Genomic DNA, 65,628 nt, shown 5'->3' on the forward strand with positions numbered 1-65,628 from the left:
TCTTTAGTGACTCCAGTTTTTTTTTCACTTCACGAAATGTTGTCGTGTAAACGGACCCCCAGAACTCGAGGAAGGTTTTTCGTTTTCACGTTAAAAAGACCAGTTGGTGGTGTAACCAGACTGCTGCAGGTTCGGTTGTCAAAAGTTGGTTGGAGTCAAAATGTTTCTTCAGACTCATCTTGTTCATAAAACTGAACGTTCAGTCCTGATGAGGGGACAAACAGGAACTTCCGGATTCCTCTCCAGGTTTGGAAGAAGAACTTTTGTGTGAGCTTTCAGGACCGATTGTATTTTTAAAAACGTTTTGTGGAGTGGGCGGATGCACTGACAGCTTTGTCTCTCTCTGGATCTTCTTCCTCCTCCTCTGCATCCCTTCTCGTTTTGCTTGAGGCTTTCAAACTCTCCGGGGGAGATGGGACCTTTCTGCCTCTCAAGCTCTTTGTAAAACCCTTTCTACTATTTTGACTCTCCCACCCAGCTGTGGGTAACTAGTGTTAGGTACATAGCTTGTTGTGTTCGTGAGCTCGTAGTGACTCGTTGTGTTGTTTACACTTTCACCAGCGCTGACGACGCGCTCCTGTTTGCACTGTACATACTGTAGTTGGGTTGTAGGCCAGTTCGCGCTCCACTCCAGACACTTGGGAGACACGTTCAGCACTCACGCCCCTGAGGAAAGACCCAAATCTGACCTTTGCCGAAAAACCAGACTCTGTAATCCAACCAGAAACCACACGCTCTACCTCTTAGTATACAGGGGCTTCCAAAATCAAACGCACAGGTGGAGGAGATATTGACATGAGTCCTACATGAAGCTACAGTGGCTGAGACAGTCCAAAAAGGACAGCAGGAAGAAGAAACATACCAAACATTACCCCGGAGCGTCTTGATAGTGTCTTCAGTCCAGGACTTTGTCCTGGAGTGAAGAACCATGTCAGGAGAGAATTGACTTTGTCCTCAACCAGGCGACCAACTGGGAAGTGGTAGATGGAGCTCCACCCTCTGGAGCCAGTCAAAATCAAATCACCACTGATTCACATTAGAAACCAGTTTTTAGTATACCTTCAGTCCCGTGGTGCGGGACGGGGTTTCACACTTCCCCACTGACAAACGTTGTGGATGGTACCGAAAGAACCGGAACCAATAGTTAAAATTTTTCGTCACCCCTTTGTTGAAGTACCTAGCACTGAGGAAAGGGTCTCATAAGACGGAGCTACAATGCTGCCGTCTGCTGATTGGTCAGTGCTGATCGTCACCGTCGACAAGCTGCAGTATTACTTTTTTTTTTTTTCTTAAGTATTTAAATATCTCCTCGCCGTATAAAATCTCCCCTTATCGTTTACATCCACCGCTTTGCGCACACTGGATGTTTAGTTAACTCGTTTTTTTTAAATGTCGGCGCTCCACTGCCCCCTGCTGTTCAGTTGAGATGCAGACGCTCCTCTCAGTAACTCAGGACGCCGCTTTGTCATTCTGTTATGGGTGCAGAATAAACAACAGAACTTTCTCGTTGTTCAGAAAGTTCTACAAGCTATGTCACGAAGATCGGAGGCTTTACTTGGGACGGCCACAACTTCTGCATTTTCCTGCGAATACTGCTGCGTAATGACGTTGCATACATGCGTTGTTCAGAACCCCGCCCACATTTTAACCACACTCTCTGTGGTGGGACCGGCAACAGGGTTGGGTCTGGGCGAGCTTTGCCTTACCGTACCGTACCGTCCTGCTCCAGCTCGTTCAGCGCAGTGGAACAGCGTCTTCTGGGCGGAGTTGGCCAGTGGGCTCAGTTGGTCCTCCACAGGTTAGGATGCAGGAGAAATAAGGGACCAAAGGAGGAACAGCTCTGCAGGTCTGGTTGGTTCTGTCTCAGCCACTCTGGGAAGTCCTGCATCCTGAAGAGAAACACATTAGCCCCAGAGAACGAACCCTTCGATATTCACATCCGTGGGCTTTAATACGCCGTCACCGCTTTTATTAAAACACATTAATTCAGTTTACCAACTCTAGGTGGCGCCATATCGACACGTTGTGAGTCGATGCAAAGAGTCAATAGAAAATGAAGCTTGTAAGGGTGTAAAAAATATCAAGTTTCTGCACTGACCTCTGAGTTCTCAGTTCAGCTGTTCTCGAGCTATGGCAGGAAAAAGATGATATTGATACAGGAAGTATAGAGACAAAAGAATAACACGTAGATGAACGCAAACATATCTAAAAATAAGATTATTACAGCTGCGATGCTCATGCAGTAGCAGTATTCCAGAATACTTCTGTTTTCCCTCGTTTCCACGGAGCCGGAATCAGATCGGTTTCAAAAAAGTTTCATTTTCAGACGACGCTGTTGTCGTGTAAACGGACCCCCAAGGACGCAATGGAAATGTTCCGTTTTCACCTGAAAATGTGACGTAAACAGACTCTGACACGCTGCGGACGTTTTCCTTTTTCACTCGAAACGGTTGCGACAGGAGACCCCGTCTGTCCTGGGTCCTCTGCCTGCGTCTTCCTCCGTCCCGATATCAGGGCTGGATCCTTCGCCTGGTCCCGGGGACGGACCGCCACCACGTTGTGGGACACATTTTCATTTATTGTTAAACAGACCCCCAAAACATGATGAGAGTTTTCCACTCGCACTTAAAGTTCTGGGTTAAATGGACCAAAAAATCTGAGCGCAAACGTCCTGCAAAAGGTTAAAAATAAAAAAGGATAATATATGAACTGAAAGCTGAACAGTTGCTGTTGCTAAAATACTTACCGGAATGGAAAAGTATGTGGACTGTGAAGCAAACATACCTGAATGCAACACTTGAGTGTGAGTTGATCTCTGGCGGCTCTTTTCACCGCCGCAGCTCAAACTGGACATTTTCTTCCTCATTCCTCCAGAAAAGCTGTGAACTTCTAAACTTTAGGCTTTAAGCAGCCAAGAGCAAGTCAGTGTGCCATGATGGCGCCACCTGGAGGTGAAGATCAAGGGTTTTTAATGATGCCGTTTGATAGAAGAGTACACAATATCTATAAGTAAAGGTTTTATTCTGGTGTTTTCCTTTACAAAGAGGAACCAAACCTACAAACATCCAGAACTCCAAAAGTCCAGGAGGTGTTTTTGTGTCTGTTTTCATGTCAGTTAAACAAAGTTTGACAAATAATCCCAATAAATGTTTCAATCACTCCCACAATGCAGCGGCTGTAGGAGAAACCGGTGTGATATTTCACTGTACTTTGCACCAGAATGTTTCATTAAAACTGGGTTTATGTTGAGATTTATACTTATTTCTGGAAGTAATGATTTGGTTTCCCCCAAAAGTTCGGATCACAGGTGTCAAACACATTTCAGCCCCATTTCTCCCTGAGTGGGCGGGACCGGTAACATAGAGCCTTTATAACCTTTATATTTAACTATATATACAAAACCAAACAATTAGTACCAAAAAGTACCACAATCTGAAAATGAGGCCAGTTTTAATGAAACCTGGTAGGAAATTCAGTGAAACGTCAAGACGAAGCAACTTTTGGAGCTGAGGCTGGTTTGGTACCGTTCATGGCAGCTCGGATCACTAGTGTGCTGTGTCTGCTACTCTTAAGAAATTTGTTTAGAAAAATCCACATTCCCTTTGAATCCATTTTCTCGGTGGTTCGTCCCGACCGGAGCCTCTGGAGGGCCGGTTCTGGCCCAAAGGCCTGATGTTTGACATCCCTGATTCGCTGCGCTCCACAAAGAAACAGCTTCAGAATGTTCAGGTCATTATGGCACCATGGTACCAGTGGGACCAAGATGGAATTGGACTGTATTTCAAAATAAAATCCACCGAGACGCAGAATCGATCCACTCAGACCAGCGGAGGCGTTACAGACCGTCTTGGCCGAGGTTTCCAGTCGCAGGTTTTTAAAAACACTTTGACGAGTTTCTCCGTCTTCTGAGACCAAAAAACCCGCTGGCCTGAAGAGAAGAAAGCAAAATGCTTTTCAACAAACCAAATGTTTGATGAATTTAATCGAAGTGTTCAGGATTTTCTGTTTCCTGGTCATGATGCTGCCGCCGCCGTGCTTCAGCCAAACACATTGGTTTAATCTGAACGTTCCTCTTTAATCTTTATTCTCTTTCTCTTTTTCTTAACTTAATTTCTTTTGAATTTCTTTTTCTCCTTTTTTTTTTTCTATTTTCTTCTTTTTTCTTTCCTCTTTTTTCTGTCATTTCTTCTTTTTTGTCTATTTTCTGTTTCTTTTCTTTGTTTTTTTTTTAATAGCTTTTCTTTCCATTTTAGTTTTTCCCATTTCTTTTAGGTTTTCTTCTTTTTTCCAGTTTTTGTCTTTCTTTTCTTCTCCTCCTTTTCCCTCTTTTCCTCACGATGGACTCTGAGGCGTGTCCCGGTTCTGTGGGTCGGTGGTTTTGTTCCTCCTCGTCTCTCGGGTCTGACGTGTCTGAGCTCGTGTCCTGACCTCCTACTGGATGTGTAGCCGCCATGGTGAAAGCATGTGACTGTATATTTGATTTACTTCTATACTCTTCTGTAAAAACATGAATACTTTGCTTCTATTAATCCCGGGCCTGTTGGATAATCAGGGGGGAGGGGCTTGAGGTGGGCGGGGCTAATCTTTAAACGGTGTTTGTTTTGTGTTTGATAAGTAAACTCGTATCTCTTTCTGTTCTGAGTTTGGAGGTTTGAAGTGAAGGCTGATCAGTGTGTATCTTTGCATGGATCAGGAATCTTCCGTTGCTCATATCAGATGAAAGACGCTGAAGCGCCGGTCCAGTTGGTCTGGATGAATCCGTCTCCTGCAGAATGTTGGACTCTCACGTCACATGTACAGTAAAGTTTAGCAGGTAGAGATCCTTCACTGCTCCTGTGCTCGTCTTTTCTTCACCTTCAACCTCAGCAGGCGGATTTAAAGTGAGCAGCAGGTCTGAGACCGGACCGGACCAAACCAGAACCGCCATGTTGCTCTGGAGTGTTCTGCTGGTTGAAGCTCCATTTCAACAGCATTTCCTCTTCAGAATGACAGAACAGGACCGGTTCCACTAGTTGAACCTTAACAAACTGATCCATGTGAGATAAATAGGCCCGACGCCATGATAGGAAGCATACACTTCATGATGCTGCCGCCGCCATGCTTCAGCAGCCAACCACAGTCTGATGATCAGGTTCACTGTCTGATCACCACATAGTCCGTCCTTTCTTTCTTTCTTTCTTTCTTTCTTTCTTTCTTTCTTTCTTTCTTTCTTTCTTAGATAATACAAAAAGTATTATCTTGTTCTCTTTATCTAATTGTTTCTATTTTGCTCTATTTCTCTTTTTCTTTCATTTTTCTTTTTTCTTCTCTTTCGTCTCTTTTTTTCTGTCTTTTCAGTTTTTGCTTTCTTTTTCCCAATATCTTCCTTCCTTCCTTCCTTCCTTCCTTCCTTCCTTCCTTCCTTCCTTCCTTCCAGAAACAAAGTTTTCTTATCTTCTTTGTTTTCCACATTTATTTTCTTTCTTTCTTTCTCTCTTTTTTCCATCATGAAATCTAAAATGGGGGGGGGGGGGGGGCTTTTGCCTGCTGCTTGGTTCCTCTTTAAACTGAAGGCCAGATTTCAGGCCACCATCATAGATAATAAATCAGAACAAATCCATGCTGGTAATTTGTGCAGAGAAATGAACAAACAACCAAAAAGTGGTAAAAGATGGAGAAGCTCTGTCAAACAAAAATAACCTGAAGAGAAGAAGAGATGAAGGTTTGTAAACGGTTCTGTGTTTTGTGGATCCAGATGAATTTGATTTGGTGTAAAATGGATTAAAAACCCGTCTTTTAGCCGTGAAGTTTGATCTGTGACCAAGACAATTAGTCCAAAACAAGTTTTCACACTTCTCAAACAAAACTGTCCAAAAATAAATAAATCGAAAATATTTTCTAAAATAAGCCAATTTAATCTCAATGCAGTGTGAAAACCTTCCGTATTCTATCTCAAGACCAGTCGGAGTAAACTAGCAAAGAACCTGCGGTCAGGAATAGTGAAAAACTCACAGCTCAACAATCTAAACCTGGTGTCTGTCAGGTTATCGAGGGGGAAGATTCCAAACAGACCATCAGATTTAAAATTAGGTCCGTAGGTCATGAGACAATTTCCAGACTGCCGTCAATGGAGATTATCTGTAATCTGTTCATTGGTGTTTCTCATGTTCTGAAACAGCTCTGCAGGGAGTCCAGACACGTTTTTACTGTCAGGAAAACTGTTTATCCACTTTTTACAGTCATAGAGTCACTTTGTGTTTCATGAAGCACTTAGTGTATCATGAAGCACTTTGTGTATCATGAAGCACGGGGGTCCTAAACCAAAGATGGATGTGCTTCGCTCCGTCTCATTGTGGAAGTCTGGGAGGAAAGTACTGAGGCTCACATGGCAGCTGAACGTGTTCTACTCCCAAAGTACTTTACTTACAGACACACATTATACAAGATACTTCACACTCCAGCATGTCCACCAGCAAAATATAGAGATCAATTGCCAGGACACCTGCGGGGGGACAACTGTTCAACATGAAGCAGAGCTCCTCAGTCTGGCAGAGGGACACAGAAACAGGCTGGAGCGGCTCTGAGGCGCTCTGGGACTATTTCTTTGAGTCTCAGAGCAAAAGAGCAGAAGAACAAGTCCAACATTTCTACATGAAGCTCATGAAGCTGCGGAGATGAAGTGATGAATGAAGCCTCCTGATATACTTCAGCTCACATTGACTCAATTCAAAGTTTCAGACCTTTCTCAGAATCTTTGCGGAGACGTTTGGAGGACATGTTTCTGTTCCTCTCCTCCTGAATACAGCTGGAAATGGGCTTTCGAAGGATCCTTCATACTCATTGAGTTTTCGCTGAACGACTCAGTTTGAAGGGATTTGACTCTATGTTGCTGATAACTGGAGACATTTTGAAGAACATCTGAGTCGACATGAGGAGCTCCTGCTATGTGTCCATACCTGAGAGTGTCCCGTGTGCATGCTGGATCCTCCACTGCAGCAGACAGGAGCTTCACCCCCGAGTCTCCTGGACGGTTGTATCTCAGCTCCAGCTCTCTCAGATGGGAGGACTTGGAGCTCAGAGCTGAGACCAGAGACCAGAGACCAGAGAACACAGTGAGACACAAAGTCCAATCAGGGAACTGGACGTCTGAGTGGTTTCGATCTGAACTGTCTCTGGGATAGTCTCATCTAAAGACGCTCCGTCTCCACTGAGTCCCTGTTTCTTCACTGTATGGTTGGGATTTCTCTGGACACAGACCTTCTTCGTTTGTCATGATATAAAAATCCTGTGAGTCTGACTCTTAACATCTGCCTGCAGGACCTCACCACAGGGGTCCCACTCCCACTGACCACCCGCACTGCTCATGGAGCCAGTCACTGGAGGGGATTGGTCAGTGCTATCAGGGGCTGCGACCCCTGAATGACCCCAACCTGGAGATCAGTTGTTCAAAGTTTCCATGGCGGCAAGGTGAGTCTAGCACCAACTGAGCATGTGCAGGAGGCCATCCATGGCCGTCTGAAGTCCCTTTAAAGACTCTTGGATTAGCCCGGAGAGATCGTCCTGCAGCCGAGCTTTGCCGGCTCAGGCACCAGTTGCGACATGGCAACATCCCGTAGAGGTGAGCTAACGTTACCAACTTTGCTTTTAACGTGAGGAGCAGCGGCGATGGCGGCCATGGCGGAGAGTCTGCTCGCTATGCTAGTGCTGCCTCATGTGGCGACTGGAGCTTGTCTGTTTCATTCTGGTATCAAAGGGTCAGTGTGACTTGATAACTCGCTCGGACAGCTTGATAAAAGAAAGTAATATAATCAAGGACGTCTGCACATCGTCAGGAATCCTTTTTGTTCACGTCAGAGTCTGAGGCAGAACTCGGTGAGCGGAGGAAGTAAAGCTGCTGCTCTTCAGCTGAACTGACCAGAGGACTGAACTTTACCTTGTTGTTTTACTTCCTGGTTAATCACCGAGAAAACATCAAGAGGCTACAATGTTCTGAGAGGTTCTACTGATGTTCTCGAGATGTGAGGAGAACAGAGGAGTTAACAGATATATTCTAGAAACTCCAGAGATAGCAGGAGGAGAGGAAAGAGTGCTGGATATGAATTAACCATCATGTCAGAACCCGAGAGCTTCCAGGTTACAGTGAGGACTCTCCAGTCCAGAAGACAGAAGCTCCAGTCCTGAATCCTGCAGCTTGTTGTAACTCAGGTCCAGATGTGTCAGACTGGAGGACTGAGAGCTGAGGACTGAGGACAGAGCTCCACAGCTGCTCAACCTGGAGAAGAAGCAACAATGAGAACCAGCTCAATGTTCTTCATGGACTCAGTTCTATGTATTTGTTCATGACCCACGTACTGAGCTTTGTTGGAGGCTTTGACCACTGGCAGCAGCTTCAGGAGAGCCTCCTCTGAAGCACAGTACTTCTTCAGGTCAAACACCTCCAGATGTCCTTGTGACGACAGTAAGATGAAGACCAGAGCTGACCACTGAGCAGGAGACAGTCTATGAGTGGAGAGACGTCCTGATCTCAGGGACTGTTGGATCTCCTCCACCAGAGAACCATCGTTCAGTTCATTCAGACAGTGGAACAGATTGATGCTTCTCTCTGCAGACAGATTCTCACTCAGCTTCTTCTTGATGTACTGGACTCCAGTGTGGATCTGTGGCAGCTCCTCCATCATAGTTGACCTTCTTGACTTTGGCCTGGACCACCAGGTGGTGGATGTACATCTGAGTCATGGTCTTGGGCAGCTCTCCTCCCTCTCTGCTCTCCAGCGCCACCTCCAGGACTGTAGCAGTGATCCAGCAGAAGACTGGGATGTGGCACATGATGTGGAGGCTTCGTGAGGTCTTGATGTGGGAGATGATCCTGCTGGCCTCCTCCTCCCTGAACCTCCTCCTGAAGTGCTCCTCCTTCTGTGGGTCAGTGAACCCTCGGACCTCCGTCACCATGCCGACACAGTCAGGAGGGATGTGATTGGCTGCTGCAGGTCGTGTGGTGATCCAGAGGCGAGCAGAGGGAAGCAGGTTCCCCCTGATGAGGTTTGTCAGCAGCACATCCACTGAGGTGGACTCTGTAACATCAGTCAGGGTCTCAGTGTGCTGGAAGTCCAGAGGGAGTCGACACTCATCCAGACTGTCAAAGATGAAGACCACCTGGAGGTCACACCAGTGACAACTTTAGTAATCAAATTAAGCAAACGACACAAAAGGCTTGAACATGAAACTATTGAACATTTTTAACTTTGTGTGTGTTTAACCTAATATAATACTACATTGAGATGACATGCAATAGAACAATATAAACAATGAACATTTTGAATATAATAATGAACATTGAATTAAAAAAAGAAGTAGTTGGTGGCAGCTATTTTCATCCAGATTTCTTATCGTTTTGATGACAGTGGGGTTAGATACCGAGTCTTTAAGAGACAGCTCAATGTGTCTGGTACCAACTGGTTTGAGTGGAGTTGAAAATCTTTTGCTCATTAGAAGCCCCCCAAAAACCCAGAAAACAGAAAAGCTAATTATAAAAACACTGTGCATAACAAAAGAAAGAAACGCAGGTAAACGTTTTTTGAAATAAGATTTTTTTAGCTGAATTATTATTATTATTATTATTATTATTATTATTATTATTATTATTATTATTATTATTATTATTATTATCCTTTTGCACCAAACGTTTTATTCCAAAAGAGGGAAAGCAAAAAACTCACTTCAAAGGACCAGATGTAGCAGCTGATTCATGAATGACCTGTACATGACGACCACACGGTTACGTTTTTCAAAATCAATTGGCTAAGTGGAGTTTAAACTATCATATCAGATATCAGGACTATTTAACTGTATAAATACCTCAGTAGAACTCATTAGAGACCCATCTAAGATGGCCGCCACGCCATATATATATGGGATCTACTGCTGTACGTCTATGACGGAGAACAAATATGTTGGCCAACCAAAAAATATCCATGTACCTGCACTTTACAGTTTGTCCAGCAGGGGGCAGCCAAACAGCACAGACGTTCACCTCTGTCTGTCGCTCTCTCTCTCTCTCTCTCTCTCTCTCTCTCTCTCTCTCTCTCTCTCTCTCTCCCTTTTGAACTGGTTTTTACTTTAAAATGACCTCATACATTTTTTATTTTTTTTTGCATAAAGTCATACTTCATAGCTTCATGCGTGTGATCTTGGTTTGTTGTTTAGTTTTGTTGGTGCATTTGGCAGGCACTCGAGCTTTATCTCCATGGAAACGGGGCAAAACTCTGTCTTGCCATGTGAACACAAACCTTTTCTGAACCTTTTGACGAATACTTTACTTATTATTTGAATCACAGGATTGAACTCTCTGGAAGAATCCAATTCCTTTGAGTAATTGGAGCCATGTGGAGATGTGACGCTCGTGAACGCTTCAAGTCTTTTGAATGACTCTTTTAAAGTTCATTAGAATCAATTCACAGCATCCAATTGTCCAGTGAGTCTGACTTTCAGTTCACACAGCAATGTTTTCAAGTGTGAATGCATCATTTTGTATTTTCATTTCAGAAAAGTTTCACATTTACATGGCAACATTAACATTTTGACGACGATATCTGTTTCCACAGAAACAGAAAAAATGCTGAAGTGGAGCGTTTTCAAAAAGTCGCCTTTTCAGCGGCTCCGAGTGTCGCTGAAAGAATAGATGCACGAAACGCAACGGAAGTTTAGTATGTTCACACAAAAACGTTACTGATGTTGAACTGGAAAAACTAGTGGATTTACTTAACTCACACTCTCTTATTCTATCTATCTATCTATCTATCTATCTATCTATCTATCTATCTATCTATCTATCTGTCTGTCTGTCTGTCTGTCTGTCTGTCTGTCTGTCTGTCTGTCTGTCTGTCTATCTATCTATCTATCTATCTATCTATCTATCTATCTATCTATCTATCTATCTATCTATCTATCTATCTATCTATCTATCTATCTATCTATCTATCTATCTATCTATCTATCTATCTATCTATCTATCTGTCTGTCTGTCTGTCTGTCTGTCTGTCTGTCTGTCTGTCTGTCTGTCTGTCTGTCTGTCTGTCTGTCTGTCTGTCTATCTATCTATCTATCTATCTATCTATCTATCTATCTATCTATCTATCTATCTATCTATCTATCTATCTATCTATCTATCTATCTATCTATCTATCTATCTATCTATCTATCTATCTATCTATCTATCTATCTATCTATCTATCTATCTATCTATCTATCTATCTATCTATCTATCTATCTATCTATCTATCTATCTGTCTGTCTGTCTGTCTGTCTGTCTGTCTGTCTGTCTGTCTGTCTGTCTGTCTGTCTGTCTGTCTGTCTGTCTGTCTGTCTGTCTATTTGGTTGTTTGTTTCCTTTTTTATATATTTCAAATATGTAATGACGAGACCGTGGACCTTGTCAGAATCAACTCTTTATTAAGTTTTTTGAATGAATTAAGTTTGGTGATTCTTTAATCTCCACACATAGTTTCTTCCATAGTTGTTTTTTTCCTTTAACCTTTATTTTATAAGAAAAACCAAGTTGAGATTGAAAAAAAAAATAACTTATTTAGGAGATTTTACATCACGGATGTTAATTCAGAAGCTTTTCACTTTCATATACTCATAAATAGTCATAAAACTCATAAAAGAGCTGAACCGCCAATCAGCGGCGACATGAGTCACAACCCGCAGCTGCGCAGTGCGCGTCGCTATTTGAATGGAGGACCAATCAGCGGGCTCGCCGGGCAGAAAGGGGGCGGGATCACCGCAGCTCTTATCCAATTACCGCGCAGACCGTTGTTTGCCCTCCTTTTTGAATTGAAGCCTCGACGGTGGACTGACACCGACTGTGGATAGCGTCTAGACCGGAGCACCGCGCAGTGGTGCGAAAACTGCGAATATAACGGGAAAAAGTACATCTTATAAAGTGTTCCGCACCCGGAGGAGGACGCAGGCTTTCTCCGCCGTGTTGTGGATGTACTTCACCTCCGTGGCGAGGCGCAGTTAGCTCGACGTCGGTGCGGAATCCACCGCATTCCTCGAGATTTCCTCTGGTTTCGCCCATAAAAACAAACAACTGGTGAGTTTGATTAATTCTCTCCCACTTCGAACGCGCTCATCGTGCAACTTTTAGCGTTTAGCTCACTTCTGGTCAGGTTTGGCAGGAGTTATGACTGAATGCTAACGTCAGCTAAGCTAACGTTAAGATAAATACGTTTACGCGTTATTATCCTATTATGGCAATAAATTCGGGTTTTCTCATTTATTTCACAAGAATACCGTCTCACTAATTAGTTTCGTAGCTGGTTGACAATGCAACAGGCAGTGATGTCAAACATCAGGCCCGCGGACCCAAACAGAGGCTCCACTCCGGTGTTTCAGATTAACTGGTTTCCCTGTCAACTGGTGACCGACTTCCTCTTGTGTCCAGTGTCACTGCTAGTAACAGCAGATGTTTAAAAAAAAAAAAAAAAAAAAAGACTTCCGATAAAGTTTCTAAGTGTCGTACCTTTGGTGAGTCTTACTTTAAAGTTGCTTTTCCAGAAAAAAAATCTTAAGAAAAATACTTCTGCACAGAGAATAAACCAATACACGAAAACAAGACTGTCACTCCTCATTTCCACGGCTTTCCAACAAGCAGTTTCCTAAATCGATCACACTGAAGTCTATATGTTTACAAACAAACACATTGGTCACCATCAAACTGTGTTCATGTTTCGCTAACTGACGTGATCTTGGGAAGCCTGCCGCAAGGGTTTCTGGGAAATCTAAGATGGCGTCGCAGCAAGTCAAGCGAAAGTATCGACATTTGACGGATTCAGCCTGAAAGAAATCCAGACTTTCTAAAAGATCTAGTCACGAGAATGAAGTATAAATGCCCCACTTTTTTTTTTATCGGAGTCGGTGTTGTCACATGAAACGTTGTCGTGTAAACGGGGCCTGAGTATAGTAACTAAAATCCTTCAGAATGAGAGATTTAAATCAACAAATAAATCTGGCTCTTAAATTTTTCATTCTTCCCGTTTGTGCCTTTAACATCAGCAATGATGGGGGCTAAGAGAAGTTGGTCACCAGTCAACAGGGAAGCCAGTTAATCCGAAACACCGGCCCGCAGAACCACCAAGCAAATTTAAAAATTTAAGGAAAACGTCATTAGATCCAGCCTGTCTTAAGTAGGCCCAATGTCTTTAAATGGTGTGTTACTATGCAGTAATCTTTATAACATTAAATGGTTAAAATAAAATATTTTCATGTTATATTCTGATATTACACTAATATTTATAACAGCTTACATGTTTTTTCCAGAGCAATTTTTTCACGGGTATATAAGTTATTAGCTGTGGTTCTTTGAACTCCTGCAGGTTAGTAGTGTAGCAGGTTAGTAGTGTAGCAGGTTAGTAGTGTTTCCAGCCCTCGCCAGACATATTCTCAAAAAAAAAAAAAAAAAAGATGCTGGTACCAGCCAGGCCCAGTATAGTATCGTTTTAAAGGAGTCAGTACCGCGATACCAATACAGTACTGGGATACCGAACAACCCTAATTGTATCTCAACTTCAAATCCTAGAAACTTCACTTATTTGAGGCCCAGCTTACATGAACTCGCTTTTAAGTGAAAACGCACAACTTCTGTTGGGTTGTGGGAGTCCGTTTACACAACAACGGCAATTGGAATCACTGAAAATGCAACTTTCTGAAAATGCTCAGAATTCGGATGGAAATGGAGGAAAACGCAGTTTTTGTTGTGACACAAAGTTTACTTGATGAAAATGGCTCTAGTTCTGCACAAAACAAACAAATACTAGTAAAAAGTACGACAATTTCAACACAAAGCCAGTTTCAATGAAAACGTCTTGAGCTGTTGCATTATGGCTGTTTTTACAAATTCGCCTTGACAGCGTCACCGATATCTCAGCTTGAGCCTCGGTGCTGCGTCGTGTCCACTACTCTTAAGGAATTTGTTTAAAACTACCCCAAAGTTTTCTTGTAAATGTTTACACTTGGTTTTTCCGGGTTGGAGCCTCTTGCTGGCCGATTTTGCCTCACGGGTCTTATGTTTGGAACCCCTGATCTAAAAGTCCTCAGATGGGAAATTTGAATGTTATACAAGCGGGTACACAGTGCAGGTTATGAACCTTGTATTTTCCTCAGTTGCTCTTTCTGTCTCCGGTTGTCCTGGAAACCAACTCTGACAGCCGTGATGTTGGAAGTTGCGTTTGTGCCCCTGGAGTCTGACAGTTGACACTTTCCCCCTCATTCTGCTCCCCTCCGCCTCGTCGTGTTCCCCCTCCTGTAACTTTCTGATGGCTTGGACAGCCGGGCGCCTCCTCAGGTTCTCGCCATGGCTGACAGCAGCTCGCTGACGCTGGGGGCGGCCCGGAGCCTGCTGGTGGATGCGTCGTTCTACGACTCCAGGATCGGCGAGACCACCAAGGACCAGGAGTTCCTGGGCTTAGCGGACGACGACGGGGAAGGTGCGTCTGCGTTGTTTTTTTTTTCCCCTCTTCTTCTCTTTTGTGCCAGAAAGTGTCTGAAAAGAGGAAAAAGGTAAATTAGAAGACCTTCAGTTCAGATCTAAATCTGTTTAAACTGCTCATGCTTCTGTTTACTAATGGCGCTTTTCTACTAGTATCTCCTCGACTCCACTCAGTTTCATTCGTTTTCCATTACGATACAGTACGACCGCAGGAAGCATTGGATATCAGCGCAAATACTAAATTAAATAGTATATATTTTTATATATTTATTAATAATAAATATTACAAAATGTGGGTTGTCTGATGTTCCGTTTTCACTGGTGCCCCTGTTAACTGGTGAGTAAGTAAGTTTTATTTGTGACTCCATGTCTGTGAAAAGCGCTTTACAAAGTGCTTCACAGTAAAAACTGATTAAAACAGATAAAAGAAAAAAAACATCTTAAAGACACAACAAATGCCGTGAGGTGACTTCTGCCAGCAGCAGCTGATGTTAAAATAAGACAAACAAACGCTACGATACTTTAAGCTTTAATCTACATGTGGTTAAACAGCGTTCTCCAGGACAGCTACCGGTTCTGGTCGGGTTTTTAACATCTGCTGTGGAAAGGAGAGGCTGGAGGAAGAAGGTCACCAGTTAACAGGGGAACCAGTTAATCCTAAACACCGGTGGTATCGTGGCTCAGAGACCTCCTGATCCGAGTAGCTTGTCGCGCCGTGGAGCTCCTGAATCCTCTGAGATCGGATATTTAAAAATGGCGGCCGAACGAGACGCCCTCTGACTCATCTGTGTCGTGACGCGTCGGTCAATCAGAGGCTGACGTCACATTGTGTACTGGCCTCGACTCGCTGGGAACCTGGAGGAGGAACCGGGGAAGTACCAGTGAGCAGGTACTAACACATAATGGAAGAGTCGAGTAGGAGCTAGGGGAAAAGCGCCATTAGTGAACATTTCCTTTAATCCAGGTGTCAATCAGCCCAGCTTCATCTTGACTCGGCCCAAACTCTAAAATACTGCCGGCGTTTCAGAAAAGTTGTCCAAAACGCCGTCAAGGTTATAACTTGAAAACGTCATGGAATCTAACACTTTAAAGTCTGGAGTGTTTAGTTGCCTTTATATCTGTGTGTGTTGTTGTTTTTGCACTAATATCTGCACGGAATATTGTTAGTATGAATAAAAAGAAAAACCTATAATAACCACGTGTTGCAGACAAAGCACATCATGCAGGGACACTGCAAGTATTCGACGTCTACAAGTAGAAATTAAATTGCAAGTTAAACTAAAATTGCAATACAAGATATTATTATTATTTACCGCATTTAATGAAGAAGTGTCAGGAAGAATCAATATTGTCCACAATCTAAGCTCTCTTCCTCTCCGTCTCGTTTCAGACATACTTCCAAAAGTGGAGACTCGGATTGTTTTGGTGGGAGACGTAGGCAGAAAGGAAGCGCTGGTCAAAGCTGTGAAGGTACGTCTGTCATCCAGGTCCAGAGGTGACCAACAATGTGGTTCATGAACCCTCAAAAACCCAAATCAGAATACCTCTCACTTTCAAACAACTGGCATTTATATGAACCTTTTGTCCAAAAACTGAAACGTACTGTCGTGATGGTCAGATTGTCAGGTTTCCCAGGGTACCTGAATGCATCGCAGCAACAAGTTCATTTCATCATCGCTTTGGTTCCGTGTCTTCTTCAGAAAATAAACTCTTTTTTTTCTCTATCTAGATTTAGTAAAAAGAACAAAGAATTCTACAGTTCTTACTGCTTTCAGTGAGCCCCGAGTGATTCACACGCTTTTCAAAAAACTCTTTGGATTTGGCCTCCCAGAGCATCAGCTCTGTGCCTCTAGTGCTTGTTAAAGGGCAGACGCAACAACTTTGTTAATGACAATAATAACAATCTTATAGGTCAACAGTTATTTTTGTATTTCAATCGGAGACTTGTCTGCACCTTCAAATCTCTTGAACATAGTTATTCAGTATTTTGAAAGTGAATATTTAGAACATTTAAAAGTTTGTTTCAAAGCACTTCGTATTGCACGAGAGCGCAGGGAGTAAAAATGTGACGGAAGAAAAGGAAATCCGCTTTGTTTTCAGAGGGTTAAGAGGACAAAGAAAAACACATTTCTGTGTAATTTTCGAAGGATTTCAACCGGATGTTTTCTTTCTCCAGATATAATTTCAATTCATCTGACTTCCGACCAGCTGTCAGAAACCAGAACGGTTGTAAATGTTCATCACTCACAATTCGTGGTACTACGACCCGAGAACCGAAACCAGACTTGGGATGTGCCTTTATGCTATACTGTATACTATATACATGTTATACTACAGCCTTAAAGACACCTGTATATATATTTCTCATCGTTTACAATCCAGTGTGGTCCTTTTCCTCCACGTTGTTTCAGGTTGTGCTTCTTGGAGTCTGAGTACTTGTCTTAATTCTACATTAAGTTGACACTCGGGCTGGACCCCATTATTCAAACATTCGGTTGTTATGGTAACCAACCCCCCCCCCCAACCACCACCACCACCAGCGCAGCACTGGGCGAATGTTGAGATATTTGTCAATTATTGGACCTGATTTTGTGTGTGTGTGTGTGTGTGTGTGTGTGTGTGTGTGTGTGTGTGTGTGTGTGTGTGTGTGTGTGTGTGTGTGTGTGTGTGTGTGTGTGTGTGTGTGTGTGTGTGTGTGTGTGTGTGTGTGTGTGTGTGTGTGTGTGTGTGTGTGTGTGTGTGTGTGTGTGTGTGTGTGTGTGTGTGTGTGTGTGTGTGTGTGTGTGTGTGTGTGTGTGTGTGTGTGTGTGTGTGTGTGTGTGTGTGTGTGTGTGTGTGTGTGTGTGTGTACTGGAACTGAAATTGTGTGAGCGGCGCCGTATGAAGGTGATTTGGAGGCGTGGTAGAAGACTAAGTGCTGCTCGAACGACTTCTTCCCCGCTCTCCTGGGCGCTGTCACTTTTGAAGGCCTCTTGCTTAAATGATCCATTCCTCTCCTGCCAATCCTCCGAACGGCTCCATCAGAGCACTCGGCATTGCTCAGCCAACCTGCAGGAAAGCAGCACTCTCCACCCTCCACATTTCTTTTATGCTCCCTTCTTCTTCTCTCCTTCGCCTTCCCAAGGGCTTTCAGTGATTGTATTAATTTTGAACAGAACTTTCCTCTCCTCCCCAAGCGACCCTGCTCCAGAGAGGGAGATTTGATTGATCAAGGACACGGACTTCCACCCCGTCTTTGCCTCTACACTTTTCTTAGGTTCCGTTCACATGACAACGATTTCAACTGAAAACACAAACCTTTCGAGGTCCGTTCACACCACAGCGGCGCTTGGAGATTCCGTCTCTGTAGAAACAGGGAGAACACGGGAATCTGAGCGCCTTCAATCCGTCTCCGTGGAAACGGGAAACTGCAACTTTCTGAAAACACTCCCACTCCGTTTCCATTTGAACGACGGAAAATACAATTTTTGGAAAACATTCCGACTTCAATACAGTGAAACCAACAAATATGTATATACAACAGGTTAAAAGCCTTAAAAAAGAAAGAAAGTCTTTAGCCTGCTGTTAAAATCATGAACATTCTCTGCAGCCCTCAGGTTCTGTGTTTGAATAAACAAGTTGTGTAGTGCTTGTTTTAATGGTGGGAATGATTAGAAGGTCGGTGCTGGAGGACTCCAGGGTTTGTGATGGTTCATAAGATAAAAATATATCTGTAAGACAAGAAGGCACAAGGCCTTAAAGACTTTTAAAAACCATTAAAAGAACATTAAAATCAATCCTAAAACACACGGCGGGCCAATGCAATGACTTATGACTCCCAGTCCATGTTCTTCTGGGACTTGGTCATTTTATTTTGACAGTCACATTAATAACAATCCAACCTGATGATCTGTCCACTAGAATGTCTGTGTTCTCCCATTGTTAGTTTTTTTTTTTAGCGTGTGGGTGTGGTTTCATTACAAAAACAAACGGCACCCACTAGTGGCCAAACATGCAAACTACATAGTTTTTCTGCAGTGTGTAAACAAATACTGCTTTCAGAATGTTGCCATGTGAATTGAAACCTTTCGATGCCTTTTCACTTAAAGCCGTTGTGGTGTTAACGGGCTCTTAAAGCCAGACGCTCTGTCATTTGTCCTCAAAGTGTTCATGGACGCACTCGTCTCCAGCTTCCTATTTAATTTCTTTCCGTCTCCTGCTCCTCGTCCTTCACACGTTTGATGTTTGACGTGCTGGTTTTTTTCTTTCCAGGCCATCAGTGTGATGGAAGTACCTGTGGTAAAGATAAGAGAAGGCAAGGCGGGTGATGAGGCGAAAACCATGATAAAATCTATAGTCAATATGGTACAGTATAGTTCCTGTCTGACACGTTGGTGGGAAACCTGGGGGGGGGTTCTGCTGCATGAGTCTCAATTCTCACTGGTTGCTCTTAAATCACTGCATGACTTAACTCACCAATCCTGAACTGATTTGTGGGCGAATTGTAAAAGTCTCAAGTGATGCAAAAGCTGATACGAAGAAGAGGAGGCTTATCCGAGATTACCACTCAAATGTCAGCCTGAGTTTCTCTGCTCGGGGATAATAATAGAAGTCATTTCAACGGCTTTCAACGTGGCATTTGAAAATGGGACAGTGTCCTGCTCGCCATAGGGAAGCAAAGTTGCAAACAGTCGATCAGAAAAACCTGATTCCACAGTCTGATCACTAGCAGTGTAGATTAGAGGGGCAGATGTTGACTGCTTTTTCCTCATTTTAGACACACGCTTGTTTCTTAATCAAGTGAGACTGTCAAGAAACATCTTTTAATATCAACTGTAGAGATAGTAACAGACCAAAAAACATCTTGTATTTAGGCTTTTTGTATTCAGGATCTGGTACTTGGTTGGAGTGAAATGTACCGTAATTTCCCGACTATAAGTCGCTACTCTTTTCACAGACTTTGAATCCTGCTGCTGTTTGGATTTTTATGTGTTTTATGTTAACGAGCTTCATGCCAACGATACAGGGGTGATGCGTTCAGGTGCTTTACGTAACTCAGACCGTTCCGTCGTTTTTTTTTATGTTTGGTGGGTGCAGCTTATATTCAGGTGCTCTCAATAGCCGGGAAATTATGGTATGTTGTACAAGCAGATTAGTGATTCTAAACCCAGTACACAGACCAGTGGGAAACCTTCCTCAGGTTTCAAGTGAAACCCGCCAGCTTTCTGACATCGCTCCTAGTCGGTCTCTGTGGAAACGAGAGGTGATTAAATAACGTTATCGTGTAAACCGTCACTTCATCACACGGGTGTTATTTGTGTTTCTTCACAGCAGATGGGAAATTTTCTGATTTGGGATAAAAAGGTGTTGGGATTATAATCGTGTTTCATAGTTTTACCTACTAAGACGTCACTAAATATGATCCTCAGCATCACTCTAACACATTCTGAACCCATTAACCTGTAAATCACTGTGGTGGTGTCAATATCACGGTGAGAGAGTTTCCTGTTTTAAAGCTTTTTGTGTTTTAACGTCGTCTACAAATCTATGAGAAGAAGATTTGTAATTGTTCGGTAAACATGTGGATAAATCTTCAGTTTGTCTTCATGTTGGGGAAAATTCTTAACACACTTTGGTTTTATTGTCTTCATGTTATTTCTCTATTTTTGTTTTTCCACGTTGTAACCATTTCTATGTCTCTCCATGTTTTAAATGACTCCAGTAACTTACTAAAGTTGTCGTTCCTCAGTGTGGTTGGTAGAGCAGACATTTGCTCTACTCGTGCGTTTCCCTCATAATCTGTTTCTTCCTCCTCAGGACATCAAAACTCCCGTTTTAGTGACGGACGACGTGAAGGAGTTCGTAGACGGAGAGAACGCCAACTTTGAGACGGTGTTCGTCCTCTCCGACTTTGATTCGGCAGACTACAGCCTCCTCTACAAACACGAGAGCCGCATCGTGGGACCTCCTGTGGTGCTGGACTGCGTCGCAAAGGGAGAAGTGAGTCTTCATCTGACGACACAGTCATTTTATGTGAAAAGCGTCCGCAGACACTCGTGGAAAACCAAGGGAGAGTTTCAGTGTTTCATCTGGGCCACAGCACATCCCTCACGTCCCCAGTTGAGCAAATGTGCAATGAACACGAGCCAAATGACTTTAAAACCTAGTCTGTTGTACCTCTGATGTCTGCAGAATCGCCGAGTTTGTCCTGGAAAATTACAACCAAAAACATTTTAGTCTAAGTTTGGAGCCTCGTTTGGAGCCTCTTGATAAGTTTCTTCGATAAGTAAAGCAATTTTTTGTTGTTTTCGTTTTGAGAAAAGGTTTGTTTTTAGATGTCAACGTTTTGAAAACGATGTCCGTTTACACAAGAAATGCTAATAACGAATTGCAGTAGCAGCGTTTCCACCGTCTCCATGGCGACAGAGTGATTTCGAAAAGTGTAGTTTTGCTCCGTTTCCAGGGAGACAGTTGATTTCCCCTCTTCTACCGAGTCGGAGCTTTTCAAAAAGTTCCATAATTGGGAGCCGTTTTCAAAAAGATACTTTTTGAGTGACTCCCAGCGTTGTTGTCTTGTAAACAAACACCCAAAATACAACGGAGGGTTTGCGTTTTCATGTGAAAACATTGTTGTGTAAATGGGACTTCAGTCTGAAAATGACCGATCGTCTCACAGCGCCACCTGCAGTCGGACACGTGGAATAAACCTACTGGATTCGTTAACGGATGAAAAGATTTCATGCCCTCATCACATCGTGTCTCTTCCTCTCCCTTCTTTGATCGCAGCCCCTCCAGTTTTCCTTCCGGCCTCTGTATTCGACCACCATGCTGAACCTGTCGCTGTGTTTCACCGGCTTCAGGAACAAAGAGGAAATTGTGAGATCCTGACTTCACCTCATTAGAACATTTTATGTTTACAAAAAGAAAGTGGCCGGTGGTATCATCAGCTGCACTTTCTGGGAAAACTTGGTCCATTTCTCTTTGTATTTGTTGTTTTTGTAGAAGCACTTGGTGAATCTTGTCCATCACATGGGAGGAACCATCCGCAAAGACTTCACCTCCAAGGTCACTCATCTCATCGCCCACTCCACTCACGGAGAGAAATACAGGGTTTGTACTCGCGTCTTCAATATGTGTGTGTCTGGAGTCGAGACCGCTGTCGAGCTCAGGGGTGTAAAACATAAGGCCTGTGGGCCAAAACCGGACCGCGAGAGGCTCCAACTGGACATTTCCCTGTATTTTCCACCAGATTTAATTAAAATAGGCTCTATGTTGACATTTTTTGGTTTTGCTAAAATATAGACATTTTTATCAGTTGAGCTGTGTTCATTGTGATGCGTGGACAGAACATTTTTTTTAGAACCTTGGGGAGAAAAAAAAAAGCTTGTTTTGGTTCGTGTGGATGTGGCCTAAATCTATTTTGCACATTTGTCATCACATCTGTCATGTTGGTTCTCTGTTGTCGACCCCCAGCTGGCCGTGTGCATGGGGACTCCCATCCTCACCCCGTCATGGATCCACAAAGCCTGGGAGAGAAGAGACGATGTGTAAGTAATGAAATGCTCCACGTGTCGTGGGAACGTCAAAATGTCTGCCGTAGTTTTCTTTAGTCTACATTTATTTAGTTGGATCCCAGCAAACCCCCAAAATACTGTGAAAGTTTTCACTTGAAAATGTCATTGTGTAAACGGGGTTTACAACGGGGTTTTAGTGTTTTCATAATTGTTTCACCGTCATTTACCAAAAACAAACAACTGCCACACTGGGGGGAAAAGCATTGGCAAAAGATTTGCCCCAGGGCATTTTGAACACCCCAGTGTCACCAGGATAAAAAGCTTAATTTCCATCAGACAACTCTTTTTGTTTTGTTTTCCTCATCACTGTCGGTGCTTTAGATGCTTTATGAAGTTAATTGAGTGGCAAACCTTTACTATGATCTAATCTTTCATATTTAATTATGTAGAAACTAAAGCCTCTGGAGGACTGTTTTCTGCAGAGAGCATTGGCCCTTTTGCCAGGAAACGATTTACAATTTATGGAGCAAACTGCACTTTCTTTTTTTATATTCTTATGAGACTAAGGCCTGTTTCCACGACAGCGTTTCAACTGAAAACGCAATCGATATTTAGGTTTTCCTTTCAGAGAAATTTTGTGTTTATGCGGCAACGATTTGAAAACGGGAACGTAATAAACACTGAGAATGATGTCATTAGCATGTTGGGCTACGTAATGTGGCAGGAGATCCACCAATCCAGCGTTCTCAGTTTCTATACTGGTCCCGGCGCTGTGGCTTCAAGTGCTGGCCGATACCTGACACCGATCTGATACGTGGTTGGCCTAAAAAGCTTTTACACGTTTACACATAAAGACGAAAAGAGGTACTACCACAACCCCTCGCAACATTCACTTTGCAGACATTACTAATGGCGGTCAGGCCAGTTAAAAACTTCCGCACAGCAGATTCTGTCCTTCGCTCCATGACGTAGCTGATGTAGCGATAGATTGAAAGGGTTCGCTCAGGTATTAGTTTGCATTTTCTGTTACTCGATCGATGCATCTATTTTGATGACATCAGGACAATATTCCCTCAAGATGCAGGATAAAAGTTGGTACTGTTTGTTTTTGTAATGACCCCCCCCCCCCCCCCCACACACACACACACACACACACACACACACACACACACAGCAGAGAACAATGAGCCCTAAACATGAACACTGGGTGACCGCGGACATTCTAGTGGGCAGACCATCAACTTAGATTGTTATTATTATACAAGGAGACGGAGCATTTCCAGAAAATGTTGTTTTCGCCCAGCTACATGGCGACTGAGTCGGAGCGTTTTCAAAAAGTTCCACCTTGGGCAGCCCCTTCGAAACAGTTGTGTTTCCAGTGCCTCTGGGCATTGTTGTCACATAAAATGGACCCCTAAACCGCTATGTAAGTTTTCACTTTAAAACGTTGTCGTGTAAATGGGTGTTAATACTCTTCTTCTCTCTCGTTTCAAAGGCATTTACATGCAGATGACGAAGAGTTTCGAACAGAGTTCAAAGTGCCTCCCTTCCAGGACTGCATCCTTACTTTCCTCGGTTTTTCTGAGGAAGAAAAGGTCAACATGGAGGAGAGGACGCTGAAACACGGTGAGTTACTCTGCTTCCCTGATCCACTTTTCTGCAACACATTGGTGTTTTGGTTAAAGATAATGTTTTCTCTTTGTGAAAGGTGGAACGTATCTCTCGGCGGAAGATGGGAAGTGTACCCACGTGGTGGTGGAGGAGAACTCTGTGAAGGAGCTGCCCTTCACCCCGCCAAACAAAGTGTTTGTGGTCAAAGAGGAGGTGAGCGTCCACGGTCCAATCATCTCATCAGGATTCCTCTTGGATTAAACCTCAATCTCTACAGTCCCCATAGAAGTCATCTTCCCTAATCTGAGATAACAGTGGTGTCTTTTTTTTCCCTCTCTTCAGTGGTTCTGGGGAAGCATTCAGATGGACGCCCGGGCCGGAGAGTCCATGTACCTGTTCGAAAAGGTAATGCAGTGCTATCACATAGCATATAATGATTTGCAATCTATCAGATTGAATCCATCCATTTTGAACTGCAATTATAAAGCAGCAGAATAATGTTTTGGCTGCAATTGTTGGTCCATACCATGTTTAGTTTATAATCCAACCTGATGTAGTCTTCATGTTTGGCCACTAGTGGGTGCTATTTGTTTTTGTAATGAAACCCCCCCCCCACACACACACACACACACACACACACACACACACACACACACGTTTTTTTTACCACAAAAAGTATTTAACTTGACCAAAGGAGATAAAATGTTTCCCTCAGTTTTTTTTCCGTTTCTCATTAAAATGATTATGATGATAATGATTATTGTTATTATTAATATTTATATTGTTTTAAACTACAAAGCATCTAAAAGGTGGTGCCGTTTTATTTAATGTGTGGATGTGAAATATTGATTGCCTTACCTACAAATAAAAATGTAAAAAAAGAAACCTCTTAACACTGGGAGAACACAGACATTGTAGTGGACAGACCACCAAGTTGGATTGTTATTACGGTGACTGTCAAAATAAAACAACCAAATCCCAGGAGAATATGCTCTGGGAGTCATGACGCTCTGCGTTTTCAAAAAGTGGCATTTTCCATCGTTTCCCAAAAAGTTCCACTTTGGAAGCAATTTTCAAAAGTTGTGTTTTCAGTGGCTGTGAGCACCGTCGTCGTATAAATACACCCCCAAAACATTACGGAATTTTAGTTTCCCCTTGTAAATGTCACCTAATACGGACAAAGAAAACTTTCTATTCGACACAATTTCTCCTGCATGTTTTGATTTGTCGTTGGTCACGTGCTACTTGTTTTTTTACCTCCTGTTCCTCTTTGATTCGCAGAGCGAAAGCCCGAGCATGAAGAAGGCGGTGTCCCTCCTGTCCCTCACCACGCCCAACAGTAGCCGTAAGCGTCGCCACCTGAAGGACACGCTTGCTCAGTTCACCAAGGAGATGGAAATCTCCCCCTTCCTCCGGCCTTGCAAGCGTCCGTCCACAGAGCACTTCATGTCCCTTGGTTCTCTGCTGGACATCTCCAACACGCCCGAGACCTGCAAGACTTCTTTGGCAGGTACGACTTCAGCTCCAGTCTGTTTGACTCGAGCTTCAAACTTTGGCTTTGGGGCGGTAAAGTGTTTGTGTGCATAGTTCTTTTCCCAATAAATCACAGTTATAAACATATAAGTGATATTCAAAACTTTTCATTATAATTAGGGATGCACAGAAAGCTAAAGGTTGGTACTGGCAAGTAGCATTATTGTAAATGACCAGTACTGAGTACCGAGTACTGATACCAGCACTAACCTTTAGTTACTGTCCAAAATGTTTTGATTTCATCTGATGCAGATAAGAGTTAAGTCACTCTTAAGCACGTACTGTATACTTTTCTTGACAATGGTATTTCAAAATATCCGATTTAAAAAAAATAAAAAATAAAAAATAAAACATTCTGTAGACTCTTTAGCATGTAGCATGCGCCGGGTAAAATCCTCCTTGATCCACTGAGCAGTTAAATGAAGGAGCGACATCAAACAGATAACATTGCTGAAGGATGACATCACGTAATACTCGCCGGGTTGTACCGGGTAACCAAGTACTCCGTGCAGTATCGGTGCATCTCTAATCAAAATGTATATTTGGAGAATAAAGTATCATTTCAATGTAATAAGGTCTTTATAAAGCAAATAGTGAACGTTTGAACTATATGACAAATGCATGCTTCTATGTTCGGACATACACAATTAAAAATCTCTAATTATCACAACTTTGAAAATGTTTTTCCAAACATCTGCTAATAACCAAATTCCTCTCATTTGAAATTCTGTATGAAGTTCCAGCATCATCCGAGATAATACATGCTACCTGTAATTTAAGAGTTAAAAGCTGCAGATGACTTGGAATAAAAAGAGGATGGTGGAGATGCATTGAGTTTCAACACTGAAAACCCTTTAAAATCAGTTGAAAGTTGAAGACTTCTTATGTTCTAACATTGCCGATAGCTGGTGTTGAATGTGAGCAATGCACATAGTTTTTTCTTCTATGATGGTTTTGAATTGTATCCACCCTCTTTGCCCCAGGAAACAGGATAGAGAGCAGTGCTGTGACCAGGAAAAAGACAACAAGGAGGAAAACCAGGGAAAGGAGGATTAGGACTGACAGGGCAGAGATGAGGAAAAGAAGCTGCTCAAGTAGCATGGAAGAGCATCAGCAAGGATCTTCTGCAGGTTCGCTTTGGTGTCAGGAGACAGTTGGTTGATGGTGGAATGACTTCATCGCATCTGATCAGCTAGATTCTGGAGCTCAAGCCAAAATATCACTTGTTTGTCTTGATTGTTCAAAAGCAATGATCATTTTTAAGCATGCACCGATACCAGCGAGTATTAAATGATGCCATCCATCAGCAACACCGCAGGTACAGAAGAGAGGACAGGTGCTGTCCGCTGTTAGGATATTCTTTAATGTTGATGAGAATGACAAACGTAAGACAGACAGCAACTTAATCACCAAAGACATTTGGACTAGCAGAGTTGAGGCCAATTCATACTCCATAAGAACAAGAAGAAAGTTCTGCCCTCGAGGGTCTTGCCGAAGAAAATGGCAAACTCTTATGTGATTGGTCAGAGTTTTCTTGTTTACTTCCGCATTCCGCCACGAGTCCACGACAGGACTGAGCGTTTTGTATTTACACACCGTCGTGTGCAGCACACACACGTTCCAGCTCACTGACTGTATCAGTCATGTTTAGCATGTAGCTTCGGTACTGTGTGAGCCATGTAGCACAGATCAGAGTTCATGTTTTTCCCCTGAACGCATCACTCAGGGCTGAGCTCAGCTCCTGCAGTTAAAAACGGACCAACATGGCGGCTCGGACACAAACTTTCGCTTTCATTACTGGAACATTTCAGTGAAATGTCTTTCTGAAAACATCTGAAGCGAAAAATAAGCTTCGCAGAAGAGTGCTTGCTGTGAGGGGAGGCGTGGCCTGCTGTAAGGGGGGCGTGGCCAGAGTGTTCGACAGCAAGTCTGTCTCCCAAGAAAGAACTCTCCTGCCAAACAAGAATGTTTTTTCTGCAGCCGGCTGACGTCAGCAGCCGGACCTTTCTTCTTGTTCCTATGGGAGTATGAAGGGGCCTTTCGCCTGATGTCGATCATTAGTTTAACTGCTCAGCCGTGCTACATGCTACATGCTAAATAGTTTCAGGGCTCACACGCCAATGATGCTACATGCTAAACATGATTAAACTATGACTGATGCACTCACTAACCCTCGCTCCTGAGTCTACAGTACGCATAGCGCAGATAGATTCTACACGTATCGATGCTTGATATCGGCAAGTAGCTGAAGGTTAGTACTCGTCCTTCAAAAAAGCTGTATCGGTGCATCCCCAGTCATTTTTTTCAAAACCCGTATGAACTCTAGGATGGAGGTCTGGCTTTTATTCCTAAAAGTTACAATTCTGAAGACTGTCCAATGTAAAAGTCGCCTTTAGCTGCAAATGTGCTCAACCTTTGAAGTGGAGAAAACGCAAGTTCTTGACATTTATATGGTTTTATTATGTTTACCGGCACTTATTATTTTGCCGAATTCATGAAATTAAAGAACTATAATGAAAGACATTATATAAACATTCTAATATAGTTGGCTGGTTTGAAAAAGGGGCACAAACAAAAAAACTCGGCCCCTTTCAAACTCCAGAATTTCAGTCAAGTTTCAACCGGTCCAGCAACAATATACATGTTTTAACAAGGAAAAATGCAATTCCTGGTTGATGACTCCTTTCAAATCAACTGTAAATCCCAACATTCTCCTAGAAGTGGACTGTTAGAGCTGTAATACACACAAATAAAAATAACAAAGAGAGAACATTGGGAAAGATGCAGAGTCCTGAACCGCAGGAAGAAAATCCTCCTGGATAATTTACTGCAGCAGATCGATTCCCCTCTCCACCCTCATTCTTCTTTCTGAATCAGTCACTTTTAGGGCTTATTATCTCTTAAAGAGTCACGACAAAAGAGCCCGAGAACACTGGCTTAACAAATTCAGGCTACAAGCAGGCAGTCATAAAACACTCTTGCAGATGACTCTTACTGCTCTTGGAAAGTGTGCTTGACGACGGACATCTAAACACAGGTCATATAGAAGAGGGTGTTTGTTTCTCCTGAAGGCAATAGTGATTTTCTTTTATCCACAAAGGACAGTTCTGCATTTGTTCTGTATTGAGATGCAGTCGAGAGTGGCTACTCACTCCAGTGTCAACGTTTGCTCTGATGGATTCATTGTTTTAGGCCCCGTTCACACGACAAACACAAATGTAACCGTAAAAGTTTTGTCTGTTCGTGGTGTCTGTTGACATGAGGGCCGTTCTCGAAACCACTGCAACCATCTCTTATTTATACCGCTTCCCAAAGTGGAACTTTTCTTTAACGCTCCCGATTTCACCCCCACAGAGACAGCCAGAGGCTACTTAGCGTTATTATTGTGCATGTGCACCACCGCTGTAGTAAATAGTTCCTCTTCTCATGCGTGTGTAAACAAACATGGCGTAGTAGTAGTACGACTCCATCCGTATTCTACTTTTATTGTCCACGTTAGTGGGTTTATATTTGAGTCTTTCGCCTGATCGCATCCAATTCCTCTTCTGCCCATATGACAGATTGATTGTGTTAGTGTATTGTGTATGTGTTTTCATTACAGAAATGATCAACAGTGCCACCTTGTGGCCTGGCATGCTAACTACATCATTTTCAATCTCCGCTTTTGCCGTGTAAAACAGTTCAAAATACTAATGAGGTGCTGTCACTTGAATGTTGTTGTGTAAACTTGGTCTTAAATACACAATCCCCCCGAACAGGTACCCAACATCCCAACAGTCCTTCAGCAGTCCCCCAACAAATTATTCCCCCCAACAAACTGAAGACTATTTTACATGACGTTTCACGTGACAACACCGAATCCATTTAAAAAATAATGCTGTGTTTCCACTGGAGCAGCAGACACACTAACAACGATTTAGTTAGTATCTCAAGACACTGGAGTGCACTGTTGCTTTTTTGTAATGTGGCCACACAGACGTATGCAGAGAACAAAACACTATAAACTTGAAAGAAATTGTGAGAAATGACATTCTAGTGGACTGATTAGGAATCGGATGCTATCAGGGGAGAGTCTCAACTATTAACTACCAATAAGGACGATAAAACTAGAAAATGGACCGTGAGTCAAACCACTACGGGAGCTGCCTTTTTTTTTTTTTAATTCAGTTAAATTTTATTTATACAGCACCAAATATAACTCAGTCATTTCCAGAGCTGCTTTTAACAGAGAAAAAACCAACAAGTCCACATGAACAAGCAGATTTGTTTTGTGAGTGTGGAAAGGAAAAACTCCTAACAGGAAGAAACCTTTTGCAGAAACCAGACACACACGAGCAGAATCAAGTATTTATCAGGGGATGGGGTGTGCATGCGCAGTAACAGTGCTCCATAGCCTCCAGCAGTCTAAGCCGGTATAAAAGAGTCACTGATGCAGTAGATCCGAACATCAGTGTCATGTAACCGGGGCCCGACCCACTAAAACAATCCAGTTTAGTACAGTTTGCACTTTAGACTCAACCATCCCTAAATATTCTAAGAGCTGTACTTTGGCCACGTTGGTACAGTTTAAATGCGCTCCGTCTGTCTCCCACTACCGTCTCGTTCCTGCAGAGGGCTCCAAGCCGTCCAAGAGCTCCACTCCGGCCGTTTCCAAGCAGTCGGCCAGGTGGCAGGTCTCCAAAGAGCTCTACCAGACCGAGAGCAACTACGTGGACATCCTGAGCACCATCCTGCAGGTAGGTTCAGCCGGTGACCCGTCCTTCTTTTTTTTTTTTTTAACAGCCGGTACCAGCAGACTGCTGACCAGCGAGGGAGAAAATGACCTCCCTCTGTCTCCTTTGCACAAACTCTTCTTTATCTTTCCCAGACTTCCTTTATATTCATGTTGCTTCGTTTGAGGCTGCATCTGTAGCCCCATGACATTTATCACAGGGAGACAAATTAGAGGCTTTCTGGCACGCTCGGGATGCCGTGCTCGTTTCACTGTCAGCTCAATATCCTTTTTAAAGTCTGCATAAGGCGGTACAAGCAGTCTTTCTGCACAACATTGAAAATGTTGCTCAATTTGCGTTGTAAATCTTTTTCTTTTCTTTTTTTATATCTACTTTATTTCTGCTTAATATTTGAGAGTAGGGACGCAGCGGTATAGAAAGCCCACAGTTCAGTCTGAACCTCACGTTTTGGGCCACAGTTCAGTTACAGTACGTGTTGATGGTTTTTTTTCATGGTATTACCTCAGGGTGCTTAGGGAGATGCATAATCATGTTCCCTTTTGAGAATGGGACATGTTTCCAGCAACATTTGCAGAGTTAAATTTCTGTTGACTGTTTTCATCCCTTCGTTGTTGTATTAAAAACACAAAAGAAAAAGGGGGAAAGGGAACAAAATTAGTATGACAATTACAATGACATCTGATAAGGACACACAAGCCAACCAACGGAGACCCTCCGTATAGCTGAGTGAAGTTTACTCCTGTGTTCAATCTGAATAAATCCTGAAATTTGAAAGCGATCCATTGAACAGCCATTCTGAAAGCCTGAAGTGGGCCAAAGAGCATCTCGATATTTATATTATTTCTTTGGTAGACTTATAAAACTAAGTTTGAATTGTTTGTGAATAGTACAGTCTGAAGTAAAGCTGGCACCTCGTAGCAACATAAAAACTTCACGCCCACAGTGGAGTACAGCAGTAAATGACTTGCCATCATTGACAGGAAAACGAATCCCCAGGTTTATCAGTGATTCACAGAGCAGTGAACCTAGATGACTAGTTCCCCCAAAATATCCTGTGGCTTTCTAACCGTGTTCCAAGTTTGCTCATGTGTTGTCTTGGTGGTTTGAAGCTCTTCAAGGTGCCGCTGGAGAAGGAGGGGCAGGTCGGAGGACCCATTCTGGCTCAGGAGGAAATCAAGACCATATTTGGCAGCATCCCAGACATTTATGAAGTGCACCTGAAGGTCAAGGTAAGATGTTTGGCTTGTGTTGACAGGGCCTGAGTCATAGTCCCTGTGGAAACAACTTTTTGAAAATGCTGAGTTGCATTGTTTAAAAAAAAAAAAAAGGTAGTTTCTCCCTGGTTCCATGGAGACGGAGCTTTTTTGAAAAGTTGCATTTTCAATTGCACCGTTGTCTTGTAAGCGGAACCCCAAACCACAACAAAAGCTTTGCATTTTCACGTAAGCGCGACCGAACACTGAAGAGCAGCTGTTAATCTGTGGTTTCGTCATCAGGGCGACCTTGAAGATCTCCTCGCAGACTGGTCAGAGGGGAGAAGTGTCGGAGACATCTTTCTCAAATATGTGAGTTCAGTTTATTCGCTGCTGTAATCAACAAGTTGGTAGCAGCACCTGATGTGAAACGATCACTGCCGAGGCAGGCGTAGCTGCTAATGCTAACGATCAGGGGTTTGTGGGTGTATTAGTTGTGAAACAAATTCCTCATAACATGTTATTGGTGTGTCTTGATGTGGTTTTCGTCTGCAGTCGAAGGAGCTGGTGAAGGCATATCGGCCGTTTGTAAACTTCTTTGAAATGAGCAAAGAGACGATCGCACAGTGTGAGAAACAGAAGCCACGATTCCACGCATTCCTCAAGGTAGGAGCTTTATGTTAGAACACACACGCTAGTTTTTCTCCATAATATGAACCTGTTGTACTCGGTCTCTGTATTGCACGATGTGTTTGAGTACCTGCAGTATTTGTCAGTCAGATCTTCAGGTAGTGGGGTCCAGGTTTAACTCGATTCCCAGTTTTCCTGATTTCTTTTTGCACTTTTTTCAAAAAATCCTCAATTATTGGATCTCAGTACGTATGAGTGAACTCACCTGCTTTTCCACATATTAAAGGCTTCGATTTATATCTTATGTCCTACAACACATTCTCACTTTCCAATCAAAATATTAGTTAATTTATGCCCAGACTTGAATGACTTTTCCCAATTATTGTTTTTATATTTGATTCCTTTTCCCATTTTTATTTCAACTCCATGTTAGAAAAGTCAAAGGGCATTGCCATGGCAGCCCCCCGAAAATCTGATGGTTTGCCATGAAACAGGAAGTGATCTGCCTGAACCTTTACACCTGGTGGATAGACAGGAAGTGCTGAAGAATTAGCCTGTACATGCTTCACTCAGCCTGAAACTTTACATGTATGATCACAGTCGGGCCTCATCACATCCACAGGCCTAAATACACTCAGTCACAGCGCCACCTGGAGGACATGCTTCCATTCGCTGACAGCAAAGATGTGGGATGCGGAAACCCATTCGACACTGTTTAGCTTTAATTTACACTTGTTTTGTAGTTTTTCATTCTTGTTGGTTCTTCAGTTATTTTTCTCCGTTCACTGTGTTTCTGGAGATCATGGCTCAGTACCACAAGTGTTTTGTCGACACTCACAGATCAACCAGGCCAAGCCGGAGTGCGGCCGGCAGACTCTGGCAGAGCTGCTCATCCGACCAGTACAGAGACTGCCCAGTGTGGGCCTCCTCCTTAATGGTAACACACACACACACACACACACACACACACACACACACACACACACACTTGTTAACTCAAGTCTCACTTTGTTCACGTTTCCTTTCTTTTCATCTCTGAAACTCATGATTTCACTTTGGCCCCATTTCCAACGACAACATTTTCAAGCATTTCTCGGGGTCCAGTTACACAGCGGTGCCCAGTGCCATTGAAAACACAACTTTTTGAAAAGGTTTTAACCCCGTCTCCATGGAAACTGTAGAAAATGGAACTTTTTGAAAATGCTTGGACTTTCTGCCCGTGGAAATGAGGGGGAAGCGCAACATTTTGAAAATGGTCAAACTCCATCTCATTCCAAAAACAACCAACAGCACCACCTAGTAGCCTGGCATACTAACCACATCATTCTCAGTGTTTCTGCCGTTTCCATGGACACGGACATTGTTCTCAAATCGTTTGCAGTGAATCTTTTCAGAAACGATGCGTTTTGACTTGAAACGTTTTTGTCTAAATGGGGCCTCAGTTTTACTCGATTTATTAACATCACATAGTAATTTAACACAGTGCAGGTGTAAGACTATGACTGTCGTAAACTCAAACTTCCACTCACTTTCTCTCAGGTTTTATCTTTTGTCACATCTCTCTCTCTCTCTCTCTCTCTCTCTCTCTCTCTCTCTCGCTCTCGCTCTCGCTCTCGCGCTCTCGCGCTCTCTCGCTCTCGCTCTCGCTCTCGCTCTCTCGCTCTCGCTCTCTCGCTCTCGCCTTCCTTTTCAACCAGTTAAGAGTCAAATAATAATTCTCCCTCCTGAAGGTCATTCTATATCCCCTCTTTTCTCACAAAATAATTTCCTCCTCTGTATGCGTTCTGTCCACCTTTCATCTCTTAACTTTTGTTAAACGTTCTTTTCGTCCTCGTTGCAGACATAAAGAAGCACACGTCAGATGACAACCCAGACAAGATAACGTTGGAGAAAGCCATCGAGTCTTTGAAGGAAGTCATGACGTGAGTCCGCTTCCACCGAATCTTTATATTGGAAGAATCACATTTTTTGATATAAAACTGTTACTTTAAAAAAAAAACTTCTGCTAAGGATTATGATTTAATAAAATACAATGAACCTCATCTGGTGTAGTTTCCTCCCTAATAACTGCCGAGTAAAGCAATGACATAACCAATTCATTATTAGCTCAGCTATTTAAAAAAAAAAAGAAAGAAAAAAGGTGCTGTAATTGCTTGAAAGCAAAAAGATATTTGGAATAAATCTAAATGCAACTTTTTGAAATTGCTCTGACTTCCTGGAAATGTGGAAAACAGATCATTTTGAAAACACACCAACTCCGTCTCTGTGGAAATGGGGCAAAAGGCCAAACATCTCCTATTTAACAGTTATTCACTCTCTTCAGTTTGCATTTGTTGCATTTATGGTTTGTGATTAAAATATATAATATGAATATGCAGGTTACGTTTTCCTCTTAAAAAATTTTTAATTATTTCCCGGGACAAAATGTATTTAATCACCATTAACCTCATTGTTCTGCATTTTGTGTGTCAACTGTTTATTTGTAACTACAGAAATACATTTTTCCGACTCCTTTGTACCTCAATCCAAAGTTGGAAAAAAATGTAAATACATTTCCATGCTGATTTCACAACCAAGCAGGCAGATGATACCATCACTGAGTCAAAGCAGATGTCTTTGAAATAACATCAAAATTCCAAATGGTTATTACCAAGAGTTATATCTCAAAATAAGCTGAAAAATAACTATTGAGGATTAGATTGTCTGTTTGTGTGTTTTTAACGAGACTGCTGATGGACAGATGGAAAAACTTTCCAACAAATGACTGTCATTTTCATAATCCAGCTGTTGTTGCAGTGTTCTGTTGAACAGTTATTTGTATTTTGCTTTCCCCCGCCACCAGATACATCAATGAGGACAAGAGGAAGACTGAAGGCCAGAAGCAAATATTTGAGGTTGTTTATGAAGTGGACGGCTGCCCTGTAAGTCCTGAGCTTTGCTGTTGGTTTGCCTCTGCCTTTTGTTTTTGTTCTTTGTATAAAAGCTACAGCGAGCTGCATGAAATGACAGAAACTACAAACTGTTGACTGATGTCGGCTAAGAGATGGAAACTCCAGAGTTTCCTTGAGCAGCCACCAGCCGTGACGGTGCTGGACGCTGCTCATATTTTATTATCGTTCCAGGAATCACATTTTATTTCAGTAAAAACACTTGAACTTCAGTGCAAAAGACTAATGTATTTTCTTTGTACTATGATGAGATGTACCTACCTATTAAGTCACAGGGGTCTCTTGCTGGGCGGTGTCTGGATGCCCACTGGGCCCGTCTCCTGGGCATTTTAGTCTCAACGCCGTCTTTTAAGACCTCTACAGCAAAGCTGTCCTCCTCGTTGTGTTCTTCAGCGACACTCCAGGGGTCTCCATATCCGGACCTCGAGGTTCTGGTGTCCTGCATGTTTTAAGTTTGTCCCACTTTCAACAAACCTGAATGCAATAAGCCGCTGCTTATTGGGTTTTGTTACAAACTCGATGACATCATCAGCATTAGGTTGAGGTGTGCTAAAGCTGGGAGGCATCCAAAACGTGCAGGACAACGGATTCTTTGCCGATAACAGGCTTCCAAAAAAAGTGCAGAAATACTTCCGTGTCAACAAAGGCACACGTACCTAATTAATGCGTTTTACTAAATGTTTTAACTTGCGCTCACACGTTCCCAATAGACGCGCATCCCGAGGCTTGCTCTTGCTCGCTGCGAGTCTATTAGGAACAATACGGTATAAATTCATATGTATCTGTGTTCATATTCATATATATCCGTGCCGTGTCAAACCGTGTGTGTGGTTGTGTGTGTGGTTGTGTGTAGGCCAACCTGCTGTCGTCCCATCGCAGTCTGGTTCACCGAGTCAAAACCATCGCTCTGGGACACCAGCCATGTGACCGTGGAGAACACGTCACACTCTTCCTCTTCAATGACTGCCTGGAGGTGAATGCTGCAAGAACACATTGACACCTCTGTTACCACAGTCGACTCTCAAAGGTTACTTACAAGCCTGGCCTCAAACTGTCGGCATTCCCTCGACTCTCTGCCTACCTGCAAACTTTTTTTTCTTTCTTTTCTCCTCCTCTGATTGTGAAAACTCTTCACAAGCGTCTTGCTCTCAGCTGGTTCTTCCACATGACTAAACCTTTCAAAGGGTTTGACGGGAAGTACACACGTTGAAACAGGTAGTTAAAAGATGGCGGGGGGTTGACGCACAAGTCGATTAAACCTAGTACACATCTACCGCATCAAATCAACCCCCCTTTAATGTCTAGTCTCAGTTTCCGTCTTTATGTCATGCGTTCATATTTGTTTTGGAATCAAAAACAATGTTCTATATCAGTGGTGTCAAACATCAGGCCTGTGGGCCAAAACTCACCCCCAACTGGCTCCAATCCGGCCAAACCACCAAGCAATCGGTAAGAATGGGTTCCATCGTTTACCTCCACGAAGACGTCGTCGACTGAATTGCCAAGCGTCACCCACACTCGAAGGATGTTACTAGAACGTAAAGGCCGCCGTCTCATGTCTGTGTGTGGGTGTATTTCTGCAGATCGCCAGGAAGCGTCACAAGGTGATCAATACGTTTAAGAATCCGGTGGGACAGACCAGACCGCCGCCCCCGCTGAAGCACATCTCGCTCATGCCGCTGTCTCAGATCCGACGAGTGCTGGACCTGCAGGACACCGAAGGTAAACCAGCACACAAATGTTGTTTTGGACTCCAATTAGTACCGACCCACTTTTAACAACTGGAGGTTATGAAAAGAAAAAAGCTCATGCTTCTGTTACGTGCTGAGATGTGGACGGTTAGTTTAATGTTATGAGGTAACATATTTTTAATACACTGTCTTTGCCATAGAATACTATAGGGACTTGATTATAATGTTTTCAAGTGAAAATGGAAAACTTTCATTTTGTTTTGGGGGTCTGTTTACACAGACTGTGGGAGCCTTATTAAAAAAAAAAGTTTTCAGTGACTCCAAACAACATTGTTAACTCTGTGAAAACGCTCCCGGCGCCGCCTACCGTATAGTTCCTAATAGCAAAGCTGGGGTTCTAATGGGAACATGTGGGCGCAAGTTAAAACATTTAGTAAAATACGGTAGGTACATGTACTTTTATTGACACAGAAGTAGTTCTGAAAAACGTGCTTGTTCATATCCAGATTTGCTGTGGCAGCCTTAAAAGACAACGTTTATAATAAAATATCTGCGAGAAACTCACCGGCGCGTGTCCTGAGTCGCCGCCGCCGCCCATCGAGAAACTCCAGCGGCGGGAGAGGGAGGGCGGCTTCTCCCTGGGCGGAGCGGGGTTAAGAATAAAAACACTTCAACAAAATTAAATTGACTGTTGTTTCAGCAACAACTGCAAAATACCATATTTTATCAAGTACTGAGGTTTGTCCCTTCGTCCCGCGCTCCACATCTTTGGAACACGAGAGTTTCTCTTCTATTGAAATTAAATGCGAAAATGGTGTTTTCACTTGGAACGTTGTCGTGTAATCGGGACCTAATCGTGTCTTCGTACTCCAGGAGGACGAGAAAAGGAACAAATGATGTCATTTTTTCACTCCTGTCTGTTGAGGTTTAATCGGTTCTAATTGTAAATAATATTCTCCTCCGTCCGTCTTTCGGCCTTCTCTTTCCTCAGACTGTGTGAACGCCTTCGCCCTGGTGGTTCACCCCCCGACTGTACAAGAGAACCTGTTGTTCAGCTTCCAGCTGCTCGGGGAGGAGCTTGATAAAAGCGCCTGGTTGCGGACGCTTTGCCGCCACGTCGCCAACACCATCTGCAGGGCCGACGCGGTAAGAGACTGCTCTCACTCACAAACACAGAGACGCAAACTGCTCTTTGCTTTTCTACCAAACTTTCAAAAAAGTTCTGTCACGCCCTCGATCAAAAAAAAATTGTTTTTAACAATGAACTAGTGCACTTTGATATTTATCATTTATTCCACTTTAGTTCAGTCTGTTTTACAAAATCTGCATTTTAACTTTTAAACCTTTAAATGTTTTAATTCTGAAGATAAGACCTCTTGACCAGGTCACCTTTGAAATTGAGATGAAGATATTTTTCTTTTACAGTCCAGCAGCCAAAAACTGTGAAATTCCATCTCGAGTGGGCCAAGCTGGTAAAATAATGCCGTAATAAATAATTCAAATTTAAACTGTTGTGGCCGCATTGGAGACTCTTGTGGGCTGGTTTTGACCCACAGGCTTTATGTTTGATATCTCTGATCTATACAGTCCTACTTTCCTTCTACGGCGTGGGACTCGGCGCTGAGGTAACGTCATGTCACATGGCCCAGAACCGGGCAGCGGACCTGGTTAAATTTCCAGTAAACAAAGGCAAAGCGGGTTTTAACTCCTTGTGTTAACCGGCATTGAGCTTTCAATGCAAAGTTTCTGAAACTTAGGTCTTTTCTTTTTCACCTTGATTGTCCAGCGTGCTTATAGCTGCTCACTGCAACAGGAAAAACAAACTGGTATCTGACCATCAGCGATCAGGCCCAGGTTTAATTCTCTTAGTGATTAGTGAGGTCGTTTGTAAAAGTCCAGAAACGCCTGTATGGAAGAAAGGATCTGGCTCTGCTATAGTGATCAAAATAGTGAATTTATAGATCACAATGTCATATTTCATACTAATCAGTATCAGTAATTATCACAATATTTTATTTATTTTTTGGTCGAGATTTTAGTTCAACTATTAATCTGGACACATTCTCTCTCTCTGTCTGTCTCTCTGTCTGTCTCTCTGTCTGTCTCTCTCTCTCTGTCTGTCTCTGTCTCTCTCTCTCTGTCTGTCTCTGTCTCTCTCTCTCTGTCTGTCTCTCTCTCTGTCTGTCTCTGTCTCTCTCTCTCTGTCTGTCTCTGTCTCTCTCTCTCTGTCTGTCTCTGTCTCTCTGTCTGTCTCTCTGTCTGTCTGTCTCTCTGTCTGTCTCTGTCTCTCTCTCTCTGTCTCTCTCTCTCTGTCTGTCTCTCTCTCTGTCTGTCTCTCTCTCTCTCTCGGTGGTTTTCTCTTTCTGTTTTGTCTTTTTTTCACTTTTCATCTTTCTTTCTTTCATGCTATTTCGGTCTTTCTTTCTCTTATTCTATCTCTTTCTCCTTTTCTCGCTCTCCTTCTTTCTGTCTGATTCACTAATGGCCCAAAGAAAGAAGCAATGATGAACTATTTCATTTTGTTCAGTAATCTTGTTTTGGCCTTACAGGCATTTATTAATTTTTTTATAGTTGCTCAGAAGCATCGGCCCTCTGGACTTGTGTTTTACTTCTGGAGCGTTTCAAGAGAACCTCTCAGTATTTCTCTACCGTTCTAAAAGTCTGATGCACGTTGCCCTTGAACGTCTGTCGCCGGTTACCATGGAAACCACTCCATTAAAAAAAACAAGTGGTTGAGTCTGCTTGTGTCACTTATCAAATAACCAAATCAGGTCGGCACAATTGAACGACCCGTTTTCAATTTCTGATAACATCACATCCCCGTGACGGTCATCCTCGTTTTTATTGTCCTGGCAACCATTTCCACTTAATTTCCTCTGGCTGCTTCTCTGGGAGCGAGTTCCCGTCCCGTCCTGTAGGACGCTCCCGTTTCCCCTGGAGCTGCTCTGCTGCTGACCACGGTTCATTAAATCAACATTATTTCATTCTTGCATTCCCACGGGAGAAAAGTGTCAAAGCTGACAACAATTCAAACAAAGAAACACGGACGACCCAAACTTCTGGTTCTAAACGATCCCGGTGCAGATTGACGACTTTATACTGAACAAAACCATAAAAACACTTTAACCTACAAGAAAAACACTGTTGTCGGTTAAAACATTTGTATAAACCTACAAGACAAACTACAGGGAGAAAACAACATAGCTTTCTAACAGGTGCAGTTGACTGGTGGAACATGAGATTAAAAGTATTATTTAGTATGAGGAGTATTTGGTTATGTGGAGCAGGATGTTGCAGTATTACAATATATTAGGTGTGGATATAATAAACGATGTAGCCGTGACATTGGACTAAAGGAGGTTCTCTTCTGATAATATCAGAGGACCTGTGATTTCCCTACGACCGTCTCTTAAAGTCAAACATCCAGAAACCTGTTAAATTTCATCGATTAGTAATTTTGAGTTAATTTTAGGAAATTCTTGATATTTGTTGTTTATCTGAAACCATTTGTGTAACAGCAATATTTGATGATTTTTTTCATTATTCAAACCACTTGAGTATTACTGCCATTGAACGGTTCGGGGAAGTAATGTCACACTGCCTTGTCGCATGCTGATTAGCCTGATAATAATTGATCTCACAGGAGGACAATTAACAGAGGAAACAGCAGGGGGCGGTGTTGTCTTTTAGTGTGGCTCACTGGCTCAGAGCGGCATTCCTAATGCCACCCCCCCTCCCTCCAGCCGAGTCACCACTGCAATGTGAATACCAATGAGATGGAGCCATGCTCGTTAAGTCCACTGCAGGCTGAAGAGTGTGTGTGTGTGTGTGTGTGTGTGTGTGTGTGTGTGTGTGTGTGTGTGTGTGTGTGTGTGTGTGTGTGTGTGTGTGTGTGTGTGTGTGTGTGTGTGTGTGTGTGTGTGTGTGTGTGTGTGTGTGTGTGTGTGTGTGTGTGTGTGTGTGTGTGTGTGTGTGTGTGTGTGTGTGTGTGTGTGTGTGTGTGTGTGTGTGTGTGTGTGTGTGTGTGTGTGTGTGTGTGTGTGTGTGTGTGTGTGTGTTTTAATTTACAAATGATTTTGCTGTCTTGTAAACAGGAGAACCTCATTCAGTGTACAGACCCGGACTCCCTGCAGGTCAGCACTAAGGACATGGACAGCACCCTGAGTAAAGCCTCCCGGGCCATAAAGAAAACCTCCAAGAAGGTGAGGATGTCCCACCTGCAAAGGTCATTCAGTAACTACAGGACGGAGTGGTCACTGGGGGACAACAAACATTTTGAAAAGTCTGGAAATGGGACAAAACAGAACCATCTTAAAACGTTCCGTCTCCATGCAAACAGGAAAACAAAATTTTTGGGAAACACTGGTACTGGTCCTGGTACTGGTCCTGGTACTGGTCCTGGTACTGGTCCTGCTCACCACGGCATTAGTAAGTAGTGTTTCTGTACATGCTCAGTAGATGGACAATAACAGTGTTTCCTCCAGTGTCATGACTCCCAGTTCATATGCTACTGGGACTTGGTACTTTTATTTTGACAGTCACCATAATAACAACCCAACTTGGTACTTTTATTTTGACAGTCACAGTAATAACAATCTGGCAAAATAAAACTCCCCAGACGGTCACAGTAATAACCGTCCATCTTGGTGGTCTGTCCACTAGACTGTGTGTGCTCTCTGGGTTCATGTTCATAGTGTGTTGCTCTCGGCACAAATGTGTCTGGTTTCATTATAAAAATCAAACAGCACCCACTAGTGGCCCAGCATGAGAACTACATTCTTTTCGGGGTTTAAATGTTTGAGACGAAAATTGTAAAACGATGCATTTGCTCTTCAGCTGTTGTCATGGAAACGGGGCCACAGTCAGCAGCCTGAGATAAATGAAAGTGGTTTCAATAGTCAGGTTAGGCACTTGCAGTGCCTTTTTTTTATTTTTTTTATTTTTACTAGTATGTAAGGATGTAAACTTTATAAACTTGTTTCAGAATGACCTATATACAAACTAATCGTGATGGAAATGGCGCCTGCTGACAGAACACGGGGGAGGGGCACAATGCAAAGCAGCGTCTCCTTATCTGCCATCAGTTTTCTGTTTCACAACCTCCTTCACTTTTTTTTTTCACTCATGTTTTGATGCTCGAGCTGCTGGAGCTGCCTCCAGCCGAGCAGCAGAAAGTCCCTCCAAACTTAACTCCTAAATCACCAGAACGCATCGACAAGAGAAGGACTGAACCACGAACACACTGCAAAGACAAAACAGCATCTTTTTTTTAATGTCTTCTGCTTTTCAGCACAGTATGGAGTAATGGCGCATAATTTGCCAAAATTTAGAATATTTTACTCGTCTGGTCTCAAAGCTGATTGATTTTATTGACATGATGGCTCTGTGTACACAAGGTGAAAACACATCATTTTTGCTTTTTCATTTCAGAAATGTTTCATGTTTACGCGTCAAGGTTTTTAAAAACGATGTCTGTTTACACAGAAATGGCAGAAACACTGATGTCAAGTCAGCTTTATTTATAGAGCACCTTAAAACAAAGTACTTTGCATAATAGACTAATAATAATGACTATAAAAGAATAAGAAATACAACAATATGATACAGTAAAAGACTGAACACCGGCAGTATTTTTGCTGCTAAAGCCAGTTTAAACAGCCGCAGCTCCATTTCACTGCACAGTTTAGGCAGCGAGTCTCCAGACGTCATTTGGTCAATCTTCAAAAAAGACGGCCGAAAAAAAATAGCGCCCAGCCTCTAACTTTGTGTACAGTAGAACCTCGGACTCGGGACCCGGTGAGAGCAGACAAACAGCTGGAGCTTTTTGTGGCTGTTCGCTCATTAAGGTGCATTAACAGTTAAAACCTCCATCAGCCTCACAAACCACCAAGAAAAGTGGTTAGGTAGGATTTTTTTTTTTTTTTTAACATTTCACTGTATTTTGCAGCAGAATGTTTCATTAAAATTTACTTCATGATGAGGTTGTAGTCATTTTTAGTACTAAATGTGTGATTTTGCAAAATTCCTCCCGTACACTGTGACCACAGCAAAGAAACACGTTCCAGTGTAAATGTAAAGGTTGGCGACAGACTGAATTTAAAGTTTCATGCTTGTTAGCATGTTAGCCTGCACATCGGGACGTTACTTGCCCTCGTCTGGCACAGAATGACAACGATCGTCAGCGGGTACCTTTGGCAATAAAATGTAGTTTTTTGTCCGTCTGACCCCCAATTTCCATATTAAATGACCCAATCAGAAGGAACGATAACCAGCTACGTGGAAAAGTGACAGTTGAGTTACGTCACTGTGACGAGGCTCTGTTGTGTCGTCGGCATAACAGTGGAAGTCAATGGAGTGTTTCCTGATATGCTTCCTGTAGGGATTATTGTGTAATGTGAAGAACTCCTAAGACGGAACCCTGTTGGACCCCATGTTTATCTTTAGTCTGAGCTGAAGAGTCAAATTACAGCTCATCCTGGTTTTTACGTCTTTAGGCCAACCGTCTGTCTATTAAACCAGAGGAAACCGATCAGCCGGCAAAACCAAATAGTTAATTGAGTACTTTAGTACTTTGTGATCCTAAAAGAATGACCAAGAAGACGAAACAAAGCGTTGTGATGTTTTCTTGTTTGCTTGTGGCAGGTGACCAGAGCGTTTTCTTTCTCCAAGACCCCGAAGCGCGTCCTCCAGAGGGCGCTCATGGCCAACGGCACTCCAGACGAGAAGAACGAGACGAGCTATGAACACAACGCCAGCTCCACACTGGCTGTAAGTGGTTTTGTCTTCTCTTCTGTTCCTGAGATGTGAGGGGGTACTCTCCAATCAAAGGTATTTCTTATTAAACGCGTATCTAGATTTTTCCAATCTACTTCAACACCAAATGACAAAGACCACATAGTGTGGGCTGGACTGTGGCAGTGTATGTCTGATCATCTCTCCATCTCCACCTGTTCCTCATTGGTTTTCTGCTCTCTCCATGTCTTCCTCCTTCACCCAGTTTATCAATCCATGATGGAGCAGCATTCAGTCAGCGGCACTTTCATATTACTTGATAAAAATAAAAAAAAGCAGACATCGTGCCCAGACTTTCACTCTTTGGCATTTCCACATTCACCTTCTGTTTCTGGACGTGTGTCTTCAGCGTCGTTCAGTCGCGAAACATGACAAATATTTCCACAGCAGCTATACATGAAGAGCAGTACAACCTTTTTGTTCATATTGGATAACGTTCCAAAGCTCACAGCACTAATTAGGGATGCGCCCACACCCAAAGAGAGTTCATACCACACCAGCAACTGAATCATCAGCATTGCTCATCTGTGAGAATGCTGAAACGTGCGTGAACCATGGAGGCGCCCACGCTTGCATTCAGGCTACATTCCATAATGTAATTTAACGCCTCAGACTTCACCTTTAAGTCCAGTCTTAGAACATTCTCATTCAGACAGTGAGGCTTGTGTCAAATTACAACAGTGCAGTTTGACATGCAAACAGGATCTGTTGACCAAGAGGGGGCGCTCATGTCACTGCAGTCAGACGTAACAGCTCAGCCCCTGGTGGCCCTACGTGAGAACTACACTGAGTTCTGCTTTTCTGTCATTTCTGTGTAAATGAGATTGTTTTCAACACGTTGTCGTGTAAACGGGGTTTTAATGAGCATAATGGATCCATTTGGCTTGTGGTACATTTCTTACTCTGCAAATACGTGCAAAACACAAACTACAAAACAGTTCATTCATTGAAAACCTTCATTTTGTCACTTTGTGGAAAAAAAAGCCCACATTTAATCTATTTTCTGAAGACAAAAATCAAACCAATACACAGAAATTTAGTTTAATCTAGTTATGATCAGGAAACATTGGCTCTTCGTCGAAAGATGAAGCTTTTTTTTTTTCTCCTTTTCTTTTACTTCTCGGACCTACTGAAGTACATATCATGCATGCCAAGCGGGGCGAATTCTAGGGGAGGGGATACACCGCTTTGTTGTTGTCTCTTTCACGTTGTGTCCCTTTTGCCCAATTTGACAGCCTCAGTTTCAGGTCGAGGTGAACATGAACTCTGGAAGCAGCGGCTTGTTTCCCCGCAGGAATAACCACTGCCAGGAGCGCTTTGTCGGCCGCAGCTCAAAAACAAACTAAGCAGAAGTTGACGTCATGAGTTTGTTCGTAATGCTGTGTCAACCTGATTAGAATATAATGAGGTTAAAACACTTTCAAAACTGTGTTTCTACCAACTAGAAACCCGTTTTAGGACACGAGGTTTGGATTAACGACGCTCCCCGATGTTCAGATCTGTTTTTGTGTTTTGCATGTTTTGTTTCTTGATGACTAAATGCTTGCTGCATGTTTCTCCTCTCTGTCAGATGTTTCGCTTTGCCTCTGCGATCAGTTTGAACGATTCGGGCAAAACCGGCGCCGTGGTGCAGCGCTCTAACTCTCTGGACCACCCGTCAGTCAGAACCAGGGTCCCCGTCTGTTCGCATATTCTCAGCTCCCCGACACACAGCGCTAGGCCCAACATCACCAGCCCCCTGGAGCCCGGCTGTTGCTCAGCCAACCAATGGCCCGACTCCATCCTCACCGCTCCGTTACCGACCCAGACCGCCTCCCTAAGTCAGCCGGTGTCTCCTTCCCGTCCTGCTGGCTGGACCTCTGCTCAACTCGCAGCTGAAAGTTCTACATGTAGGCAGCACGTTCCCAAACCTTTACCCTCTGTGGGACTCCTGCGTAGGTCCCCACATCTTCAGTGTGGTAAAGCTAAAGGCGGGACCCCATACGAGTTGCACCGGAACAACGGCGCCCCCTCAGACCAATGCGAGGCGGTGCTGACCAGCCCCCGCAGGGAGACTCTGCTCTAAACTGAAGCCTGGCTGCAGCACGTGAGCACACAACTATCATCTGCTCTGATTCCGGGGCGCACCGATCACTATCGATCGATTTCAGAATAATCCCTCTACCATTAACATCAGAGCACCAACAGTCCCAAATCAACTCCTTAGAAGCTAAAACTCTGTCAGTGACCGAGTTGAGGATCTGCTCCTCTAGTGGCCCAACATGCTGACTTCAGCATTTCTCAAAGTAAAACTAAAAAGAGGTGCGTTTTCACCTGAAATGTTGTCGTGTAATCAGGGTCTAAGTCCCACTGATTCTGAAGCGGTGTGGGTGTAACGCCTCTCCCTGCAAACTGGAACAAAGAAAGGGTTGATTTGGACAGACTGTTCCTTCAAACACCTTGGGTTACTAACTTCTGTCTGGTGGTGGAGGAGAGAGGGAAAGCTCACATGGTGCTGCTGTTGGAGTGGGATGATGTACAGATCATGTGCATGAAGGAGGTCTTCTTGTAGTTTCCATGCTTACTCATCATTTAAGTTTGTTTAATTTTGCTTTCAGTTGATCATAACATCATTGCGAGCCGATCAGAAAGGTTGATATACCAAATATTTGCCAAAATGAAGCGCATTCACACTTCACATTGATCCGAGCAGCTCCGTGACTCCTGTAAGTTCCAGGTGAGGGAACTAGAAAAGACTCACTTATACTGAGGAAACATCGAGGTCTTTGTAAATATGGGACACACCTGCCTCTCTATATTAAAACTAGAACTTCAGAAATACTACATTGAATGAATGAGCCAAAACACACTGGAAGACCAGCTAGTCCACATTAGATGGCAGTACACAGCAGAGCTCGGCCTCACAGCCGGAGAGACTCGTTGTTTGACACTAAAATGACGTCAGAAACAACAATTGTAATTAAAGCTGCAGCCATGAACAGGTCCTCGATGTCTTACTACAGGTTATGAAGACCTCATTTCCTGTTCCCATCAGGAGGCGCTATCGGTCGTCGTCATCATATGGCAGTGATCACAAGTTATCGCTATTTTATGGGCTATTTACCCTGCACTTCCTGTCTCCAGCAGGTGGAGCTGTTGTATCGCCATATGGCTGTGGTCAGTCCCGGACTCTGCTGCAACATGTAATGATTGAGGAAGATCAGAGCGTTTTCACGCTATTAACGATGCATTTCCTGTTTCATGGTGAATATCAAATTTCGTGACTTGGCCGTGGCCACGCCCTCAAAATTTGAGGAAGATTTTCACAACTTTTCCTCGCCCGTCCCTGTTCTAGCAACTGTTTCCTTCGCAATCTCTGTATTCATGGTAACGCAAGAATCCACAAATGCCCCCTGATGGTTGTTGTTGCACACACTGGACAGCATCAGCCTGATTGTGCACAACCACACACACATACACACACACAGCTGCTAGATTTCTGCTGTGGCACTATTCTGGTTATCTCGTAATTCAAGCACACACAGCGCGCGTGTGCGTGTGTGTGATTAGTTCAGTGCTCGAAGCGACAGTTCAGATTGAATCCAGACTGCAGAGTTACCTAGTACCTACCTGCTGCTCTAGCTGCGATGGGATAAGAGGAAGAAATGGGTATTGAGTTCTATTTGTGCCAAAATCCTACAGCACACAGGGGAAAAAATGGTTCTGAGAAAACAATAATTAATCTCAATGAATCGGATCCATTTCCACGAGAAACGAGTTGGAGACGGTCGTCTGACCTCTGACCTCCGACGCTCTGCAGAATCTTCCTCACCAACATCCGCATGTGATGTGACGGTCAGTGAAACGGCTCAATTAGCAGGACTGGAATCCTTATCGGGTCTCTTTCCCCACGACTGTGCCCCTCTTCTTCTTGGTCTGTTGTTCCTCTACACCAGAACAAGCTCTCGCTCTGTTCAGGCCAGTTTGTTCGACTCCAGAGCGACGCAGCGAGCGTTAACATCAGTAACAAGAAGGACACACATAGCGTTTTGTGTCTCCGCCACTGAGAGAACTACTTTCTGACAATAGATTCCAGGGTGGGACTTTTTGAAAACATTTCGTCTCCGTGGAAACGGGGGGGGGGTGGTGGTGAACGTAACTTCCTGAAATCACTCGGGGTCCGACTCCATGTTGATGGACTTCGTTCTCGAAACGCTCTGATTCAAACCCCAAATTTTTCTGAAGTGGAAAAAATGGTGCATGTTGTCATGGAAACGGCTATTATACGAGCGATGCTAACTCTGTTCCACAAACAAATGTGGCGTTGGCGAAGGTCTGCGCTCTACCAAGTGTAGCTCTAGTTTTTCCTGTCTTCTGTCTCCTCTGCTTCACCTCTCCAGATATTAACACCGAATAAAGCTACAAACAAAAAAAACTAGAAAACTATTCCTCTTCTGTCACAATCGGCAAATAGCCGTTAAAATACTTTATAAAGAGAGAACGAACACACACACACACACACACACACACACACACACACACACACACACACACACACACACACACAGCCCTGCGCACTATAAAGGACGGATTATCTAGGAATTGCTGCGGTGGACTTCCGGCCCAGACCCCCTCTGAGTACTTGGGCTGCAGTCTCCCTGTCTTTTTTAGACACGGTGGGGGAAACCCCCCCCCCCCCCCCCCCCCCCACCGGTGACGGCGGCCATGTTTGTTTGAGGACAATATGACGTAATGCCACGACGACAGCCGGCAAACCAATGGACTGAGAATGAGAGAAAGCAAAGCGATGTTGGATATTTATATTTGGATCAAGTATCAGGAACAAAATATCTTTGTTGGACTTTTCTGTTCGATCTCATTTTTCCCACGTGGAGCTGATAGTCCTGGTGCGTCCCGCTCTAATAACAGATCTATTCACTTTAATCACTGAGCTGCTTCTCCTCCTCTGACACGTCCACTGAGTTCTGGTTTTGCAGCCACTTTGGGTTCTCTGGTGGGTTTGAGGGGGAAGTTCTGTGTCACATACTTCACCTCTGGGTTCCTCGTCCTTCAATGTCACTAAATCCTTTTTAACGTCACAGTAAGGCGGTGCTTCACTGAAGTTCTTGTTCTCTCAACGGTCTCCGTCTGTTTCCTCTTTGCAGGCGCGCCATTCCCCGTCCATGGTCAATCTGTCCTCCATGTTTGAGAAGAAGTATCACACGTTCAGCCGTTCCACCACCCACCTGTTCTGAGGGCGGCGGCGGCCTCGTGCCACAACGGGACTGTTGTGTCCGGGTAAAGCGCAGCGGAGAAGCTGGACCTGAACCCGAGTGCATCTCGCCTCGTCTGCTGACTCAGCAGGAACTTTCTCCTGGAACCCGGCCGGGTCGTTCACTGCTCCCTGTCCGACACCAGGAAGAGCAAACTGGAACGCTATCGCGGCGCGGCGGGCAACGTGAGCGCTTCCACCCTCGTTCTGCCTTATTCAGAAAAAAAATTTAAAAATGAAGGATGATCGTACTTTTATGTATTTTTTTCGTCGTAGTTTGTTTCGGGTCGTCGGCGTGGGAATGTGGGAAGATACAAAAGTCCTCAAATGGAGTTTTACCAGCTATTTTTCCATCGCCCACACTTTGACCTTTGACCTCTGACGGTGTTGACACTAACGTGTTCTCTGCAGTATCTGCTGGTGAAGGAGATCATTTAAACATGTCTGAGCTTGGTGTGTTTTAATTGTAGTTACATGATGGGCAATTCTCTTTATTAACTTCATTTTAACTTTTCTTTTTTTTATACATGAGCTAACTTTGTTCGAAACTGACATCTAACTTTATTGTAGGTTTGCAGCCGCAGCTCGACTTCCCCTGGCTCCTACAGTTTTATATCATTCAGTCTCCTTGTGATTAATTCAATGTTTTCAGCTTTTATAAAGCTTCTCTAAGAGCGTCAGAGATTTCTTGGAGGATTAAGGAAGTTTCCCTCTCGTCACGCTGTGTCATCTGGTTTTTGTGTTTGTGTGTTCCAGGGAACACGTCTGTACATATTTATTCCTGATTGATGCCTGTTTTTCCTCTTTTATCTATTTATGTTGATGCTTCAGTCGTGTCTCTTTGCTGATCCACCTGACCTCAGTTATCTTTTGAATAAAGGCTTTAATACGTACTTTCTATTTCATCTTTTGTCATTTGAAAATCTGCCGATTTCAAACAAATTGCGTCTTGCCCCGTTTCCATGGAGACGGAGTCGGAGCGCGTTTCAAAAAGTTAATTGTCGTTTGCTTCGATCACCGTCGTGGTGTGAACAGTGGTGATAACGAAGCTTCATGAACCACCGTCTTCATTGTCTGACAATAAGGCTCTGGAGCCTCCGTCAGTCTCTGTAGGAGGGAGGGGGATGAGCAGTAACAGGCTCTGGAGCCTCCGTCAGTCTCTGTAGGAGGGAGGGGGATGAGCAGTAACAGGCTCTGGAGCCTCCGTCAGTCTCTGTAGGAGGGAGGGGGATGAGCAGTAACAGGCTCTGGAGCCTCCGTCAGTCTCTGCAGGAGGGATGAGCAGTAACAGGCTCTGGAGCCTCCGTCAGTCTCTGTAGGGGGGAGGGGGATGAGCAGTAACAGGCTCTGGAGCCTCCGTCAGTCTCTGTAGGGGGGAGGGGGATGAGCAGTAACAGGCTCTGGAGCCTCCGTCAGTCTCTGTAGGAGGGATGAGCACCGGGAAAGAATCTTTCCACCTTGGGAGCCGGATTAAAAACTTTGTGGATACAGTGGATCAGAACACTGGTGTCGTGTAAACGGACCCCCCTAAAGTGAAGAAAGTTTTGCGGATACACTCGAATTCGTTGTGGTGGAAACGGAGCCTAAATCATACTTGAAAACGCCGCCTTGACTTTGAGGTGTGGAATGTCAAAGACGCACAAGAAGAGCGTGGGTATGGCCGAAGAGTCTGTCCTGTCTCCTTATTTAAGGACTTTACCTTAATCCCTGGATGACATCACGGGGTTAAGGAAAGGTGTTAGGAAGCTTCCTAAAGGAGTTAAGGAAAGGTGTTAGGAAGCTTCCTAAAGGAGTTAGGATGCTTCCTAAAGGAGTTAGTAAAGGAGTTAGGAGGCTTCCTAAAGGAGTTAGTGAAAGGTATTAGGAAGCTTCCTAAAGGAGTTAGTAAAGGAGTTAGGAGGCTTCCTAAAGGAGTTAAGGAAAGGTGTTAGGAAGCTTCCTAAAGGAGTTAGTGAAAGGTGTTAGGAGGCTTCCTAAAGGAGTTAGTGAAAGGTGTTAGGAGGCTTCCTAAAGGAGTTAGTGAAAGGTGTTAGGAAGCTTCCTAAAGGAGTTAAGGAAAGGTGTTAGGAAGCTTCCTAAAGGAGTTAGTGAAAGGTGTTAGGAGGCTTCCTAAAGGAGTTAGTGAAAGATGTTAGGAGGCTTCCTAAAGGAGTTAGTGAAAGATGTTAGGAGGCTTCCTAAAGGAGTTAGTGAAAGGTGTTAGGAGGCTTCCTAAAGGAGTTAGTGAAAGATGTTAGGAGGCTTCCTAAAGGAGTTAGTGAAAGATGTTAGGAGGCTTCCTAAAGGAGTTAGTGAAAGATGTTAGGAGGCTTCCTAAAGGAGTTAGTGAAAGATGTTAGGAGGCTTCCTAAAGGAGTTAGTGAAAGGTGTTAGGAGGCTTCCTAAAGGAGTTAAGGAAAGGCGATCAGCACATAGTCGGACCAGCGGTCCTGTAGCTCACCAGAGTTCTGATAGTTGAACTTTATACGTCTGGGACTTGAAATGACATCATCCCATCTTTCTCCATAATGACTTGTTATATACGCCTTGTTTCCAAATCCTGATGCTGGAGCAGCTGTATGATGTCGCCGTGTGTTTGGATCAAGAAGAGATGGAGCGATTAAATTCTATCTGAGCGACATGGAAAAATAGTTTTTATCCAAGTGCCAAAAGCGGCTATTTTCAGCATAAAAACTGTAATTTTGAAGGAAACGAATCTCCGAATCTAATTTTTGGATAGTAATTATGTTAACGACACATATTATACCCTTATCAAAGAAAGTTATCAGACCGTTAGCAATTTCTCTTTATAGTGAAATCTCAATCGACATCGGCTGTGCTAAAATAAAAAATAAAATAATGTTTTTCTGACACTTTGTTCAGACACCATGCACGCCACACCTCCGTCACACATCTTTCCTTAAATATTGTTTCTGTTGATTGACATGACTTTGTTAATTTCAGTTTGATGTGAAAATGATTCTTGCTTATTTTGTGATTAAACGTCCAAATGCATGAGAGATTCTGAAGATAAAAACAATCCAGCAGAGAGGAAACCATCGAGGGAGCAAACGCTGGTTATGGGTATAGATAAAATATTGTAAATATGAGTCACGATTTTACTAGTTGGCTCACAACCGAGGCTTTTATGTGTCAAACTGAATGTTTTAAAGGCAGAGCCGCCGTCCGAACGCCGTCAGGAGAGTTCATAAAAACATCCCTTTATGGACTCCAACACAAGTAAAAGTTGTAATTAGGAATAAGTACGAGGCCTGCCTCTCCGCTGAGTTCCAGTCGGACCTCCGCCGCGTGTCCTTTTGCCCTCGGCGTCGATTTAATCCCATTAACTCCCCGCCAGTCAAGGTGCGTGTCTTCAGTATTTCCTGTCATGGCAGGAGCTGCTCCTGTTCTGTCCTCTTCACATGCAGCCCCCCTTCAAAGCACCAGGAGATAATTGGAGTCTCCTGGATCAGTGCGGCTGGAGGTGGAGGTGGAGGTGGAGCGGCGGGAGGTGAGCGAGCCCGAGGCGAGGCCAGACTGGGGAATAGCCGCGTCCAAAAGGAAACCTCTTCACGGACGACGTTCCCTTTTATATTTGCCTTTGCCTTCACTTCAAAGTGCTTCTCACTGCCTGTTTGTGGGGGGTGGGGGTGGGGGGTGGGGGCCCGCCGACTCCATCAAACAACATGTGGCCGCTGTGCACCCTGGGTAAACGCTGCAATTAGAAAAAAAAAATACTTCCGCAAATACTCCAAGCTGTGCAGGATATGAGAGACGTCGTTTCCTCCACAAAGGGATTTCTCCGAGGAGACGGAACTAGAAAGAAGCAGCGGTTTGACACTGAAGCCCGGCGGTGGAGAGCCGAGGCGTGGAGATTGGACCCGTCCCTATAAAGGATCCGCCTCGCCGCCAGCAAAGTTTCCTTTGAAAAGGGAAAGTTTCTCTCATTTCACCGCGACCCAAAGTTTCCTAACCTAAAGAAAGATCTGGGCGGTTTCCAGGCAGGAGGATGAAGAGTTCAGGGGAGTACGAAGCTCCTCAACCTACGTCGACTTAGAAACTCACATTTTCATATTTCCTCCCACAGACTGAGGCGAGTGTCGACTTCATTGGTCCCCGAGCCTTTTTACACAAAACCTCTGTTTATACTTTATATTAGTGATTCCCAACCAGGGGGGCCCCAACCCCGACCCCCCATAGTACACATATACTGTATATATAGAATATTTACAGAATATTTTCAAGAAAATGCAAAACTACCACAATATTTTCACTGTCGTTTATCTGACAACGGCGGTCGGAGCAACAGAAAAGGCAATTTTGCAAAAACATTTGACTTTTTCTCCGAGTGACTGCTGCTACTGCACACGTCTGTTCGAGTATACAGACATACACATACACATACATACTTCATCTAATTAACATGCCTGAAAAGGTACTAAAACAATCCAACAGCACCCACTAGTGGCCCAACATGAAAGCTACGGTGTTTTTCAGCATTTCTGCCGTTGCAGAGTAAACGGACATCCAATTGAAAACATTGCTGTGTAAATGGGAAACTTTTCTGAAATTAATATACAAAAACTATGTTTTTTCACTTGAAACACTTATGGTGAAAGTTCATCTGCATGTATGTATGTACTTACGTATTTTACCTACTGTTCGCAAAAACCACTCACCCGAATTGCATGAAATTTTCAGAAATGATTTATCATCGTCTCAGGACCAATCTTTTAGATTTTAACAACAAACAGTTTCTGAATAAATCCCAAAAACTCTTTTTCTAACGGGTGTGGAAGAAAAGGAAATGGGGATTGTAAATAATTGTGAGATTAAAGATCAACAGACTGCAGTAACATAGATGTGATGATGGTAAAGGAAGTCATTAACCACATAGTACTACCCTTTACAGATATTTGTAACCAATTACTTCTCATCAGCATTTTTCCATCTAAAATGAAAACGGCAAAAGTAATCCCTATTTACAGTGGTAACAGACGTCTCTTCTCTAATTAGAGACCCTTTTCCCTTCTTCCACAATTTTCTAAAATTTTAGAAAAACTCTTTGAAACCCGGTTTGATCATTTTCTTGAACAATCCAACCTGCTGAGTGACGATGAGTCCGGCTTTCGATCAGACAGATCCCCCCTGACGGCAGCCGGGGCTCCTGCGGAGGAGATTGCAGCAGCAGTTTCACATCTAATCCAACATGGTGGAGAAACAAATCACAGCCAAACCCAGATTAAATACTTTATCGATCATAAGTAATGTAATCTAACCCTGTAAGCCTCTGGTTGGAAGATATACCTCTGGACCAGGTTCATGAGTCGTGTTAATAGAAATAAACTATACATAGGTCAAAGCACACACAGGATCAGTAGTTTAACTGCTCAGTGGATCCAGGAGGATTTTACCCTGAGCTGTGCTACATGCTACATGCTACATGCTACATGCTAAAGAGTAACGGGACTCAAACACCTGCGATTCACTCATCAACCGCTCCCTCCCTCCCTCAGTCTGCAGTACACAGGCCAGTGTGTAGATAGACAGTATGCAATGTACTCTGTGTACTGTAGAAGCAGTCGTATGCTGGAGCCAGTCGTTCATGGCAACGCACAATCTTCATATATCGTTTGTTTCTGGAGTATGAATTAGGCTTTATGGCATTTAAGAAGTACTGGTATTGGTACTCGGAATCGGCAAGTAGCTAACGCTCAGTAGTCGTACTTGTACCCGTCCTTAAAGAACCCGTCTCTACTGTTCAACATTTGGTTTGGTTGAGGCCAAAAACTGCAGTCTTGTGAAAATTCTTTAAAAAAAAAAGCGGCAGTAAAAAGTAATTTCTCCAAGAGTTTGAATAAAATGATTAAATAAGATGAGTTAGTTTGGCGTAACTCCAGGATGGCTTGAATTCAGAGAAAGAATTTACTCCAGGGAATCGATAAAGTCTGTTGTGGTTTGTTCTAGTCTGGTTCTGCAGGTTTCTTTCTTTCTCTCGTCTCCTCGACTATTCGCTCGTGTGGATTTGCTGATTCTTCTCTGTAAAAGTTCCTCCCGAGCCCCGTGTGGTATTTGGTACCATAGAAATACCATTGAATTGAACAAAAATAAATAATTAAATTTGAATTCGGGCATTCACAACATAAGCACTTAAAGTAAACTGTGAGCGATGAAGCTGATGTCTGAACACAGGAATCAACTCTCCTGGTGGAGCTGAAACAACACATAAATGTTGGTTTCATGTTTTATTTGTACTTTTAAAAGACTGACTGGTTCTAAAACAGAGAGACAAAGAAATCCGTATCAAAGTTTCATCCCCTCGTCAATAACATGTTAATATTAACAATGACGCCAGGCTGTATAATTCAAACTGTAAAACTAAACGGGACACCCGGAGTGAAAAACTTTGGAGTTGAACAGCAAACGAATTGCAAAAGGCATTTTACCTCAGGTCGGGAACTCTCAGGAATTCTGTTTGTACTTGCGAGAGGCTCACAAGCACTAGATCATTTCTGAATGCTGGAACTTCCCAGAGATCACTCATCTAAAACTTCTGTCGCAGACTGTGCGTCTTGCTCATTAAGCTTAATCATAGAAATACATTTACAGAAGGGAAACATTAAACACAGAGAAAGTCCGAACGCAGAGATGCTGTGGAACCGTTCAAAGAGCTTCTCACATGAGATTTCACCACGACTGACTGAACTGAGTCACTTCTGCTTTAATAATCCTACTTGATGTATCGTGGTTTTAATCAGCAGATACTGGAAGAGTTGGGTTCAGGTTCGACCAACCAGAGGAGTTGAAAGTAGTTCAAGTCTTGGTTTCATTTCCTTTTCAAGCAACACTGTGGATGTCGAATGTCTGGGGGTAAAAGAGCATCAAATACTACAATTATTTGTGTGGCATGAGGTTAAAATGCCATTTCTGAATAAGACGTACACTGACCGTACATGCATGGCCGGAGACAGAGACGAGGCTTCACGGGGGTTATTAAGTCTGCAGGCAGCAGCAAAGGGGGACGGGCCAGGGTCCTGTTCACTACACTACAAGAGAAAATGCGTCGTCTTGACGTTTCGTTTCAGAAAGATTCGCCTTGTTAATAAACATGATGTAGTCGACATGTTGGAACAGAAGTTTCTACTGCTTGTTGGTTTTGTAATGAAACAACATATAGAGCAGAGAACAATGAGCTCTGGACATGAACAATGAGAGAAGACGGACATTCTAGTGGTCAGACCACCAGGTTGGATTGATATTATGGTGACTGTCAAAGTAAAACTACCAAGCCCCAGGAGAAAATGGACTGAGAGTGAAGACACCATGGAGGAAACTTTGGTCCCATTGTCTCTACTGAGCATGTGCAGAAGAAGTGTTTCCTGCGTTTCCACGAAGACGGAGTCTGAGTGATTTCAAAAAGTTGCGTTTCCTTGGAGATGTATTTGTCATGTAAACGGAGCAATGAACTGAAACCAACAAGATGGAGCAGGAACTTCATTAGATAATGAAGGAAACAGTCAAAGTTAAAGTTCCACCCAGAATCACCACGGAAAATGTTTAAACACTGAAGATCCAGTTTAGTTCTTGATGTTCGTCTCTAATAAAAACTTCCTGGAGGAAGTTCCTCTTCACACTCAGACTAACTGGTATATCCAGCATTTTATTTTGGCGGGACATCCCGGGTTTGTTGACGTCTCAGCGTCCCAGAACCTCCTGAAGGTTCTCGAGGCTTCGTGTCACAAGATCCCGTTTGTCCTCTGGATCTCTGCACATCTGGATTCTCTGAGGAAAAAGCTTCAGTTTCACTACATCCAGACTTTCTCCAGGATTCAAGGCTCTTTCCTTGACAAAGTCTGGAGCTTTTTCAAATGTTGATGTTCTGGCTGGAGCTGCCGCCATCTTGGATATCCCACAATCCCTTGGGGCAGGTTTCCCAAGATGGCGTCAGTCAGGAAACATCAACAGTTTGATGGTTTGTCTGGAAACTTCTGGACTTTATTGTGAAGGATTGAGGAACCTGCAGGTTGGAATGAGAGGAGATGTTCTGGTTTGGTTTGGTTCTCTGGACAGAAGTGAAAACTTTAATGGAAAGTATATTTTAAATATATTTTGTTATGGTACAATAACTTTAAACAAGGGGAAAGTTAATATGTATGACAACACAACAGCCACAAACATGAACACCGACTTGTGAACGTGACCAAGATACTGAAATACAACGATCAACTAAGACTTAATATGAATCTGATGTAAATCTGACAAATAACTGAACTCCAGATCCTCGTCTAGAGATGCAGATCCAATCACTTTTCATGAGTGACACATGGAGGAAACTATTTTATTTGAGATTCACCGGCTCTGTGGCCACTGTGGTTTCCTTCTAGATTACAAACGGTGTGGAAGATCAAACAGCTGTAAATAATAATCCCCGCCCCCATGTGTCCAGCCCTGCACCGCAGAGAAGTGTGTGACAGAGTCCAACGTTAAAACATCACCAAACAAAGCAAAGCACGGCTGTGACTGAACCCCCCCCCCCCCCCCCCCCCCACCCCACCATCCCCACCCCCACCCTCTTATTTTCATTTTGACACACGCTACATTATTTAGAAGTTACTGATGCCGTTAACTACAAAGATCCAACGAGTGATTCTGCACATTGAGAAGCAAAATCCTCTAACTTGACGACGCGCCGTGCAGAAGACGTGACCGAGGTCACATGGAACAATGATATGATAAGTCTCCTTGGTCTATTGATTCCTCATGAATATTCATGAGGTGGTGAGCCTTCAGGTCGATGTAGACCAACGCTCAGTTTCACTGTTATGTCAATTGTTGGAGCAAAACATGCTCATCATAAATATGCATCAAGGAAATGGAGGGGGGGGGGGGGGACCATAAATATTCATTGATGTCTTTAAATATCACCGACTGGAGATACTCAGTTCTCCTCCACCAAACTACTCAGAAACACGACTACAAAGGTTTGCACCAATTAAAATTCCAAAAGCTTTTCCTCGTGCGCCCAGTTTGGTGCTGCAAGCCGCCTAATAGCAGACCACAACATTTAATTCCAATTAATAGGACTGTCTGCTTTTCTGCTATCCTTGATACTCATTTTAATATAGTAGCTCTGCTTTTCTGGGGCCTGAGAGCGACATGAAACACGTGTAAAACACGCCCAACAACATTGTCGCTTCGCACTCCAACTGCTCACAAGCTCATGTTTCTTCCATGCCAGCAAAGGGTTTTTAAAAAGAGCCGATGCAAATCGAGTCAATCTTGTGTTGCGCAAATATATAATTCATACGGACAAATTCTGGCTGGTTGGCTCCTTCTTTAGTTTAGTGGTTAGTAATCTCCTCATATCGATGTCATGTGCTGCTCTGCTGAGTGAACTGGGTTGTCCACACATCATATGAAAAACAGCTTTATAATACCTTTTAATTAACAAAGCCTCAATTTAATATGAAATGTGTTGAGTTGTAAATTATCCAAAAATTGGAAAATGTAAATATTAGTCAACATGCCCTGTAGAACTAGAAAACCCTCCGCTGTGTCGGTGTGACTATGAAGGTTTTCTGACGGGAGTCCCAGTGGTACCGTTGCCTAAATGTCACTCCTGCAGCGCCGCATTATGTAATAATGTTATATCTTTTCAAGTCATTATGTAATAATGCCACATTTTGTAATAATCTGCTGCATTGCGGGTTATTACAACATGCAGATGTGTAGAGCTGCATTATGTAATAATAGTTCAATAAATGTAATAAATGTTTGTTTTAGTGTTTTTATGCTTTGTATCATATATAATAATTACATAATATAATGCAGACTGCATGTTGTTTATGTCTGGAAAAATCTTAGTTCACTAAATAATGTCAGTAATAATTAATTAGTGAAGCTTTAGTTTCCAGCTTGTGAAAAACATTCTCATTATACTGATTACAGTTACTTTTCATTTCGGCCTGATCAATAAAACATCCTACTAGTTTATTTTTAGTTTTTTTTAATAAATCCTAATTAAGCTGGAGAGCTTAATGTTATTCTGACGGTATGATGGCTTGTCCCATTAAGGCTTCAATTTTGATGATTTATTACATAATGCACTGAATTATTTTATTTTCTTAAAAAAAAGGTAGAGCACCTGCATTTGGTATTAACTGTTACAATATGTAACAAGTTCATTTAAAATGCAGCAACGTTTATTAAAAATGAGCAGCAGATTATTACAAAATGTGGCGTTATTACATGATGAGTTGAAGATTTATTACATCATTACTTATTGCAGTGTTATTACATAATGCAGCGCGCCACGCCTCGCCTGCGGTGTGGGTTCAATTGGATCAGAGGTGAGCAGAACCAAAAACACAAACAAATACTCTAGGTAGTTAAAATGTAAAAAAATACTTGACATAAAAAAGAAACAAGAATGAAAACAAATCACCGCTAAAAAGTGTTGAATTCTTCTGTTACACTGTGAATTTGAGACAAACTAAATCCCCTCTTCCTTCTTCTCTCGCTCTTCCTTCCTCTTTAACGTCTCACTGCATCCCCTTTGCTCCTGGACAGATATCTCTACCGCTTCCTTCCTTCATTTCAGATGGAAGACGGAGATGGAAGAAAGGTGTGAGAATGAATAAAATATGGACGGTGGAGCTTCGGTCGGAGACAGAAGCTCAGTTTGATGCAGACTCACGTTCCCACCGACACCTGACGGTTGTTTCTGTCACGTCTGTGGACGGACAGACAATGTGTGCAGCTTGTCCGAGCGCAGGACCAAGTCTCTCTGAGCAAACGGGGCTGCAGGTTTGGGAAGTGGCGACTGATTCTACGACATTTCAAGTGAAAACACGTCGTTTTTATGTTTTTGTTTCAGAAAAGGTTTCACGTTTTGAAATGAATGTCCGTTTCAACAGCAACAGCACAAATGCGGCAAATAATGTTGTTTTCATGTTCAGCCACTAGTGGGTGCTGTAGTTTGCTTTTGTAATTGGACACACATGCACACAGAGAACAAGACGTTATAAACATTAATGATGGGAGAACACAGACATTTGTATGGACAGATGGTCATGTTGGATTGTCATTATGGTCACTACAGGCCCTGATGCAGCTCGAACTGTAAACTTTATTTAAAAGAAAAGTCTTAAGCCTTAAAAGTACAGACTGTGTCAGCCTCCCGAACTGGAACTGGGAGCTGGAGCCACAAGGGAGGAGCCTGAATGCTTCTACTATTAGAAAACCTAGGAACCTCCAGGGGGCAGCACTGAGATCCAAGTGTTCTGTAGAAAGCCTAGGAACCTCCAGGGGGCAGCACTGAGATCCAAGTGTTCTGTAGAAAACCTAGGAACCTCCAGGGGGCAGCACTGAGATCCAAGTGTTCTGTAGAAAACCTAGGAACCTCCAGGGGGCAGCACTGAGATCCAAGATTTCTTCTGCGGTAACACAGGACTCACAGTTCTTGACGATACGATGGAGCCTGGTTGATAAGAATTTTTTTAGGTTAAAAGAAAGATTTTAAATTCTACTCTAGACTGAACAGGAAGCCAATGAAGAGAGGCTGATCTTGGAGTGATGTGATCTCTGCTGGTTCTTGTCTGGACCTTTGCTGCATCGGTTGCAGACTTGTTAAGCAGACAGTAAGGCACCTTGATAATATGGAGTTACAATAGTCTCCTCTGGAAGTAACAAATGTGTGGATTCGTTTTTCAGCGTCACTCTGAATCAACATGTTTCTAATTGTTTTAAATATTACGCAGGTCATCCTGGTTTCAAAAGCAACTCCCAGGTACTGGAGGTCAAAGTAATACCATCTAGTGTTACGATACATTTAGATATTTCCTCTCGGATGATTTGGGCCAAATATAAAAAGTTCTGTTTGATCTGACTTCAGGAGCAGAAACTACTTTCATTCATAACGTTTGTTTATTTCAAATTTCTTATCCTGATAGCTTTTTAGCAATAGGCTGTAATTATGAAAACAAATCAAGAAATACTTGAAAAAAATTGAAATGAAAACAAACTTGGCGACCGGTAGTCTTTTATACTGGAGACTTGGCTATTGAGTGAGTTCCTGAGCAGCAGCAGGAAGCTGGTGATTGTAATCAAGCAGGTTTTGTCAGTAACAGAATCAACAACAGACCCCATTAGCCCTCGTCAGTCGCTGAGCGAAATGCTTTTGGAAGGTTCCAGACATACTGTGCAAACAGCGGAACTCAGACATTGTGGGCAGTGGAAAGTCTTTACATGAAACTTTGCACAAACTTCCCGAGGATTTTAAAGTAGAAGAAAGGGGAACTTCAGTAAGCAACATGAAAATCCTTCCTTGAAGGGCAAAACCCCAAAACAAGGCAGGAAATTCAAAACACAAAATGAAACAAAGAGCTTTCAGAATAAGGCCTGAGCCTGGTCGTACTCTAAAAACTGCACAGGAGGAGAGATGAGAATAGGACAAAGACTTTCAAATGTGAGACAGGAAATGAAGAGAGGGAACATCCAGAAGTGTGACACATGGAGAGAGTGCAGAGAGACGGGGAATGGGAAAGAAGCTGTGGATGAATACTTCACAAAATACAACCGACGTGATTCACATAGAACTCAACTACAGTCAAGAACACGGGGTTTTATTTTGAAAGTTCATTTGTAATCACACTTACAGAGTTCGGCACTAAAAGGATCATGTGAAGAGAAAAGGCTCATTTCCAACCATTTGAACAAAACCTACAAAGAGTCAAACCAAGAAAATATGAATAAACATTATGTATGTATGAGAGGACATCCCCCTCTGGTCAGATCACCAATTTTATCTATTCAGAGGAATGCTACTGGTTGAAGTGCTCTTGTCTTTTGTCATCACCCGTTCACCCGTTCACCCATTCACCCCTTCACCCCTTCACCCGTTCACCCGTTCACCCGTTCACCCCTTCACCCGTTCACCCCTTCACCCGTTCACCCGTTCACCCGTTCACCCTGCGGCCATGGTGGTTCAATGATGGTCCCGAGGACGTTTGGCCGTCTCGTCATGGTATGACTGCGATAAAGCCCACAACATTTGGGTTGGAAGAAGAGCCACACTACCGACTGATTTATTTATTTTTTACCAGCCCAATGTAATGATTCAATTCAATTCAAGGTTAGTTCTATCACGCCTACAGTACCACAAGAGCAAGCAGAGGAGTATCGTACTTTATTAAGATGTCTTGTTCAATATTAACAACTTCCTTTTTCTACTGTTAGCACAGCTTTAATACTTCTTAAACAACGTTACACAAGAAAAGAATCTTTTTTGGCGTTCATCTCTACGTTATTCTCAGGATTATTGGTGAGTTTCAGAATCTAGAACTCTGCTTCTGTACTTAATTTTTATCCTTGCTCATTACCAAATACAGAAAATAGCAATAAAGTAAAACCAGTGATGGAGGGACGCCCGAAAATCCAAGAGCAAGTATCGCCTGAAGACAAGTTTCCACTCCTCAGAGGTCCTGAGGACAAATTGTAGGACCAGTTGATACTGAATGAACTAAACTCCAAATATATTATAGAAGAAATATTCAAAAGCAAATAACTGAAAAAATACAAAGAAATGCTGACAAAATATATGATAGATAAAATATGTAGGTAATAAAGGTTAAAAAAATTCAACAATGATGTATACAAATATTTAAACAAGACCAAATTATACAGTTAACAGTGAATCTGGGAAAGAAAAAGGACATTCAAGCAGTCTGATAAGAGAAAGATGGAATATTAAAGAAAATACAACCCTGAAGAGAAATCAAATAGAAAACAGTAACCTGCAGAGGAACAAAAACATGCAGAAGAAAGTATTTGGACATCAATGGGAACTATTGTCACTGGTGACGTAACAAAGAAATATTCATGAAAATAAAACAAGAAAAAAGAGGTTTTCAGTGTTACTCTACACGAGTCATTCAGCAGAGATATAACGTTTTTGGTGAACGTACACGTTTGTTCTCTGACACTGAGAGTGCTATTTCTTTACTTAGAAGGGATTCCAGATGGAAAAATAAGTAATTAATTAAGAAGTTACTCAACAAGCAGCTTTAAATAGACGAGGAAGAGGGAAGCAGCAGACAGAAACAAGGCAGAGGAAAGAGAGTCGACAAGAAAACCGAGAGGAAGAAAGAGAGTGGGAGGAAGGAAGAAGCGAAGGTGAACCGAGGAAGAGAATAAGCTAAGAGTCGGGTGGTGTAGGGGCCGGTGTCTGCAAATAGACCCTACGCAGACGGAACACAAAAGGTCCCTCTATCGCTGCTGCAGCAGAGCGGCGCAGCCTGCAAAGTTCCCTTATAGACATTTTATGGAGTGGAAAACCTTCGATGCGCCCACTCTGCTCTGGCCAGAACCGAGACCAAGAAAGAAAAGGAAGAGGAGAACAATGGGAAGGTAGGAGGAGAAGAAGGCTGCAGTTGTTCTTCATGGAATGAGATTGCAGTAAATTCAGGACGTAAATTCACGGTAAAATGCGGGTTACAATCATCACAATTTGAGGATGAATATTTAAAGATTGAAGACGGCCAGAGGAGGACGGAGTCAGTCAGAACACAGTTCTTCATGAACCAAACTGCCAAAGTGAAAGTGAACATGAAGGGATTCTCATGGTTTAGCCGAAGCACAGAAGAACTGCAACAACAGAAGTAGTGAGAAAGATGGTACCCGCCACACAAAGTACTGCGAGAGTATTCTAGGTTGTGAGCAGATAACAGATATAATGATTAAAAGTTGGACATAAGCTATATGAGTTGTGATCATAAAGTCATTAATTGTCAACAAGTACAAATAAAGTTGCCTTTGAATCTAAAGTAAAGTTTGAGTTCTGAGCCTCCGTCGTGTCGTCAGCCAGTGGATTCTGTGTTTGCTTCTTCTTTTCCGTCTCTGTCCTAATCTTTCCTCTCCTCGACCATCTAAACCCACCTGGAACCGCAGAAGGTCTGGTTCTGCAGGAACCATGCAGGGTTAACCCTAACCCTAACCCTAACCCTGACCCTGACCCTAACCCTAACCCTAACCCTAACCCTAACCCTAACCCTAACCCTAACCCTAACCCTAACCCTGACCCTAACCTAACCCTAACCCTAACCCTAACCCTGCTTTTAGTCTTTGTTATGACACCATGATCATGTTGTCCATCTCACTCTTTTTGCTTTGCTCCTGTTCTCCTCCTGTTCACCTCCTGTTCACCTCCTCCTCCTCCTCCTCCTCCTCCTGTTCCTCCTGTTCCTCCTGTTCTCCTCCTGTTCACCTCCTCCTCCTCCTCCTCCTCCTCCTGTTCTCCTCCACCTCCTGTTCCTCCTGTTCTCCTCCTCCTCCTCCTCCTGTTCACCTCCTCCTCCTCCTGTTCTCCTCCTCCTCCTCCTCCTCCTCCTCCTCCTCCTCCTCCTCCTCCTCCTCCTGTTCTCCTCCTCCTCCTGGTCTGGTCGGTCCAGAAACCTTCAGTATTCTAAGTTTCTAGCTCCTCCTTGATTTTCCTCATTTGAATATTGGATCATAGGAGCTACATTCAGAATCTGCTGTGTCTGTGTGAGCTGGACTGGCTCCGCCCACACATGCCCATCTTGGGAAGAGGAGGAAGTACTTCCTCTGGTGGTGCCATGTGCCAGAGCAGAGCTGCCTAATTGTGGGAGGAGTCAAAGGGAGGGCCTACCTTGATTGTGATTGGCTAAACCCCCGATGACACTATATAGGGTTTGATTTCTGATTGGCTGCTTGGAGCAACACACTTTTTAAAACTGAAACAAGCCAGGGACAGAGAGGACAGACTGTCTTCACTTCTGGGACGTCAGTCCAGGTATGGGGACGAGTAGTACTGCTGGAGAACCTTTAGAACAGGGGTGTCACTCTCAGGTCCTGGAGGCTGCAGCCCTGCATGTTTCCCACGTCTCCCATTGCAATGAGCTTTGTGCTGAATGTGGTGATGAACCATCAGGACATTCAGGTGTGTTAAAACATGCAGGGCTGTGGTCCTCCAGAATCTGAGTTTGACATCCCTGCTTTAGAACGTCAACTTTTCATAATATTTCCCTTTAATTAAAGTAGACTGATGATAAGCAAACACACACTGGACATGTTTCGGACAAATCAAATCAAAAGACATCAGTAAGGTTGCTCCTTGTCATTTTCAATGAGCGCAGAATTGTCAAGCAGTAGTGAAAGTGGTGGCCTGTGCTCAGGACTGAGGACAGTTGGATCTCTTTCCAGTAGTTCTGTTAAACTCATCCAGAGACAGCTCTGCTCTAAGTTGGACAACCTTGGCCACTCTGTTGTATGGTGAGCTTAGATGTTGGAAAGAATCCTGGAGCACAATTAATTCAAATCTTCCCTTAATGAGCAGACAATCTAACAGCAATGTGACTGAGCTGCCAGAGCTCTCATGGCAGCATCACTTTCTAGCAGACCACCACTGAACCATGGATGGTAGTGGGGAGTGTCTGTCTTGGTTCTGCCACGTTACGTTGAGAAAAGTTGAATGTGACAGGAGGCTGACAGCATAGACAGAGGCAGTCTACTTTGTCAGCCTCAGTCTATCAGAACGTCAAACTAAAAGCCCATTACATGTTAAAGATTTCTGTCAGCGACCCCATGAGAAGCATCTTGTTTTTTAGTATTTTTAAAGCAGCTGAAGGCAATGCAGTTTGTTTTCTTTCTGTAAAACAGTTGGTTTTAAACAAACAACATGTTTCGAGCTGTTCTGTTAAGTAACTGTTTTAATTTAACAGTTTGGGTTTTTTCTCTGCAGGAGTACCTTGAGATGACTGTACTGCTATTTTATTTTTTTGCTGAATGAATAAAAAATTGAATTGAATTGAATTGTGTCTGCTTCCACCAGTAGCTGTGCCATATACTTTTTATATGCAAATATGTGTGCATCATATCATCAGGAGAACGCTAAGGTGAAGGGATTGACGTTTGTTGAGTGTTCAGTTATTCACTGAAAATGCTGACGAATAACTTTGACTTACTTTTGAGGGCTGACGGGCAAAATCCTTTTTATAAAGCTCATCAGAGCAGAGAGACACTCTGGTCATAGTTACCAATGATCTTCTCATGGCCTCAGACAAAGGACTGGTCTCTGTTCTGGTCCTGTTCTGGTCTCTGTTCTGGTCTCTGTTCTGGTCTCTGTTCTAGTCCTGTTCTGGTCCTGTTCTGGTCTCTGTTCTGGTCCTGTTCTGGTCTCTGTTCTGGTCCTGTTCTGGTCTCTGTTCTGGTCTCTGTTCTGGTCTCTGTTCTAGTCCTGTTCTGGTCTGTGTTCTGGTCCTGTTCTGGTCTCTGTTCAGGTCCCTGTTCTGG

General features: G+C 43.2%; 1 protein-coding gene across 5 annotated transcripts; it reads left to right on the top strand.

Annotated features, from left to right (window-relative positions):
- Positions 1-11,769: 11,769 nt before the first annotated feature.
- On the top strand, positions 11,770-49,236 carry ect2 (epithelial cell transforming 2). Of its 5 annotated transcripts, XM_080473771.1 has the most exons (27): positions 12,005-12,073; positions 14,308-14,465; positions 15,858-15,937; positions 18,719-18,811; positions 20,264-20,446; positions 21,233-21,322; positions 21,449-21,556; positions 21,920-21,993; positions 23,456-23,586; positions 23,669-23,784; positions 23,914-23,976; positions 24,853-25,081; positions 26,088-26,234; positions 29,716-29,840; positions 30,947-31,066; positions 31,334-31,402; positions 31,586-31,696; positions 32,501-32,597; positions 33,501-33,582; positions 34,503-34,581; positions 35,462-35,581; positions 36,192-36,330; positions 37,291-37,445; positions 40,394-40,501; positions 42,942-43,067; positions 44,662-45,177; positions 48,236-49,234. In XM_080473771.1, the coding sequence occupies exons 2-26, from the start codon at positions 14,333-14,335 to the stop codon at positions 45,154-45,156; spliced, it is 3,273 nt and encodes a 1,090-aa protein (XP_080329897.1). In that variant the 5' UTR covers positions 12,005-12,073; positions 14,308-14,332; the 3' UTR covers positions 45,157-45,177; positions 48,236-49,234. The 5 variants fall into 5 exon arrangements, with proteins under 5 accessions (XP_080329900.1, XP_080329899.1, XP_080329898.1 ...); XM_080473774.1 differs by lacking the exons at positions 26,088-26,234; positions 44,662-45,177 and having other exon boundaries at positions 11,770-12,073; positions 48,236-49,236; XM_080473773.1 differs by lacking the exons at positions 18,719-18,811; positions 44,662-45,177 and having other exon boundaries at positions 11,800-12,073; positions 48,236-49,236.
- Positions 49,237-65,628: the final 16,392 nt, after the last annotated feature.

This window comes from Lipophrys pholis (assembly GCF_963383615.2).
Source record: "Lipophrys pholis genome assembly, chromosome: 10".
NCBI classification, from domain to species: Eukaryota; Metazoa; Chordata; class Actinopteri; order Blenniiformes; family Blenniidae; genus Lipophrys; species Lipophrys pholis.

What these genes read in the sequence shown, in the direction of transcription:
- ect2 (XM_080473771.1), top strand. Translation starts at nt 14,333, where the DNA reads ATGGCTGACAGCAGCTCGCTGACGCTGGGGGCGGCCCGGAGCCTGCTG. An exon ending in TAAAATCTATAGTCAATATG is followed by an intron (nt 18,812 to 20,263) that starts GTACAGTATAGT and finishes CTTCCTCCTCAG; the next exon opens with GACATCAAAACTCCCGTTTT. An exon ending in CCATGTACCTGTTCGAAAAG is followed by an intron (nt 23,977 to 24,852) that starts GTAATGCAGTGC and finishes TTTGATTCGCAG; the next exon opens with AGCGAAAGCCCGAGCATGAA.